This window comes from Netta rufina, assembly GCF_964035555.1.
Source record: "Netta rufina genome assembly, chromosome: 4".
NCBI lineage: Eukaryota > Metazoa > Chordata > Aves > Anseriformes > Anatidae > Netta > Netta rufina.
Window position 1 is genome coordinate 30187604 of NC_140127.1, and position 72089 is coordinate 30259692.

The 72089-nt window shown below is 37.7% G+C and overlaps 2 protein-coding genes across 2 annotated transcripts; one reads left to right on the forward strand and one right to left on the reverse strand.

Annotated features, from left to right (window-relative positions):
• Positions 1 to 7975: 7975 nt before the first annotated feature.
• On the reverse strand, positions 7976 to 21877 carry TMEM144 (transmembrane protein 144). The gene is made up of 12 exons (XM_084285930.1): positions 21837 to 21877; positions 19484 to 19660; positions 18150 to 18272; positions 17643 to 17742; positions 17023 to 17103; positions 15467 to 15548; positions 14219 to 14292; positions 13228 to 13346; positions 11784 to 11903; positions 11216 to 11313; positions 9166 to 9219; positions 7976 to 8076 (listed from the first exon to the last, which is right to left on the reverse strand). Exons 2-12 carry the CDS (start codon positions 19620 to 19622, stop codon positions 7993 to 7995), a joined length of 1074 nt encoding a protein of 357 aa, XP_084142056.1. The 5' UTR covers positions 19623 to 19660; positions 21837 to 21877; the 3' UTR covers positions 7976 to 7992.
• A 5473-nt stretch (positions 21878 to 27350) lies between these two features.
• On the forward strand, positions 27351 to 41121 carry GASK1B (golgi associated kinase 1B; the record flags this gene model as incomplete). The annotated part of the gene is made up of 4 exons (XM_084286188.1): positions 27351 to 28347; positions 35242 to 35456; positions 39969 to 40195; positions 40914 to 41121. 4 exons carry the CDS (start codon positions 27351 to 27353, stop codon positions 41119 to 41121), a joined length of 1647 nt encoding a protein of 548 aa, XP_084142314.1.
• Between the last annotated feature and the right edge of the window lie 30968 nt (positions 41122 to 72089).

Below are 72089 nucleotides of genomic sequence, written 5' to 3' on the forward strand. Positions count from 1 at the left end.
TATAACACAACAATTAGTCATTCCTTATTCATGTGCTTCATATCAATAATTAATTTATTGGCATATTATTTTTCCATTTTGGTTTTCTAATTCAGAATGAAGACTCCTACTTAAATAACGAATTATACAGTACAAGGGAAAATTATAGTGTTTCTTTATGACTTTTGAAAATGTTATTGTACGTTTATTTTTGAGATCAGTGAGCTGAAATTGTACACTGGCATAGCGGTGTTGCTCCACTTCCTGTTTAATAATTTCTAACATGCTCGTATTTTTTCAATTGCTGCTAATCACAGAGTTGTCATTTTCAGACAGCTACTTGCAATGACTCCCAGACCTTTCTTAACTGTAAGTATCTAATTTAAAGTGTATCCCTATGTGTCTATACACATACATATCAATATTTAGAAAGCTAGGGTCACTACATGTCACAAACACACACTATTGAGTCACTTGGATTGCTGATATTTGTTGCAGTGCTTTGACAGCAGGCCTAAGATTTGATATTCTGAATAATCTTCCATGAGCAAGTTGTCAGTAAACTATAAACTAATACTTCTGGCAACAGATACAAAGACACAAGATATGAATATATGACAGAGGGGAATAGTTTTGCTGAAATGCTTTCTTCCTTTAAAGTTTTCAGAAGTGATTTCATGGTGCAGCAGCTCTTCATGCATTCTAACTACAGAGAAGCTCACCTGCTTGTGTCCAACCATGCTGTTTCTGTTCTTCCTCATGAAAAAGATGTAAGAGGTCTCCAAATCCTCATCTGGGCATATCTCACGGAAGCTCAGGAAACAGATATTTTCTTGTGTTTTCAGCTCCAATTATCACACAGACATTTTATGAAGACTCGGAACTGAAAGAGACCATTAAACTTTACACATCCCTTACTTAAACAGTCCTAACCATGAAGGAACACAAAGTCTGTGCAGCAGACGATGTCTAACATGCAGTATTTAAGGCATAGCTTATAAAGAGAAAATAATATGCAAAACTGTGCTTAAAGCTGCCAAGAGTTTGAATTTCTAGTAAACTCTAATTTTTACCTATAAAGACAAGGAAATTAGACTAAATATGAAAAACAGCAAATAAATTTGCAAGCTTAGTAGGGCACTATATATTTATAGATGTTTACAAAGTGTTTATCTTCAGGTAAAAATTAAAGCTAAATCTTCCCACCAAAGGAAAGCAAAAAGAAAAACAAACAATTTTTAGGAAACAGCAGTTCTGTCACAACAATCAGATGCAAAGTAGCAAGGACACAGTCTTCTTGATTTGCTACACTGAGGCACCGTAAACTGTTTTCAGCATTTCCTCACATGACTTTTTCACAGAGAATTAAGTTAACATAGCTGATTTTTTGCCCATAAGAACACAAAAACCTCACAATGTTATCCACTGGTGTTGGTATGAGGTGTCTGTTAGTAGCAAACAGCTGAGTTGTGGCAGCATCTTAAATTGACATGACCCACATTATGAGAAACATGAGTGAAATCTCAGTTAAATGGCGAAATTTATTAATGAAATGGATCAGGTCTGTCTAGATGCCAAAACTTACTTTCTTCAAGTAGATGCAGTGGATGTGGAAAAACCGGCAGTTGCTCAATGAAAGTAATTTAAAACAAAAGGCAAGACATGCTAAAGAATAGCATGGATTGATACCACAAAAACCACAAGATTGTACATGCATAAATAGATACATGTACATATCCTCCTCTTTGTGAAATTCACTACTACTTCATCAAATGGACTGTTGCTTACTAGGTTAAAATGAATGCATCAGGCACTAAACTACAATAAATGTAACCTGTGGAGAAGAAAAAACAGAAGGTAAGCACATCACTTCTGTGTCTACAAAGTCAGAAAAGTGCAGTAAATGTTTGCAGTGACTAGCCTCTCAAAAGGCAAGAAAATGCAGTGTATGTTGCTAGAACCACAAGTTTCAAGTGCTTAATTTAGTATTTTAAAATACGTTATTGTTCATGTTATAAACACCAAATAATATGAAATACTGCTAACTTCTAAAAATACTCAAACAGACATATCTTTTTTTACATACAGCTTTACTTATCTAAAAATAGTAGCCTTTGTATGGGTTTATGAACTAAATTTCAACTACTTCACTTAAAAATGCTAGACACAAACATCTGAAACAGAAGTTGAAGACAGGGTTATGCATGCTCTCTGCAAGTATATCCCTGGGGAATTCACAGCAAGCTAACAGCCTAAACTGTTTCCTTTGAGCTTGATGGGCACAGCATGCTTCAAGGAATACATGCCATGACATGGTTCTATACAACAAATTCTAACCTTTCAACTGAGCACAAAGTCGATAGGAAACCACAGAGCCAAGGCACCACTTGATGTGAAACATTACTATCCAGTGATGTATCAGACAGGTCTTCCTCCCAGGTGTCGTCCTGGAGCTTGTGGCGTTCGCATTCCTGAGGCTCCCCCTTGGCTCAGATCAAAGCTCAGGTGTGTAAGTACAGCTGGGCACCAGCTATCGCTTTGCAAACAGTTCTCCTGTTTTGTTAACTAGTGAACACCCTCTTGCTCCCCTTTTCTGCTTTGGCCCTGGGAACAGCACAGTTTGTCTCCCAGTTCTACCCAAAATGTTTTTAGAAGACCCACAGCATGAAAAATACCAGGACGAGGCAAATAACTTGCACTAATGCATCTCTATGTATAATTTATTTCATTATAAGTGCATTGGCTGCTACACAAATAACAAAAACAAAGATCACGAGGAGTTGCTTAACAATCTGAAAATGCTGCAGGGTGGCGTCAGATTGCCTGAATCACTGATACTGGCAGGGCTGCCGTGGGTCCCATCTCCTTTTCTCCTATTTTGCCTGTCAGGTTACACTCTGAGACAGGCCCTTTGGTGCAGTAAGAAGCACCGGTCTTCAGTGCTGAAAGAGAAATTATCTTCTAGGTTTCTAAACAAATATTCTGTGGTAAACTTCAAACGTTTAAGAGCCATCTTTTCAGCTGAAATACAACACTTCACAGTCACTTGCTCCCAGCATTACATATTTAGCTAGAGGAAAGTGGAATCCATCTGTCAAACTGTATTTACAGAATACTGCATTCAACTTCAGCCTTCTATTTGAAAGCAGGGGGTCAAAATAAAAAAAAGAAAAATAAATAAAAAAATAATTATTAGCATGCATCATCTGGCTGTCATTTTACTTTCATGGCAGATACAAAACCACTCAGGGATCAGGTCAGAACGTTGAACTGGTATTAAATCAACTTTGAATTCTGGTTGAAAAATAAAATTTTGATGTAGATAAAAAATATAAATGTCTATAGAGGTAACAAAATGCTGGTTTTCACTGGCTGCATTTAAAGACATAGGAGTCCACGTATTTAAATTATAGTTTTTCCAGATAATAATAATTTTTACTAAGAATGTGAAGGGATTAAAAAAAAAAAAAAGTGGAAGAAGGGCATTGAGCTCAGGAAAATGAATTGATGATGAATATAGAGAAGGTAATAAACAGATGTGGGCAATCTAAAAAGTTAATGCTGGATTTTCTGGTTCCCAACACCATGCACAAAATAAACAAGTAAATCTTACTCGGAAGCTCCCAGTCTACCTGTATTTTAAAGATTAGCTCACTTTTAAGGATGATCAGAGAAAAATTTTTAGAGCAAGTTGAAGTATATGATTAGAAATTATTAAACAGACCCAAACAAGTATGTGAAACTGTAATTTTCTTAAAGATAAAATATGATTCTTCCATCTTGGTCCTACTTTTTTTTTTTTTTTTTTCCTTCAGCTACAAATACAAAAAATTAAACAACAACAACAAGGGAACATTCTGGGCCAGTTGTTTTATCGATATGAAAACACACAGCTTTGCTGTTATAAACAGAGCCATGATCATTTGTATCAACTGTAGAATTTTCTCTCATTAAACACTTGCTGTCAGACTGCCGTGTATAAACAGCTCTATAAACAGATCTCTGTTAATCCAGCATTTTAACATGAAAACACTACCAATGTGACTTCAAACTCAAAACTTCAATAACAAGAAAATCTCAGAAATGAGTGGAATATTTATCCAATATATTCCAAGTGAACATCAGGAGAAAATATTTTGGAATAAATACATATTCAAACCATAAATCCTGATGCATTACCATAAGGGATTTTTCACAGAAAAGAGCTGCAAAGAGGTGTTTTTCTTTTTTTTTTCCTCTTTTTTTATTTTTTTTTTTCTATTGGCAAGACAAATCCAATAGAATATCTGTTAAGAAAGCGTTTAATAAAGCTAGTACTTGAGCCTTCACAAACAAGAATTGTAATTAATGTGTTAGCAATAAGCAATTAAGTTTTCACATCTGATAGCTTTACAATACAGACTATGGACTGCATCAAATTGCATACATGGTGATTTCTGTGGAAAGGAGTGAACTTTTTGGGGAGTTGTTTCAGAAAGCCACCTGGCCCTCTGTAGAAAAGGGAAAATTTAAAGGTGTTCCTGCCCTGGTAGATTTAACTGTTCCCTATTGTTTCCCATAATCAAATCATATTCAGTAATCAAATCCTGGGCCCATACCAGACCTGAACATTGAGCATCCATCAAGAAAGTCAGTAAAAATCTGAAGAACCCAAGACACATACGTTCAGGATATTCACAGCACCAAAGAAAACAGGATAGTGCAGAGGTAGCCAAAGCCTAATGCGTTTGGTTATGGTTAAGGGTAAACTAGGTCCCACAGTGATTCAGCTTAAGCACCACTGCTTGCTTATTCCTTGCACAGCTGAGGACAGATTGCAGAGCACAGCTGGTGCAGCAGAGCAGAGCTAGTGCAGGCTGACCAGCAGTTGAATGATGGTCCCTCTGCGCTGGCCCTCCAGCAGGTACTGTGACTTGCCCAGCTGCAGAAGGTGACTGGGAGGCACCATACTGCTTCTGCAATGTGATGCACCTGAACTCGATGCAACTTCACACAGCTTCATATGCCCCTGTTCTTTTCCCTTACCACCAGAGCTTTGCTCTGTTACAAAAATCTATCTTTGTTTTTCTGATGCTTAGTTTTTATTCACACAATGTATATCTTGCATGTTGCTTTTTAACCTTAGTCCTTACCCTGCTTGCTCCTGTTTCTTCCTTGAAGTTGCTGGAGGGATCTCTGGGGTCTGAAAGACGCATTGTACAATATGGGTCTTACACTTAGAAGCTAGTTCTACCCAGAAAGTAGTAGTGTGAGCATGCTAGTTCACTCTCCAAGCCCAGACACAGTTCCCCTTCCTGAGAGGTTTGGTTGAACATTGTTCCACCATATTTTCATACAACAGCCTTACTAATTCATTTAACACAAACTAGTGAAAAACATCCTTCATTGAATAGTGTAGACTGTACCTGCAGACTTCAATTGAATGTGGAAGGTGGCCTAGAGGCAGTAAAATAAACAGATGAGCCTTTCTGAGCAATTCCATTGGCATGTCAAGGTGGACTGGTGCTAAAATCACACTCTTTTTATAAACATTGCAATGCATTGTAATTGTTCTAGCAAAATAGTGAGCTTCGTGCATTCTAAGTGTTCATAAGTATGTTGGGAAATAAATGAGAATTTGTCTCTATACAAAAATGACATTATAAACTGAAGTGCCCAGCACCCTTGTTGTTCCTTCAGTCCTGCTTGAACAGATCACAGTCAGTGCTGACACAATTCCAAATGTTGACATAAGAACTCAATACTGACTGGCAAAGAACTGACATATTAAAGTATGCCTGTAAAGCAGAGGAGCCTGAAAACAGTCTTTTGTTTCAGCCAATCCTTTGTTTATTAGCAATTTTCTGGCATAGGGGGTCATTCCAGGAATACAGGAGTTGAAGGGAAGCACATCCAGGGAAATCATAAATGTCCAATTTAATTCAAGTTCTTTCAAAAACATTTGAACAAAGTACTCTTCCTTGTCAGAGTCAATACAGTAACGGTTAGGTAAGTAACAGCCAAGAAGGACTTGTCAAGAAGAAATTGAGTCAAACTGACCTGCTTTCTCTGCAATAGCAGGGCTTGTGGGTGGTACACATCATACATCTTGACTGCAGCAGCTATATCAGATGTTACATATAAGCTGGGAGAACGCAATCTAAATAAAATCACCGTAAGAGAAATTGTACTCATGAGAGCAATCAGTTCCTGTCAGAGTCAAAATACGTATTGCTTTAGATTCCAAAAAAAACAGAGAGTACAGGCTAATACCATAAAACATTTTCATAAATGATTTAGAATAATTAAGAGATCATGTTTATTAAATTTGTAAATAACAACAGGCTGGAAAATGCTGCAAATTTGTTGAAGGCCAGACTTAACATATGGAGCAAAAGTGGAGAAATGCCTGATGGAGAAAAAAGCCTGTCAGACACCACATTCTGACACTCAGATAGGAATGGTTTGGAGAAAAGGGGGTGAAGCAACACTTCTAAGATAAAATCTGCCAAGTAGTAGACAAGGAAGTGTGGAAAAGAAGGAAGGTGAAATCATGAATGTTATCTAGACATGCTTACAATACCAAGCTGTGTTGGCAAAAAGCATCATACTATCATGTATGGCCATGGGCAGCTTGTAAATTAGATGAAAAAAATAATCCTATTGCTGCTGTTCTGGTTTTCTGTAAGACTATAGTCTGAGTGTTGTGTCTGTTTTTTTCTAGGCAGACTGAGTCTACTTAGTGAGTTCAGGAAGAAGTAAAAAGAATGAGGCACCTATTCCAAACAAGTGAGAAGTGCAGAAACTGGACTTTTCTAATACATGGAAGAGAAGACTAAGGGTGGGTTCAGACAACATGCTTTGCATGTGTGAAAGCTGTGATGAGTAAGAAAACAAACGGTTCTCCATGTCAGCAGTGGTCATTGAATAACAGATATAACATTGCTCACATTGAATTTCCTTTGGACATTAGAGCTTTTCTAGCTGGAAGGATACTTAGAACTGGGTAGTTTGCCTAAAAACATGGTAAAACCACTTTACTATTTTTAAATAAACAAGTTTGATAACAACTGTCAGAAGTGATTTAGATATAGATGGCATTGCTTAGGGTAGAAAAAAGTCTTAGTAATTTTAGCATGATACTTCAACATATGTAATTTTTAAGCTTTGATTGTAATACATGGAAAAGAAAAGTAAGTAATAAGTATTCAGAAAATGCCCCAAATAATCTGGAAACAAACTGTGAACTACATGCTTAGCTCACATTGCAATATCACTGGTTTCAGAAAATGTGTTTATTTGCAAAATTCCATACAACTCAATTAAAAAACAAACAAAAACAACAACAACAACAAAATCCCCAACTATTTGTATTATGGTCACGATTTCAACATAATGTTCTTGCACCTGCAGCAAACACTAGTAATTTATGTTACTTTTTTTTTTTTATATAATTTTTCCCCTGTATTTCCTTTAAAATTTTGATGTGATTGGAAGATAAAGCTTTTATGTAAACTGGTGGCTTTAAAGATCAATGCCTCTAAATTAAAAACAACACAAAACAAAACAAACAAATAAAAAACAAACAAACAACAACAACAAAACCTGTTTCACATCAAAGAATATTTCAAGACATGTTATAATCAAGTCAGCAAGACAGAATTTTGGAATAAAATGAGTTAGCTATACAGAGTACTAACAGACTAAAAATCAATATCACTTTAACCCATCATCATAGAAAGGAACTGGAACTTACAGTGATGCGAGCTTCATACCTAAACCAGAAAAATCAGTAAATATAAAATCATTGAGCTTTATTTAAAAGAACACCTTTGATATCATCGCTCTTCCAAAAGATGCAGAAACAAACATTTCCAGATTTTCTTTCATACTATGTGGGAATGATTTTTACCTGCCCAAAGAAAGTTAGGGTAAATGTTGGACATACATTTTGGAAATAACCTATTGTATATTTGGAAATAACTACCATCAATGTCCTAGACAGTAGCACCATCTGCTGGTAAGAAGATCCTTTCAAACTTTAGAAAAAGCTGTGGAGAGTGATCCGGCCAAAATGATGCAAAATGCTACTGAGAGTAACATGTAGTTTTTCAGTCCCTGGACAGCCAAGTGGAGAGAAAAAGAAAAATATTATGTCATAATAGGTACCACTTCACAAAAAAAAAGTAAAATAAAGTTTCATTTAATTTATGACAAAAATGAATGCACCTGTTATATGAAATGTTAGCATTTTACTTCATAGAATGTATTTTATAGCGTTTTATTTCATACAACATTTGAAAGATTTGTTGTTCAAAGCGATTCAATACAAGCAATCTATGATGCCACGCACTTAGTGAAACATTCATAAAATTAATTCATCAATTCTTTTTAAGTCTTTTTAAGGGACTTCCGTCTGTTTTCAGATGATATTTAAATAGTAAGCATCTATGCTGAGACTATTCTAAAATGTATGAAAAAGTTGAAAGACTTAGTGAGTCATAAAGATTTGGATAATAAACATGACAGTCTTCTAGTGTGGTGCAACATTTGTCTGCAGTGAGGGAGAGGGGACTTCTAGTTCCTGCTCCAAGGATGCCTAACGCATTTTACAGTCACCAGAAATATCAGATATAATCTGTAATGGCAAATTAGATATGAATGGATCTTGGCCAGACTAGTTACAGGAACCTGAGACCTATGCTCCTATGCTTCAAATTCCGCTTGAAAAATAATTTCAGCCATGTTAAGATCTAGTAAATTACCCCGTTCTGTGTTATCGCTGCTATATCAATTTAACAATCTCTACATTGTACTGTAATCAGTACTGTCCTCAGCCTAATTTTTTGGTCCTCTGGAGAATCTGACCCTAAATTCCTTAACTACTGGTCTACGTGATTACTGCGACAACTGCTCATTCCCCTGCCCTCATTGAAAGCTAGCTCAGGCTATGCTTGGCATCCTGACCCTGCTGCAGTCTTCATTTACTCCCACTGCTGCTAATAGTCATGGAATTCAAATCGGCATTCCTGTAAAAATTGTTCAAAGTTTACCTTGGAAAACGTGGCATTGCATGACATGATTTTCAGCTTCATAATGTAGTATTTGTAAGGAAATCTAACGGATACAGCTATATACCAAATCATGCTGTTCTAAGAACTAGAGACAAGGAGAAGAGAGACAAGGTAAGAGACCTAGTAAGATTACCTTGATTTCTTTAAATACGAGGACTCCCCATGCTGCAGCAACAAGGCCAGGACCCTAAAGAATAAGATTCACTTGTAGATTACAAATGTGAAGTGTGCCACCTTCCTATTATTGTTTTTAGGGCGGTTGTATTTCATCTGGATCACAAATTCAGGCCTCTCCATTCTGTACAGTACTCATGGCAAAAGCATAAACATACTGAAGTCTCTACAAAGACACAACAAATTCTTCAAGAAGGGCTAACGAGATTTTTTTAATTTATTTTTTTATGAGAGGGCATAATTTCTTCCTAAATTGAGCTGTGGAGTCTGCACTGGCTGTTATATGTTCTTTTAGTAGGCTCTAAATAATATGCCTCACCTTAGTTCAAACTCTACAGACTTTCATTTGTTACCCTGTTTCAGAGGTCTATTCAGGTTTCTTGGCAGCCACCAAGGATATTGCTAATGTTTCCTCTATTACCACGACTAACCACTTTTGAAAAGTTTGATTTTATTGCTCAGTATGGTATCAAGAAACTGGAACATGAATGTATTTCCTGTATTTTAGCCATCTGGACAAAACACAAAGCCAGACAGATAAGACAGGCCAGGAAAACTGCTGTTTCTCTGTGATGGTGTCTTACAGATTTCCTAGCTAATAGAAAACAAGAGGTTCACAGTGATAATTTCCAGGCACTCCCAGTAATACAGTTTTTCTCCTGTGGGAGCAATAATCTGAATTCTCATGACCGATGAGAAAATATTATCTGAATATGAAGTGAAAACTCTGTGAATGCTTCCCATTACAGCTGCTCTCAGAAACACTTGACAGATGTCTGGACAGTGATCTTACTCCCACCATCTTCAGTACACCCGATGGGACATAAATTTAGGCCAGCAGGAAACAGAGTATTACGTTGAATGTGTTTGTGCATGCCATTGCCTAAATTGCTAAATATTATTTAAATAAAAACTAAGGTGTTACTTCGCTTTCTAGATAACCTACATTGCTAGAGGAATGCATTTATTAAATGAAGCAAATTGTTAAAGGGATGTTGTTTGAAGTTCTCTCTAGGGTGAAGTAAAGCAACAGTTCTAAAACTGCAGCACAGATAAGCAGTTTCTCATCAGTGCTGTCCTTACAATTTTTCTTTTAGTTATTTTACACCCCTCCCCTTTAGGTATACTGATAAACAAAGTTACTAAAGCTTCTTTCTATTAATCCTTCAGTTCCTAATTAGAATGATCCCAAGTATTTTTTTTTTCATTGCATACTGCAGAGTTTATTCTGATTCACTGCATCTTGAGGCAAAGCTTAATCCCTATTAATGTTGTTTCATTAGTTTGCTTCCAAAATACAGCTGTTCAGCAGAACTTTGTTTTTGATACTCATGAACTCTAATTTGCCAGAAGTTACCTAGCTTTGCAGCACCATCTAGCAGACTGGCAAGAGAATAAAGGCAAAATTTATTTTTACATAGTGATGGAATTCATGCAGCTTCTGAACATTAACAGTGTTTTAAAGGTACAGTACTATAAGCAGGAATAACACAGGCAAAATTGGCCAACCTATTTTCCTTGTGTTTTTGTAAGAAAATTATTTTCCGCCATACAGAATGTTTGGTGTATTTGAAAAGTGTGACAATAAAAAATATCTAACTTAATTAAGAAAAATGACTGATAAAATATAAAAATCACAAATGAAAAAGTCCAGAACTACAGATACTTGCTGGGATGAAAGCAAGTAACTTTTCTTCTTTTTATCACCTCAGTTCAGTATTTAATATTGACAATAGTTCTGGCTAAAGAGTACTGGTTTTTATATAACCTGAAGATCGACACCTTCATTTTTTATGCTCGGCATTGGCCAAGATGGTGCTTGTCACATTATCTTAAATTCTGCCCAAAAAACAAATGCTAGTGCAGACAAGTAAAAGAACACACAATGTATACATTTGGAAAAAAATTTATCTGGACACGTCAAAATTTCAACTTAATTTTCACTACTAGGGAGGGGGGGAGGGAAATCTGCATTTCTAGTCACAGATTTTATTTTTTTATATACTTACTGCGGTAATTATTGGAAAGCTGACCACAGCACTGAGATAGTTATTGGCAATGAACCAGCAGCAATTGGCTATTGCCCAAAGCACACCAGAAACAAACCCTAGAAAAATAAATCCAAATCAAAAGCACGTACAACAAAGTATAGACAGCAATCTGTGAAATATTTTTATTAATAGCATAATACAGAAATTTAATAGTTTATTATTTAATAACTTTAACAAGCTGGCTCTGAGAATCTAAACCAAGTCTCAAGGGATAAAATCAGCTACTCCAACTGAAGTAGGAAATTATAATTAAAGATTGCAATTTCCTGGGCAACATACTCTACTTTCTGACAGAGTGAGTTTTTGAAAATGCATTGTTTGCAATGTCACATTTCAGATTAGAACAAAAATATATCATTGCTTCCTGATCTTACTTAACCTAGTAGGACTGATCTTTCTGAACAGACAAAAATCGAAATGACGAGACTTCAGAGGCTAACTACAGTTCCATTATATAGCTTGAACTAATCACTGTAAAAGAATCAGAAGAAGTAACCAAAATGAATTCCTAATTTAACAAACATACCTGGCAGTATGGCTTGGGGATAAACTATAGGCTTATTTTTCCTGACAGCACAGTAGATCAAAAAGTAGATGGTACTTGTAAGAAATATTCCACTGAAGTGTGCAAAAACATAATCTAAATCTGAAGGAGAAATTGCAAAACTGTATTAGTCTAAAACACCAGTTCATAATTTTAGTTAAATTTATTTCAGTGACAGCATTCACAAAAACAAAAACAGGTAAGATGCCACAATTTAAATTCAATTGTGGCTATAAGCCTAGCTAACAGTCTGGCTCTGGATGGATTTTGTCAATCATACATATCATATTAAATATGAATTAAATGCTACATTGACCCTAGCATTTATCAGAAGCTTTTACGCATTTCTATGAGTTGTTATTTTTGTAATTCTATTAGTCAGGCTACTGAATTCATTTATTAAAAGCATAAGAAAATACTTGTGTGAGGCTACAAAACTGCGGGGAGGGGTATTACATAATTACATCCTCTCGTAACTATCTACGTTTACATTCACTGTAAAGCCTTGCTTCTTTTCGTTATGCTGTACTTTTAAAGGCAAGACAACTGCACATACAAAGCAAGATAAACATAGCAGTTTTGTCCTTTCCTTATCTTGAAGAATGCATCACAATTTTGACCAATATACTTATTAACAATTACAAATCCCTTACGGATTTGATAAGCACTAAATAGAGCATCTTCAACATGATAGAGAAGAACCATGTAGCAAGGTGATCTCTGTCTCCTTGGACCTGTAATTCCTCATCAGGAAAGACAGATACAGTAATGATAACAGCTGTTTTGTCTTGCTTGGAAGTGTGTAAATTGCTATATCCAAGAGAAAATGTATCCATTACAATAAGCATTGGTTAATGGCAACACTGTGCTGTCTCAGTGGAATGTGGGCCTTAAGCTGCCACTGGTATTACTTGATAGATTATGTCCTAAATCTTAAGGAAAATGTTTCTTGAGAAATGTTTTGAAAATAGCTATTACAACTACATTAAAAGGCTTCAAATACAAAACTGACATGATTACTTGAAATTTTGTATATCTCTTCTGCTCATCAATTATATTCAACCTTCTACTTTTCCTTTACTAATTTAGCAATCAATAAGCTTTTGCCCTTCATATTCCTGACATATGAACTTGGTATTTTGAGAGTTAGCTACATTTCAGAAGGTGTTAAGTAAGATAAATATGGCATCTTCTTGGCTGTTTACTGCTATTGTTTTAATGGTTTAATTCACCTTTTGGAAAAAGGGAGAGCTAGTATTATAATAACAACTCAGTAACATGTAACATAGTACTGAACTAGTACAGAACTAGTAAGTTGCCACTGTGTATTTCCAGCAGTATGAAGAATTTCACTCCGTGCCTTTATGAAAGCAGAAAACCACAACATATTAATGAAATAAAGTAAAAGTGACCTATTAGCCTTTACCAAATTGACTTGCTCCTGCGTATATAGTTTCATTTCTTCTTCCATGGTCCTTGATGTAAAGTACTGGTACAAAACTGGAACCATACAGTATTCCAGCCACTACAGCTAGGCTACATCCTCTTTGAAAAGAACAAAAAAAGAGAAAAAATCCTACTGTAAATTAGGGAAGTAGACACTACACAAGACATACAGTATTGCAGTTAAAACCTGAAAATTTACAAAAATTGGTAGCAATGCTATAAAAATAACGTATTTTAGCACTTTTTTTTTAGTGTAAAAATTTTTCATAACAGTAATTCAGTTTTCCTGCACTTTGTGTCCAAGTACTACAGACAACTCCTGTCCCAATAATCTGCAATCTACATTCATGACAAGAGACATCAAGTAACCAATACTGCCTAAAAGAGAAGCTGGGGGAAAACTAACAAAAATAAAGTTAAAACACTCCCACTCTCAGCTCCACTGTTTCAGTCTGTACTTTCTTTATAATGATTTCCAGGATCATTATTTTCCTCCTTGCTCCCATTCTCCACCTCCATGATTGTGTCCTTGCTGTCTCCAGTCCCCAAACTGCCTCCTTGCTAGCTGCTGCTTCCACCCTGGACCACTTCTCCTGTCTCCTAACCATGCTGCAATGCCTTTTCCATGTGTACTCATGTGGAAGCCACACCTGGAAGCATGGCCTCTTTCTATGGTGGGGTGCTACAAAACAGCTCCGTACTTAATTCCTATTGCTCTTTACTTTGCAAATGTTGTTTACTTTGCAAATATGTTGGTATAGCAGAGTGAACAGTGAGAAGAAAATTATCCAAGTAGTTGAGCAGCTAATCAGATATGCAAAGATATGCACAGTACGCTAATATTTTAAAAACGTATTTATTAGCACATGTCTATGCTAGAAAAACTAGAAGACAAATTCTGTTCTTGCTCTGTTATATTACTTTCTCTGGCTACTTGACCTGCATCAGTAGAAGAACTGCTAATGACTTACATGAGTCGTTTTTTTGCTGGAGAAAGTCTGCTCACCCATGACTCATCAGAGATCTCTTCAGAAGCATTAACAGACTGCAGAAAAATAAGAGTTTTCACTCAATCTTTTTTTTTTTTTTTTTTAATAAAAAACAACATCTCAAATGTATTAATACAGCGGTTTTGCTCTAAGCAAACGATAATGGAAGGAGAAACGAGATTTGACAGGGATGCTCTGAATAAAAAGGAAAAATAAGTTTGGAAATAAAACAAGCAGTAATAATTGGATCTATCTACCTCAAAGTTTCTAAGTGTTTGGCTGTGTATTTGGGGTTTAGTACATAATACAGCACTCATTAGCTTTTTTTTTTTTTAATCTACATGCAGGTCTGCCTTTCAAAACTTGCCCTTCCTTAAATATGATGAATGATTTAATGTATTGGTTTTATTTATGATACAGTTTTGCCTTTTGTTGATAGCTCTGGTGTTACTGTCAGAATACTAGGACTATTTGCCAACTGAGAAAATAATATCCTTGTCTGCAGTGTAAAGAGACTACAACATTCCTTTCTTCTAGTCCTGCAGATTATCTTCTGATATGTGCTCTGGTAGATCGGGACCTCTAGAGATCACGATCACCAAGCACAGCTAGAAAACTCTCAGGAGCTCTGTTTAGGTAGCAATTGAGTTTTGATGCATCACTGACCTACCAGAGTAAGGGTAGGAAAAGGAAATTGTATTGGGAGCCTGCTCTTCTCCAGTTATTGTTGCAAATTTTGGCTGTCACTTCTTTGGGAGCCCAGTCTGGCACCTGTCTTTGGCCTCCCACCAGTGCCACTGCCAATGCTGAGAACCAGGGACTCCTGACAGTCTTTTGGCTCTGTAACAAGGCAAAAATCTGGTGGATAAGACTTGTACACTCTGTTGCATTTCCTCTAAGCATTCTCCTACTAATAGCTAAAACCTATTCTAATAAATTCTTCTAAAACTACTACTTCTTTTCAGAAAGGAAAATACACATTGTCTTTAATACAGCCTCTGCCATAAGGGCTTACGAGCCATATACAAGGCTGACAATAAACGAAGAAAGCCTTTTCTGTTGTTCACATTTAATTAAATATACAAGATCCACCAATTAAATACAATCAATGCATATTTATGTAGTTTACCATATATCCTATGAAAACCAGTTAACATTAAGCAATTTTTGTTTGTTTTAACATGTATATGTATTCTCACAGCTGCAGAACAGCAACTGCAGAGTACTCACCGTTTCTCTCAGTAATGGCGTTCTTTCTAATGAAGCTGAAGAACTCTGGACTTCAGTTTTTATAAAAAGAAATATGACAGCACTCAGAAGAAAAGAATACATCAATGAATACCATAAGTCAGCTCACGAGGACATAACATTTAGTGTCCAGAGATTTACTTGAATATATTTTTACAATGCAGTTGTTCTGAACAGTCTTAACAAATGACTTCAGCAAAAGTAAACAAACAGATTAGTCCTGTTATCACTTTATAATTCTCTCTTCTATATAATAGGATTGAAATGCTTCTTTTTTTATAGTGTGTTGTTCCAGCCACGTGCTAACAACAGCTGTGTTAGTTAACTGTGTCCTTTGTACTGAACCACATTAGCTGAACATCTGCATGAAAATTCTATATGGAACAACTTAAAGCTGCACAGAATTGGGTTTGTGCTCAAGGAAAACTGATAGTATTGAGTTTTCTGTTGTATCCAAGTGGGATAACGCTGCTCCCACAGGGCCTCATGCATTTGTAGGAGAAGGGGTATTGATTGCTCCAGTGCACTGAGTTAATAAAATGAAGAAAGCTTTTCCACCCTGCTCCTGGAAATCAGGTAAGTATGTGTAATCAGAACTGACAGATTCAGTTTTTTATTTTTAAGCAAGGTATTTTAATGATTTATTAATTCTTTCTATAGCCATAAGCAAAATGCCTCCATCTGAAGAGTGATTCAACTCCTGCTAAAGGAATAAGGGTAGATACAAAAAGGTGCCAGCTTCCTCCGGAGGGACTAGGCAAATATGTACAGGTGCCGCATAGGAGGCTAAAATAAAAAAAACATGCTTCTGATCTCTACCGAGCAACCCGTGCAGCTTGCCAGGAAAACATGTTTGGTCAGGATCGTTTTCCTTGTTGATCGCTTTTTGTGGTATCTCAGAAATAGGAGGAAGCAGCTGGTGAGCTACATAAATTCATCAGGCAGGAATAACAGCACTCCCACTGTTTTGTGAGTACCTCTCACAAAAGTAGAAGTCCTTCTGAAGATCATGAGGTTACTACTTGTGAATTGGTGATGGTGGTCATGTAGACAGGGAGACAAGAAATAAGGCATAGTTTCTGGCTTTTTATGAACCCTAAAGGATCTGGGGAATATTCTGTTAAGAGGAAGGGTTTGTAGTGACAACCGAGTTAAGTCAGAATGGAAATTTCACAGATGTTTTCTCACCAAGGTTTTTCTAGTTAGTTTCAGCACCCTCTCAAACTTTGGTTGAAGTGAACCAGTTGAACGATCTGGCTAGGGAGAGGATTAGTGCATCACAGCTTTGCCTTGAACGTGCCTACCAGCATAAAACCAGACTTCTGCGTTTATGAATAATCATTTATCTACTGTACTGGAAAATGTGCATGCTTCCATTCTGAAATGTAGCACTGACAAGCTAGGTATAGACAACTCATGAATTTTGGGGTAAATCAATTTGCAAAAAAAAATACTACAATACTTTTACACTTTGGTTAAATTGTTCCTCTGATTATTACATATAAATTATGTTAGATAAATTAATTATAAGTTTTTACCTTAATAATGAAAGCCCGGCTCCAATATAATTTAAGACTGGTCTTGATACCTCTTCTGGGTCAATTCCAAACCAACCAAATCTGGAATATTTAACTAGTTACACTTAGCTGCACTGACTGCATACAAAATACTTAAATCAAAACACAGTCTTTAAAATCTTTACTCACAGAAATATTTCTGCTTAAGTTTATATTAGCAACATATTAGTTTATATCATGGATTGGTGCATCAGTTGTCTTACAAAAACCTACATTTATTATAAAAACAAAAAAGTCTTTAATTTAATTGAGATTGATTTTTTTTTGAATCTGGGTGTTTAAAAATCAAGGTTAATTTAAATTATTTTATCAGCCCATGCTGTAGAAGAAAAAATACTAGTACTAGTTTGACATAAATAAATACATTATTTATTTACTCAAATATGTTAATGAACATGACCGGGCATTTTTGTTCCTATTGAGGCAGAGGAAACATGAAAAGATAAAATAATTAACCTGAGTATTTTCCAATGAGAAGGAAAAAAATACCTTTTATGTATGATTAATCCTTTTTATTGGTTAATATTTGTTATTAGCAAAGAAATGGAAAGATTACTAATGTATGCCTTAAGCATACTCACCTTGAACTTGCCCAGCCTGTCAGCAAATTAAAAGAAGCCCATATCAAAAGACCAAGAGCTAAGCCAATGGTTTTAACAATAGGGACAACTGTGACATTGCCTGAAATAAAAAAAAAAATAAAATAAAAAAATCAGTCAAAAGCCACACTGTGGTCCTGCCTTTTTGGCTTTAGATTCTGAGACTGTTCAGAATGGAAAAAAATTTAGGCAACTACAAGTTGGTAAGCAATAGAGTTTTTTAAAGATAAATTAAATATGGACTTTTCCTCAACACCATTTTAAAAGTTATTTTGGTGTGAATTTGCTGCTTATAAATAAAAATATGTTAAGTAGGGCCATCCAGCATAGAGAACATTATTATTCACAATAATATTTGCTGTATGGGTAAAGCTTTTTTAATACCAAGACTGGAAAAGCCAAATAACTACCTTATATATGGAAAAGCTTTTATGACTGTTTTTGCAATGAGTTAGGATTACTTTGTGTTTCAAGAATTAGAATCCTTACCTGTAGCCCACACAAAACCCCCAACCATAGCCAGAGGCCAAAAACGAGGGCAATTCTGGATTAAATTGACCACCAAAGAAACTATCCATATGGAAGCACAGAGAATCCATTGGAAGAACATGCCTTTGAAAAAATCAAATGCACACAAGAGAGAATTAGTAGAACGTTGCAAGTGTGAGTCTCTTATCTCTTTAATATAGTATCTTTAAGCTTAAATGGTACCAAAACAGTGAAACTTGGCCACCTGTGAACTTCAGGGAATCATGTTACAATATATTCAAAGGATGCATTTTAGGGTTGGCTGTTAAAATTTGGTCAACCTATTTCCTGCTATGCACTTTTTGTACAAAAGACACTTTGCTGGGCAAAGTTTACACAGGCCCTGATTCTCAAATGCCTGAAAATTCTGGCAAATAGGATATTAAGTTACTGCAAGTTTTTTGCACTACCCCAGTAGCAGCTGGCATAGATGACTGAACAAGACAAAACTCCTTCAAAGCTCCGAGCTCAGGCTCTTCCACCAACCCATTTGAGAACGACAAAGTTTGGACAGATCTCTCCTATCTTCATAGATTCTCTAAGGGTCAACCAAGCAGATCATTGAACTTTATGCCAGCTGACCTCACACTTTCTCTTTAAAGCAGACGTGTCTTGTTAGGACTGTATTTGGCACAAAGAAGAGAGAGAGGCTCTGCAGTCTGTAATGCAGCTACTATTATGATAACATAATGGCAGATTTATTCCTCTAGGGATCTGGTAATTGACTATGCTTCAAATAGACATGCAAATACAACATGAATCTAGAATGACGAAGTGATAAAATTCCAAGTAGGAAACAGACGTGATGTTTCCTCTTACTGGGTTAACTAGATAAAAATATCAACATTTCCATTTTTGATTGTTTTCATATTATCCTAGGTCCATGTTTGAAGAGCAGTAATCTACAAAGTCCAAGAACTTTTACTTTTTTTATATGTATAAATAACAGTGGATGTGTTAGAGAATCCCTATGACAGTAAAAGAAAGGACATTTTGCTTTCTATTGTGAAATGCTCATGAAATCATCATTATTGTTGAAGTATACAGTAAAAGTAGATTTGTCATATTGAGAACCAATACATTATTTCTTTATACCCTAACAGGGACAGAGGAAATTGAAACATGCTCCATGGATGAAATCTGTGATGATATTATAAACCTATTTATAGAAACAATTACATGTGCTAGTAAAATATGATTCCAACTAGCAAAACAAAACAAAACAAAAACCCCAAGCACCACCAAAATAGAAACACCAACAAAAAACAAGTAAGTAAAAATATAAACAAGTTTACCATCACCAGTGTCATATTTTTTAACAGGCACAAAGTTTGTCCCAAAGAGAAGGACAGCTACTGCAGAAGAAGTAAATCCAATAGCAAGATCTGTTCCATTGCTGATGTTGAAGTTATTGTATACTTTTCCGATGATCATTTTTTGCAGGGTTGTTTTGCTGCAAGTCTTGACAGATTCTGAAATCAGAGAGCAGAATTAATCATGTAGAGTATTAAGTAATACCAATCTAATTCAGAAACCTGCAAATTAAAAGACCCTACTTTTCAGCCTCAGAAGCTGGAAAGCCCTGTTTTGCTTGAGACCCACAAACACAGTACAGTGCAAATAATAATGCTGGGATTTCTTCAAAGATGAACTTTACAGGCTGAGAAATACTGTGATACCACAACAGTGACGAAGATAGATAAAGGCTTACATTAGCTATCTGCATTCCATCAAACTTGATTCACTGAGTGAATAAATCAAATTCTTTTTGTGGACAAGTAAGGTACTTGTCCAAGTAAGCCACAAGGTGGCTTTTGCACAAGAAAAACCCTCACACACTGTCAAAGACAGTAATAAAACAGATTACACTACAGCTCTTTGAATACCTGTCTTGGTTCTTAAGCTCTTAAGTGAGTTTTTATGCAGATCAAATATTAATATCCTTTCAAATTTAAAGTAGTTTATCAGCCTGTTTTTATTAATGCACAGATAAACTTTACTTTAAAAATATTTCAGTTTTCTATCTACTAAGAAAATCTGAATGCTGGAGGGCAAAAGAACTTTCTGTGTGCTTTTTATCTCTAAAATCTCCATATTGTGCACATTTAAGATTAGCACAGTTGGAAAACTAGAATTATGACACCAAAAATGGAAAAGAAACTCAATTTTCAGTTAACTGAGGGACTGTATGCTTTTTCAGGCTGATGAAAACTCTGCAACTCTCCAAGGTTTTGGGCACTTGGTCTCCAAATTTGGCTAAATACCAGGGCCAACTTTCAACTCAATTTGAATGACTTCAAGAGAAAGCTCAGCTGGACGAGGCCTGGAACAACCTGATGCACTTCACTGATAGCACTGCTTTAAGCGGGGAGTTGAACTAGATGACTTCCAGAGGTCCCTTCCAAACTGAAATTATTCTATGGTTATATGATCCAATGCAAATAATGAACTGGTTCACAGCATTAAATCAACTACACTTTTTTCACATACTTGGACACTAACTCTGTCTTGTTCTGGGATTTTCAGAGGGTTCACTAAAAGCCGCCTTTTGTTTTCACTGTAGAGTTGCCAGATGAACTAACAGCATACGTGCCACCAATGGCTTACAGCTAACAAATGCCAAACCAGTGGCACTTATTGAAGTCGCCAGGATGTCAGAAGTATCTGAAACTTCAAGCAGAGACAAGTGGAATTGTTGTTACTGATGGGGGTTCTTCAGTAAGTAGCCCTTCCTGGCATTTCAGGGTTTCTGAGCTGCACAGTTAATAAAACATTGCTGGTATGCATTGGCCTTATCCCACTAACTTCAAAGGTTTATCTCACTAGATGTTTGTTCTGCATTTTCACTGTTTCCTCAAAAAAGCTCCACCATGCTCTGTTTCAAAGAGAGACGACAAATTATGGTGTAATTGTGTTCACTTAACACAACAGCAACATGCTGCTGCAGTCTTTACGGACAGCTATGAAACCAAGAAACCTGCCCTTCAGAGCTTTCATCTCAAGGCAGATCCACACTGCTGTCAAGATCTGAAATTGCTCATTCAGCTAGTATTTTTAGAGGCTGCATGTCACACTGCCTATTTGCATGCTTCTCCTATACTCTATCTGCTGCTAAGGGTGGGTATTTTCATCCTCATTTTAGGTGACTCCAGTCAGTTCCGTGGTGGTGCAGTGATGTCCTCTGGTGCCACTGAGCCCACCGAGTAGCCGCTAGAGAAATATTTCTCCTTTTCCTGGAGGTAAATGCTTTAGAAAAACGTTCCTCTGGCAGTATTTTCACTAAGCATGGAAATAGCATGGAAAGAAGGGCAGCTCAGCTCCTACCCACCCAGATTTGGATTCCCTTGTTTACACCAGCATGCCCCAAGAGGAGTGCACCCTGCGGGCAGGCCCCCGGCCCTCCCTCAGGCCAGGCGCTGGACAGCTCAGCAGAACAACCTCCAAAACCCCTGCCAGCGAGGCGCCTTCCCCCGCCGCCATTTCCCCGCCTCACTTCCGCGGCCATGCCCGGCCATGCCCGCCCTCCCCTCCCGCTGGGAGCCGGAGCCGGAGCCGGGGCGGCCCGCTGCCCGCAGCCGGGGACTCGAGGCTACCCCCCGAGGTCCCGATGCCGGCTGTGCCCCCTTGGCCCCCAGCCCTCCATGATACCTCACGGGCCGCTGCCGCCCAGCCCTCCACGGCCACCGCCCCTCGCCTCGGCCCGCCCCGGCCCGCCCCATGGGGCGCTCCCCCGGCCGGCCGCCAGCAGCCGCCATGGCGCCGGCGGTCCCAGAGCGGCGAGGGGAGCTCCCCCGGCCGGCCAGGGGAAAGGAGAGGCGCTGCCCTCGGGCTGGCCTGAAATCCCTAAAAGCCGGGCTTTGGCTTGGAAAGGATGGGCGGCTAATTGTGGGCAGCCAGGTTGGGCAGGCAGCACGCGGAGTGCGTTTGTTCCTAAGTACAGAAATCACCTCCCATGTCCTCCTGGAAGCCCCCAGGTTGTTCAAAAATCAAACCCATGCGATAAATCTTCTGCACCAAGGTCAACAAGAGGCTTTTGCCCATTTCCCTGTAAGGATTTGACCCAGACCAATTAAAGCGCAGACTATTAGTCAGCATGTTTAGTCATGAAGCAAACATTTCTCTCCGTCCTGCTGGACTGCAGTTTGCAGATGCCAGCTCAGATCGACCTCCTTAAAAACACAGCACGAGTCTTCTAAAGCAGTGCCCTCTATTTTGAAAATCAAATCTGCATTATCCATAATAATGATGTACAATTATTTTATTTTTTTTTCCTCAGCAGCATAAATTCTCACTCCTATAGGCTCTGCAAAGCCAGGCCTGCACAATGTATCAGCCACTTTAGCATAAAACGCCTGTCCGCGTGACACTGAGAGATGAACAGCAGCAGGTCTCTAATGCAGTTTAGCTGTGGTGCATCCAAGAGGAACGCCATCACATACTAAGTCGCAAACATAGCCCAGAAAATAAGAAATGCTTTTTATTCTAAAGACAACATATTACATCATTTTATTAGGAACAAAGAAAATGTTAAGAAAAAATGTTAATCTTTATAACCGATAATTGCCTGCACATAAAAAGCAAGTGCACGTCCAGTAGCCTGGAACTGCATACACCCTTTCAAGTGCTCAAGGAGAAAGAGTGTTGAGTTTTGACCTCAAAATATTTTGGTGTTGAACAAAATATATTTACCAGAAATCCTGCCTCTGGTTTCATTTGGAAGAACAGATCTCAAAAGAATAATCACTAATCAGTTCTAATTACTGTCTGTGACCGGTTTGAACTGATGTCACCTGTTCCTCGCTGTTTCTATTCCGTGCTATTTCTTCAAAGCATTCTGGTTTTGGAATATTTTCTCATCAACATAATAGTTGAAAGAGCACTGATGGTACAAATTAAACTAATACTAACTATGCAGAGACTCCAGTTCATTGATTTGTACTGGTTGGCTTCATTGAAGTCAGAGATTATTGGAGATGAACACTGTTTGGGGAAGGAAGTCCATGAATGCGAAGTATTTACTGAAGTCGAAAATGGCAACTTTCAGAGCCTTCTCTGAATATAGAAAGTGTCCGCTTATAGATTGTCTTTCATTGCAAAATGCTCTACAAAGCAGCATAGGGAATATTTTATTCTTTGCCAACTCTTTTGTTATTTCTCTATTCACAGCAACTTTTGCAGTCATAACTACAGTGGAAGGAACCAAACTGAGATATCTTAGAAAGCTAAAAAATTAATCATATTTAAAATCCATATCACTTAAAACTGAAATGACCAAATGGTGCAAGAAGGAAGGATAAATTGAAAAAAATAAAGATGTAATCTGGCCTTTCGGAGGGAAACACACTAGCTACTTAGAAGCTTTTTGTGTTAATATTAATATTGCATTGCTTTGTTGTTACAAATGTTTTCCTCAGTAGTTTGTGCTTATTTTTATTTATTTTATTTATTTATTTTTTCAGATATGATATTCACTGCTGTGAAAGGCTTTATTTAGTGTAGATTAAAGAAGTAAGACAGAAAACCTAGGAAAGATGTCATATAAAAAGAGATGAATAATACATCTGATAAGAAGGAAGAGATTTTACTGCTAGAGTTAGGAAGGATGAGAAAGGTGAAAGGCTATAGGATATTGCGTATGGGATACACATTACTTATGTGTAAAACCATGTGAACAGGAGGTTTAGAGAACTTCAAGGTGAATTAGTAAATTTTTGTTATCTCCGTAAAAAATGGGTTACCCTTGTCTTCTCATTTTGAAAATGGAGCTGAGCATTAAAAAAAGTGGATGGTGCTGTTTGTGGTTTACCAACACCAGAGTCAGGATGTGGGAGCTTGTGACTTGTGGCCATTGGCTAGGTCCACCCATCCACCCTTTTAGTGCCCTGCTGCAGCTTTGGGTTAGTAACAAATCAAGAAAAAAGAATACTACCAACCTGAACAGCAAACACTTCCTTGTTGATCCTGAAACACAACAAAAAATTTGTTTTCCAAACAAGTCCATAACAATTCCAGTCTTGATTATTTTGTGAAATCTAGTAGGGCACTGGAACTGTACACGAGAGCTGAAAAAAATAATGTCTTAATATGTTATCTTTTAAAGATCCAGAACTTTAGAGGCAAATATCTATTAAATTAACAGGATATTAAATCCTATTTAGTTGAATTCCTGCAACAAGGCATTCCAAAGAATTTAACAGGAAGACATTAGAAAAAGAGTTCTCTTTCCTGAACATGAAAAAATAAAGGAAATAATATTGCTGTAATCACTCGAAGCCTAAAAAAAACTTTAGCAGTCAAGACTGTACATTGGTGGGTACACTGCATTTCAATTTCTAGGCTACAAAGGGAATCAGGAATGAAAACAAACAAACAAACAAAAAACACTCCAAATCCTTTTATACTTTCCTCTAGATAACCTTTATAGAATTGCTGTAGGAAGACTGTATAGGTTTCAAAAGTTAAAGGAAATGCCATACCTAAGGAAAGCTGTTAGTAACTGGAATTGACTGTATTTCTAAACAGCTTGATTGCCACGGACAGGTCATGGTACAGTCTACATGCAAGAACTAGACATTCAAAATTAGCTGTTGCAGTGTGTTACATTACCAACTCAAGCAACTCTGTGGCATTAGCAATGCAAGTTAAAAAAAATATATAACATTTTGCGTTAATTGAAAGATGTGCAGTGGTTATAAGCATCATGCTGAATTGCCTGCTTTCAAAATCACCAGTAAATGGAAATAAAATCCAAAAGGTGTAATTAAGTGATCTGTTTATTTTACATTGTTTATGTTTAAAGGGGAGAGCCTGTCTTAAGCATTTCAAAAGATTGTGTGTGTATGTGTAAATATGCTCCATGCTCTGATTTTATCTGCCAAATTTGCTGATATTTGCACTGATATTAAATGGAATATAGGAGGCTATTCTCACTGGAAGTGATTTATGGTCATGGTTGGTCAAAGGGGCTGCAAAGCTAGCTAACCTCTAGCTAGTGACCATCCATCTTTCAGCAGGACCCTCAAGCATCTAAGGCTGATCTAACAATGTCCGCATTGGGGAACTTCTTTAAAGTGTGAAAGATATTAAGCAACAGTAGCCATTTCTATATTGAGATTATTGATACACTTGTCTAGAGCTTTTAAAATTAACCTCTTTTTTTGTGTGTGTGTGGGGGGAGGGGGATGAGGGGTGTGGGGGACACATCCCTCCAGTTGAATTTGAACTAAAAATTGAGAGAAGAGCTTAAGTGTCAGAGAGATTTCTTATGATCTCCATTCCTCTAAGAACTCAGACTTGGAAAAAGCAGAATATGAAGACTTTTTTTTTCTAGTAATGGCTAGATAGCTTGGTCTTAACTTGGTAGTACATATTTAGCCAAAAAGTAAAAAAAGTGAGGTCAGTGAAAAAAATCCACTCACAAACTTATAAATCCAAATTAGACCCATCTGAAACAGAAACCATTTTCTTAAACAATCTGTTCCCATTAGAGTATTAATAATGGAGCAGGGAATGTCTCTTTTAGTTTAAATTACAGTAAACAGAGATTTTATTATTTTGTACTTGGACTAGGCAAGGAGTCAGAAGTCATAGCTGCGCCATTGTCTCACTGCTTAACTTTTCACAAGCTGTTAACATCTTACTGCCTTGACTTTTCCATCTGCATGGTGACTGCTGTGCCTCATTTTGGAAAACACAAATAGAAAACATGCTCCTGTTTAATAGCATGTTAACAATATTTAACAATAAAGCCACTGTCTGTTTTTCATTTCTCCTCACAAGAACATGCAATTCTCAAATGATGTAAAATTCAGAAGGCCCTCTTTTTAAAAAGGGAAAACTGTGGAAAGCAGGAATTTCTTCAGTACCTCTGCCTGCTGTGCACTAGAGGGCCCTCAGGAGTTAGAAATGGATGGAATGCACTTTTGGAAGGCATACTTCACAGGACTTTTCATTACAGAATTTAAAATAGAAGTTCTTTTTTTTTTTTTTTTTTTTTTTTTTTTTTTATAACGTGAGGTTCATGTAAGTTTATAGCAGTTCACATGCAAACAACCTCTCAGTACAGTTAGGCTCCAAAGAGTATTTAGCTTGTAATGAAATACCTACATGTGGACCATATTTACAAATGAAATATGTGCTAGCATACTTGGAGAACGTCAGTTTTACTAAGTTATTTTTATTAACCTAAGGAGTTTACCAGAACAAAGGATGAGTCAAGCTGAATAGGTAAGAGATTTTAAGTTTTACATTTTTATAACAGTAAGTATACAGTGTGCACTTAATCTATCTTTGTTTCTGTGAAAGGATATATAAGCCACTGTCATTTTATTTGAAAAGCTATATCTGGATCCTATTTTATGGCTTCATGAGAGTGTAAAGAATTAACCATCTTTCTTCTTTAATGTGGGCTTATGAATTATGTGAACTATATTCCCATTAAACTCTGGACATGTGGCACTGCTACTTTATTTTTGTATTAGAGAATATGTGCATATCTAACTGCTATAGTTATTGGTGGTTAATATTGTATAATTTACAGCGTGTCCATAACATGAGTTTTAGTAAAGACTCTTATCTCGTAAGAAAAAGATGATAATGATCTGTGTTTGAAAGCTTTTCTTTTAATGCTGGAATACATCTAGCTGAGACTGCAAAATGAGCCTGTACTTCATGATTTTGGTGTTGTATTTGTATTTTAATTAGAATTTGTAATTTGTATTGTAATTAGAAAATGAAAGATGTATTCTGGCATGTTTCTGGATTTATGTATACTGTCTCACCTATAACTTGACTCTTAAAATAGAGAACCACACATACTATTTCATGAGTAATAAAATTAAATGCTACTGTCAGCTCAACTCTTTTCTTTTTGCAGTTTTCAAAGGAGAACTTCAGATATTTTAGGCTACAAGTCAGTAAACTTTGCTTACGTAGCTGGCTCCATTCATTCTCTGAAGCCAATCACTTGCCCCGTGGTGGCTGATAAGAATTTAACAGCTTGTAGAGGTGGAGTGTCTGGATCCTTAGCACTGAACACATTCCCAGGCATATCAGTAGCCTCTGTCCATCATCCATGCTGGAAGCTATTTGGAAAAGGAGAAATAGAAATCGGGGAAGGGAAATCATGCATCATCATCCTGGCTGGAATGTGCGGAAGACTTTATGCTGTTTTCATCATGTGGATTCGCTAGAGAAATGACCTTCTTTGATCAGCCAGGTAAAATCAAAAACTTGTTTATTTGCTGCCTCTGCTCCCCACGGGTGCTGAGGCTGTGGACCTGCAGGCGACCAAGGACAAGGAGGAATCTGCTGGTGGGCACTGCTTGTGTGATCTACCTGGGGTTCCTTGTCAGTCAAGTGGGTCACGTTTTACCCCAGCACAAAGGAGGACACCAAAAACTCAGTTCCAGAAGTCTCCAAGATGCAGCTCAAACTCCTTTTCTGGGCATCCCACTGGATGGCACCCTGTCACCACCCAGCTTCCAGGAACCCCAGCTTGGTGGCAATGGGACCTCGGTGCCACCCAACGTAGTTTATATCACCCTGCGGTCCAAGCGCAGCAAGCCTGCCAACATCAGAGGCACGGTGAAGCCAAAGCGCAGGAAGAAACATGCAATCCCTTTGTCCTATGGGCAGCACTTTCCAAAAGCTGCTTTCACTGGCCAGGAAGAGACCTTTGTCCAGCAGCCGGGGAGGGCCACACATGCTGCAGGTGCAAAGGGAGCAGCAATAGCTCCGGAGGCAGGAAAGCACCACCTGGATGAACACAGGCAGAAAGAAATGGCAATCGGGAAGCGAGGTCACCAGAGACCTGGGGGGATTTCTGGAGGTCTAAAGGCACAACACCAGGCTGAGGAGAGCAATATCAGGATTTACAGCGAGAGCTCTCCCTCTTGGCTGAGCAAAGAAGATATCCTAAGCATGCGTATGCTGGCAGATTCTCCAATAGAGAGCATCCAAGAAGTGCCTTCTCAGAAAGCAGTCCTGGTAGTATTTGAGAGGGGTCCCAGCACCACAGAAGCTGCTTGTAATCGAGGGCACTGTGGCATCATCAAAAGACCTCTTGACATGAGTGAAGTGTTTGCCTTTCATTTGGATAGGATCTTGGGGCTAAACAGGAGCTTACCTTCTGTAAGCAGGAAGTCGGAGTTCTTCCAAGGTAACATATTCCTATGATTTTCAGCTTCCACATGGGGTGCTGAGGTTTTCTTCCCCTTCCCACATTAACCACAGGACAGCAGCAGGCTTTAACTCCTGCTAGTCTGAGAACTAATCCAATCATTACAGGGGAGTAAAGCTGATATCTGTCTGCAATTTCTTCCATGTAATTGTCTGGTCTAAAGGATGCTGTACCCTGAAATTTAGACTAAATGCAATAATTGAGTTGCTCTAACAATTCTCTGTCCATGAGACTATGGAATGCAAAAAAAGACAGGGAGTCATCTGTAGATCGCATGGCATTGTACAGACTGACTAAAGAGGTGAAAGAAATTCCAGAAGATTACCTGGTGATTCGATGAATATTTCAGGTTTTTTGCTTGTCTTGTTTTGTTTTCTCATCTCTTAGATTTGGCTTCAATAAGGTATTATTGAAAGTGAGCACAAGAATTAATCTCTCGAAGAGATGGTACAGGAAAGGTGTTTTATATTTTGTCAGATAACCTACTTGGAGAGGTAGGGGACTTCCTGAAGAAGCTTAATGCTACTACTAACTCTGGAAACTGTCAATTTAAAAAAAAAAAAAAAATCTTCCCTCTCCCCTGATAATTCAAAAAATATTGCTACATCTCAGTGAATCCAGCTTGACATTTTGAGGCTCATTACACATACCTACATTATATATTATGCAGACAAAAATATATACAGGAAATAATGCAATATGCCTCTTACATGATTGGTTTAAACAGTTTTCAGTGCAAATTTTGGCTTTCTATTCTATGGTGAAATTAAAGATAGATTTCAGACGTAATGTATTTTAGAAGTTTACTTCTAACATAGCCATCTTGTTAAATGTCTTCAGCCTAACTGCTATTTTTGTACAGTTGCAAATCACAACCCTAAAGGACTACGTTGCATTTTAATGAATCATTGCTGAAGTGGCCAGCTATTTGTTTTTGCTGTTCATTTCTTGCTGCTGAAATTAGCTTATAGGAAATATTTTTATATCAATCCATCTGTCAAAAAAAAAAAAAAAAAAGGACAACAATGAACAAGTAATTCAGGAATGACTTTCTAAAATCTGACAGCAGGAAAAGGACCTAGAGATCTCTGATTTGTTCCTACTGTGTAAGTCTTCCCTTTGGCAGCCTGTGCAACTGTGTGAATGAATCTCTAGGAATAACAGTTTGGTGGCTTCTGAATATTATTCATACTTGCAGAGCATGGAAGATACATTATGCCTAGGTTATTTTTAGGCAGGAGATTTATTGCTCTAGAGCTGTCACAAGGAGTTAAGGTAGTTTGGTTGGAGGAATTGTGCCCAGCATGGCTGCAGAGCTGACAGACCGCAAGCCCCTGTGAGCACCCATTAGGCTAATTGTGCTTAGTGTTGCCCGGTGTCTGTCACCTTGCAGCATGTTTTGGATTGTCTGGGACAGAGAGAGTCATTCTGCTCATTTTAATTTTCTTTTCCACATAACTGGCTATGTTCCTATAGCAAGAAGAGTGTTGCTAGGTGATGAGAAGAGAAATAACATTATTTTGGTCCCACTTCATTTTTTCCAGCTAAAGGGTGATCAGAGGATTTGGAACAGTTACTGTACCTTGTCTCTCTCCATTTCTTTAGCCTCAAAATATGCTGGAGCTCAGATGCCTCGTAGCTACTTGCACCCATTACTATCTGCATGCTTGTATTTAGCATAATCTTGAAAACACCTCTGTGTTGAGGAAATGAACAAAAGAATATTCTTAAGAGCAATATGAACAATTGGTGAGCTTATTTCTGTAACTTACTTGCATGTGCTTAGGATAAGATTAGGTGGGCCCACCAAAGGTTTTTGCAGGGCAGCTTCTGATAATCATGGTTATTCGTATGGGAAAGAGAGCAGTGCAGGAGGAGAGATTGTGTGTGTCTACAAATATACACAGCTTCTGGGCTGACATCTCTCTCCCCACGACACCTCCCGTTAGCTTGCCTCAGTTGTGATGTGATGTAACAGGACATGTTTGATGTAGCATTAAAATCTTAAAAAATGAGCTTCTCAAAACTGTCATTCATTTGTCAGAGCAGTTTCAAAGAACCACTTAGTAAATCCCTGTAGAGAGTTTGTTTCCTTTATTCTCACAATTCCTTAAAAGCCTAGCAAAATACTGTATGCAATTTCTCTGGCTACTGCCCTTATTTTTCCTAGTTAACTGTAAACCTTCTTTGGTATTAACTGAATGTTTTAATGGTCTATATTATTTTTCCATCATGGATGGAAAAATCAGGCATGATAACTCTTTCCCTCATATTTTTGCAGTTAATTGATCTAACGTACATGTAAATAGCCTGGGGAGTACAGGTGAGCAAAGCCCTTGCAAGTTCAGTCTTACAGGCAGAGAGAATGACTCCGGGTGCACACAAGCAGATATTCATTATTGCTATTGCTAACTACAAGGCATGAACATGCTGTGAGCTCCAAAACACCTATAAACCAAGAAGGATTAGCCTGTAAAGCAACAAAAAAAAATATCATAAAGCTCCATCTGTTGTGGAGAAAGCAGAGGATGGCTCTTGCATTTATGAGTTTTGGTATGGTTACATTAATAACACAGGATGGAGAATCTTTTATTATTTGACGGTCCTAACCTAAGGAATAGAGGAGACATCAGTGACCTTGCTTGGCACAGCTTGGTGGCACAGACCAACCTCAGTCAACTTGCACAGAAGTAAAGTAAAATGACTGCACAGCTTGCCTCTGGCTCAGCAGCAGGGTAGGACAATGCTAGGGTTCACTAGGGCTGGAGTCACTGATGAAGTAACACAAGCTGGAGGGGTTTGCTCCTCTTCTGCCACTCAACACCAAAGGGAGAGGACTTGGGTTTCTTGGACCTTAGTGATGAGGCTGAGGTCTTTGCTCAGCTTTTGGTACACAACACAGCAACTGCTGCACAGTTTTGTTGCATCTCTTGCTTAAGGCCTGAGCTACCACATGCCAACTACCACCCCTTTTCCCCCCAGTTTTCTGATACGGTAAATGTGGCTAAGTATGTTTGATCCTGTGTGGAGAGGAGCAAGCTCAGGTGTACTCAGTCCAGTGGGGCTTCTTAGCTGAGGATTGAGCTGACTATTTGCCCAGGACTTTTTGTTCCTGAAAAGTGCAAGAAGCTCTTCCCTTCATGGTTAGTTTAGTGCAGACAGACACATGACACGTGATAGACAGCTCCACTGGGTGCACTTGTCGTTTTGCATTATTGGCTTCCATGTGATAAATGGAGCCATAGATTTTCCTGTTATACCCTGCACTATCAGCCTGCCTTGGCCATTCCACCATGAGTTGTGCAAAAGCAGGGAAGGGTAATATGATTCATTAATGTTAGGGCAAAATAGGGAGTAATAAAAATCTGCTTTCTGCACTAAATTATCCCTTCCTGATACTATATGGGCAACTAAACTGTTCCTTTCAAGTGTGGCAGTGGTAAACTGTACTGCATCACTGCAAACAGTGATGAGCTTGAGAAAGGGCTTTAACCACCTCATGAAAGACCTGCTTTCTTTATTGAAGCTCTCTTGGGAATGTTTGAAAGTATTTATTTCAAAGTTTGAAAAAATGCTGTGGGTATAAGTTAGTACACAATATGGTATGATAACATTTGCAAGAGTATCTATGCAAATATGCTTAAAAGCATGTAGACCGTTTTTAAAGTGATATGGTGTCTGGATATTTAAGATGATGCTGATACAGAAGCCAAGCTGGGGTACATTACCTTGCTGTGAATGAAGCAGTTTGAGCACCCTGGGGCAGTCTAGCCTCAGCAACCTGAAGTTTCCCTTGTGTTAGCTTACTCAGCTCAGGATTCCCTGATACAGTGGATGCTAAGGGCCAAAGAAATTTTTAGAACTATTTTGGTGCTGAAAAATCCATTTGAATTACTAGGAAGCTGGTTCCAATACAAGTTTCAAAAGACTTTTCGTGCAATTTTGCAGATGTTTTCATCTTTAGGTAGCTGAGTAGTTAAATGGGTCTAAAACAGCAGATGAAAAGAAAATAAAGTCAATCTGCTTTGGCCAAGCTTCAGTGGCTTCCTCACAGTATTTCCTTCTCTCGTGGGTTTATCAGAAGTTATTTAAGACCCCAGGTCTTTCAGTAACAGGCAGCAGTGGCATCTGTGGGTGTCGGAGCTGCAGCAGCAGAACAGCAATGACCTTCTATGTTACCATATAAAACTGCTGAGGAAAGAGGCCCTCCTAGAACAATTGGATGTATTCTGATGTGTGCTGGACCCCTTCAGTCCTGGCTATGTCTGATTGGGAGCTCCTGGTCAGGCCTTGCTTTCCATTGCTCAGTTAACTTCAGCCCCATGCCTGGGAGGTCTGAAGCAAAACAACTCTCCCTACCTTGCTGGGGTCACACCAATTCATGCAGCTATTAATCAACCCCCTTATCTGCTTTAATTCAGCCTCTTCATGTTTTTCCTGCCAATGTCAAAAAATTGAGTCACTGCTCTTTACTGAAGCTGCTGTTTCATATTCCTGTAATTCAATTTATATTACAGAGTTGAAAGATTTTATTTTGGCTCATCTTTTCTGCTCCCATTTCCTCTGAAATGCAAACATTTCCTGCATTTAGCCTTGGTCTTTTAAATTTGTTTTTGTGTCTTAATGGAAACTGGCAAGATATTATTCATATTTTTCAAGTATTTATATTACTATTGTTTATCATGTCCCTTTTAGATAGACAGGGGATGTTTGTTTTGTTAGAAGACAGTTCACGTGTTTGGCTTCTGGAAAAATTTTTTGAGTAGTTACATAAGCTGCTGTCAGAGATACAAAAATAAAAGATCAGATTCGGTCCCGAAGGACGCTGTCCTTTGCTTTTTGGTGGCAGTTCCTACTGCTTGTGTATGCTTTCTCCAACTGGTTTGGAAGAGTAGCTTAGCTAATAGTTGACCTGACTTGGCTAGTCATCTACAATGTCAGTGATGGAGCTAAAGCGAGAGAGATTGGGAAATGGCCAGGGTTTCTGACTTTAAATTCCTCAATGCTTATTCAGGCATCTCAGTAGAGAAGCCTGATTTTTCAGCAGTGCTCAACACTCATATTACCCCCTCCCCCATCAGAGAAAAGATGCTGGTGCACAATGATAATAAAGGAAGTACTAATAGTAAGAGACTGATCTTCCTAAGAAAAGGACACCTTCTGGGTTCCTAAGGAAACATCAGGCAACAAGGAGGGGAGTTAAAGAGCTGGAGAGCTGCGTCTTGGTTTAGTTTGAGGACTACCTTGCATGCACATGTTGAGTCAGGGAGAAGATCATCAAGTACATTCTGGTGTTTGAGAAGATTTTGCTTTTCTCTACTTTTCCTAATGAAACTGAACACATTTGAGCTTGACTGCATGTGGAGTCTTATCATGCTTTATGGCAACAGGTAGATCTTCACATGATTCACTGCTAATTATGGGCAAAGAATTTCCTACCTGTTTCAGATCAGTCAGCATCCTTTGAAGAAAGTGCTTTTTGATTCAGCTCAGTGGAGCTCCATCAGCAATTCATGCTGCTTACAGATGAAACATTTGCATTGGCTTTTTTTTTTTTTTTTTACCTTCCTGTTTGTCACAGATGCCAATTTTCTCTGTACGGACATCTGTCCAGGTTGTCTCTGGAGAAGAAGTTGCCATGACGTTCATTGCTTTCATGTGAGACTGAGAGCTTCTTTTCAGATGCGTCTTTGGGTCCAAGTGCACACAGAAGACAGTTATACACAGCCTGTAGAGAGACAAACTATCCCATGAATTGTAGAAGTGTGGTGTTTAGGTTTATTGACATTCAAGACAAATACAAATAAATTCTGAAATTTTGCACATGTTCCAACACCTGTTATTTATTAGCTAACAGCTTTGCAGTTAAATGGTTCCTCCTTTCCATACCAAGACATTGTATCCTGGCCTTCTGTCTACACCCAAAAATATAAATATTTTCTTTGTTTTAAAGTGTGTACAAACCGCAGTCAGTCCTGGATCCTTGACTACTTAAGGCAGCAACAGAAGCATTGAATCAGCAGTGAAACAGAAAGTTCCACTTTCCTAAAGAGGATACATATGCCTGTTATTTGATATTTAGTGAAATGTATTTTAGCTTATTTTAAATTCTTTGCAGAGGCTACTTCCCACTAAATACTGCAAACACTTGAATTCACCAAAGCTAAGACACTTACTTGCCTTACCAGTTTCAGGGAAAAGTGGAATATTCTTTACACAGAAAAAGAATTAAAGAAAGTGGCCATAATCATTGTTGTACTATCTCATGTTATAGTTGTATAATAAAAAATACTTGTCAAGGTGTTTATTCATGCTAAGTTGATATTCTACAGTATTCTCATACATTATTTCAGGGCTGTGAAATCATATATTATAGGCATACAATACCAAAAGAAAACAGTATAAATCCACATTGAGTATAGGATTTGTAATCTTTTTATGCCCATTACACAGGAAAACACCCTTTGAGAGAAGTTTTCAGTTCTTGTGAATCATCATCAATTCTCTGCAGTGAGGGAAACCTGCAGCATTGGTTCACAACAGCATTGTAGGCTCTAAATCTACCTATGAACTTTGTAATAGTTTGGTTTAATATATGACTTTTTATGTTAATCTCCTGCTTCAAAGAGAAAAAGTCTCCTGTACACTGAAGGCACTTACAATGTCTGTTCTTTGTCAATTCCTGCGGTGGCTGGTTTTAGATGTGGAGTAAGACCACATTAACCAAAGGATGTCAAATTATTTGTCTGTGGCAATTTTTTCTGCCACATCTGTAAAATGCTATAATTATTGATGCTTAGACAATGTCTAAAGAAAGATCAAGCAAGTCTGTCAGTACTCCAGTCTGGCAATTTTTTGTTTTTCCTTTTTCAGCCGGTCAAGCCTGTCCTGTTATTCTCTGGGATTCCTCACTGAGTCCAACAGATAACAATACCCATTCTTCAGTGAGATTAACCTGGGGGAGATATCAGCAACTATTGAAGCAGAAATGCTGGCAGAATGGTAAAGTTCCCAAAGCTGAGTGGGGATGTACTGAAATCCACCATCATGAATGGTCCAAGATGGCACTCTTTGATTTTCTTCTGCAGGTAAAACATTCATAGAACACAAATATCTGCCTCAAAAGTCACACGAGCACATAGACTCTCAGAAAAATAATTTTAGTTGGTTCGCTTGTTTTAAGACTGGGGAAGAGATGAATTTGCACAATTTGAAGTTGTTTCTGTTTATGATTAAAACATTCAAAGTTCAACTTGTAATCATGGAAAGATCAGGAACTTGACTGAATCATTTTTCACATGAGAAAGCAAAGGCTTTTGTCTTGAAACATCTTATTTTTATTTCAACTTTGAGGCAGGCATACTGTTTCTCCTTGACTCCTTTCTCTGAACATGGTCCTTGACTGCTCACAACTGCAAAGCACTGCTCTCATGATGAGAAGGGGTTCTGCTGCTTGGTTTTAGTCAACTGAAATATGGATCAAGATAATAGTTGTAGAGGTAAATTTTCTGCCTTTTAAAAAATTTACCAGTGCCTTAGCATTTAGACTTAATGAGGAAGGAGTAGAGTAGTATCTGATGAACAACAAAGCTGCTGTTCTTCAATTAGATTTTGCACATAAGTATTAGCTCTCTAAATAATACCATGCTAGGGCTTTGCCTTGTGGTATTATGACACCACATGACCACAGTTACAATAATTATACAATAGAATATTAACGCTGGACTACATGTACCTGCATATGGATGGCAGCTGATTTTATACCTTCCTGAGATACAGCACTGTTTCCAATCACCCCTGCCTGCCAGACAGGTCAGAGTGGCTAAGCCTCCTGCACCACTTACAGGTTTATATAATGCTATCTGTATTTAAAACTACAGTAAGCACTAGTTTTGTGCACTGCATTTCAGTTGCATATAGTTCAGCTTTTTAGAGTTGCATTTCTTGAAATACAGAAATCATGCCTTGCTTTATGCATAGTCTATTCCTGCCTTTCTCAGCTCTGTTATAGGATGAATGATGCTTCAAATGTTTTTCTGAAAATTGCATTTCTGCAGACTTGTTAAACATAGAGCATGAAATTCTTCTCTAAAAATATACTGTCAACTTGTCTAATGACTCCATCTTTAGTTCCACTATGAGTAAATAACCCTCTGAAACTGGTATAAGGTCATACATGGAGTTTTTGGTACTAAACATAGTAATACCTATATATAAATAGTACATAATGCATCAGTTTTATTAGTTTCATGCCATTGTTTTGTTTCTGAACAGGTTGAGAATTCAAAAGTTCTGTTTTATTTATTTATTTATTTTAATGTCCTCTAAGACACATTTTTAAACTTCATAATAGAATTCTTATTATCCAGAAGGAGAGGTCAGCAGAAATAAGGTACAACAGGATAGAATTGTACACAAAATAAATTGCCCTCATTTGTATCTGGTATCAGTTTATACTTCCATTTGCCTACCAAAGAAGATGGTACATACCAGAGAGTGAAAGAAGGTCTTACAGTTTTAAGGTTAAGATTTTACCTGTGCTGTCAGACTTTAGTCTATCAGCACATTAGAGGATTCTAACATGGAAAATGCTAAGAAGGGTTTCCAAGTTTAAAATGCCAAGCTATGGCATGTAGCCCTAATAGGGGCCAGGATTCTAGTTGTTTTGTTTAATAGACTAAATAAGCAGCTTTGTTTAATAGACTAATTATCTTGCAAATGCTGCTTGTGGGTACAAATGTTTATACTGTTATCATACATACTAATGTTGGACCTGATGATCTCTTGAGGCCCCTTCTAACCTGGGCTGCTTTATACCACCAGGTAGATGGTTTGTAGTGGAAAACTTCAAGCTTTTCAATGATTGCACTCTTCAGTTGTGGTAAAGGATATGTGGCTTTATGCACCAAGAGGTTTTCCTGTCTCTAGTTATTTCCATACTGATCTGCATACCTCTAGACTGGAAAAAGCCAAAACCTCCTAACACCTTTCTTACGTATGGTTTTGTGCAGACATACATACAAAAAAAAAAAATCAAGTTTGCTTAGTTAGATGTTTGCTCCAGGAGGTCTCAATCGCAATATCTTGTTAAAAAGCTGCCTGCATCAGCAAGGTAACAAGAGCCTCCAAGAAACCTACCTGGATTTGCAGTTCCCCCAGAAAAATCACATGAATACACTACTGCAGGTAAATTTTCTGTGAATTTAAGATTGAATCAGAATCAATGATGCAGAAAAAGCTAAAGAGAGTTTAAAGAACCATTAAAATACACGTGTTACAATGTGCTTACCGTGACTGTGGTGCAAAGATAACCTAACAGCTTAGACTTTGAGGAGCATAAACATCAAGATAACAAGAAAGCATTCAAGATATTCAGAGGACGTTGATTATAATAGTCTGAAATTAATCATAGCAGAAACTGGGCTTAATATCAATAAAAATACTTTAACAGTGCAAAGTCTAGTCTGGTAAACTACAGAACATTTAAAAAGAAATGCTTCATGATTTTTTCAGAAAGAGTGCTGGTGAGAAGCATTCCTTGTTAAAAATGTTTCCATCAGAATGGCTTTGGTGCCCTTAAAGAGATTCCTATCTTCTGAATTCAAATAACAAATAATATAAAACATAGAAGCAAGCTGAAAAATGCTTGTATTTGACCTTTAAGTGTCTTCTTCAAGAACTCAGGCAAAATAAGGACATTAAAATTAAAAATTATTATTTTTTAATTATGGAGTTTTGAAGCACTCATGTACATACATAAATATATGACAGAAATCAGTGTTAAACTGTTAAAGTTGCAACATCAGCTCCAAAGTATCCCAGTGTTCTGCCTTAACAGAACGCATTATGAAGAGGCTGTCTGCAAGAACATGATCTCCTCATCTATTTAATGCATGTAATGAGGTGTGGTAAAGACGAATTATGGCTATGCATCAAAGGAGTCTGTAAATCTCTACTTCATTTTTTGGCAAAACTTCGAATAAATTGAATGAGAAATGAGCTACAACACTGCAAACAACAGGGGCTCTTGTGCTTGAAGATGCTGAATGCTGCTCAGCAAGGATGAGAGAGAAATCCATTCCTTTCCTCAGGATTTTCTCAGCTGAAAATAAACACTGCCAGCAAGACCTGTGGCAATAGTGCTACATAAGAGAACACAAACAACTCTCAGACTTTCATCTGATGAAAAAGAAATTAGGAGGCCTTTCTAACTTTAAACACAGCTCTAAATCATGAGAAGTCACTACACTTCATTTCAGTGGGGCGTCAAAAAATAAGACTAACTTTAGAAGGTTTCATGTTTACATGAGTGTTATTATTTTTATGCTTAGAGCAGTTTTAAGAGTTAGTAGCACACAGGAAACAAGGAGAGGAAAAAAAAAAAAAAAGACGTTAATTAGCTACACATTAAACCTTATCTGCCTTCTGCTATGTAAATAGCTGTGAGCAAGAGCAGGGCTGCTCCCCAGGGGAAGCCAGGACAGGTCATCCACACAGCATGGCTGGTCCCATGGCACAAGGGGCAGCCCAGAAGGAATGACAGTGGGTCCCTCTGGTAGCTCAGTGAGCATCAGGCAGAGACAAGGTGGCAATCCAGCTCCAAGGCCACCAAGCAGCAATCCAGGAGCACCAGGTAACAGGATGCGGAGCAGGTACTCCCACAGCGAGGTCCAGAGGAGAACTGAGGGCCTGAGCCTGAACTTGTAAAGGGCTCCTGGGCTAATGGGCAGAGAGAGGGTGGATGTGGGTATGGAGGTCCCATTTGAGGCTGATTAGGCTAATTAAGGCCTATCTGTGCACTCAGGGCCCTGGCAATGCTGGGCATTTATTCTCATCTACACACCAGAGGGTAGAAGTACCTGTAAAGAGTGATTTATCCTTCTTGTGCAAGACAGTTATCCTAAAATGGCATCCTTTGCACTGGGGGTGCCTAGTACTTGTCATTGTTTACGTAAGAAACAGAAATGACTAGGTCAGGAGAGATGCTTAGCATTTACACCGCTAAAGTTAGACCAGATGTATTCCTCCCAGCTAAGTGCTGCATGATGAATAAGTGAGCATTCGCGTGTGAAACAATAGTCTGGGCCATGACGTCATTGAAATATGCACTACAGGGCAGCTCACAGAGGCTTCTCTGTGCTTAGAAATGCACTCCTCCTTCCTGCATTTGGTAGCTTCTGGTGACTAACAATGTGCCCCTTGCTCATCTTTTCAATTTTTTTTTTTTTTTTTTTGCATGTATAAGTCTGATAGAGTCTACAAAATAGAGGCCCTTCGTGTATGTCAGGCTGTGCTATTTCTATTGAATTGTATTCCCCATCTTATTACAAAGTTCCATTGTTCCATTGTTTTCAAGGAATGTCTACTGACATAACAAATCATGGCCATCAAATGGATACAATATGTAGCCTGGCAAATTGCTTCAAACAGTATATGAAATTTGGAGACAAGGTCTTTAATGCCATTTCACTGCTCTCTTTATGCTTGTTCTGAGCTTGCTTTCCTGCCAGCTGGGTTAGTGAGCAAAGTCTGACAGTGGCACTGTGCCACAAATCCTTTGAAGTTGTTTTCAGTCGGCACTCTGCTGTGTTTGGTTTTAGATCTATAACCGGCTAGACAGAAACTGCTGCGGATTCAAACCTCTGAAGGAAGATTCCTGCGTGCAGCAAGGTCTGACACTGAAATGCAGCAATCAGGATGCTGTCGACCTGACACACATAGTGCAGAGAAGGCATGACCGAAGGCACTTGGCCTTTATAGACAATAATGGTTTCTTTGACAGAAGTGAGGACAATCTTGACTTCAAAATACTGCAAGGAATCAATGAGTAAGTTTTAAGTTATTAATTTTGTAAAAAGATGGATAATTTCTTCCTGGGTTTGCAGCTGGAAGGAAAATCTCTCCTCAGCATTTAGTAGGAATAAAGCACTGCTCACAGAGGGTGCCTGGGTACTCCTGGGAGTAGGAGAGATTTGTCCCGCTCCCTAAGCTGCGTGAGAGACACTATTACGGTGTCAGTGTTACATTAACTCCAGGTTTCTTCTGCCAGGTCCATGGGGAGATCTAATTTGTCAGTGAAGCTTAGTTATGTTTACCCTAAACACACTTTCAGTTTATTACCTGTAGCATCTGCAAGTTGCCAGGGCCTTACAGAACAGATTCATGCCTTACCTATAAAGGCATGACTGATGTAACACAGGAAAGTCTCAACTCCACTAATGTAAACTTGTTTCTGTGGAAACCTCTTCTGTAAGCAATTTGCACTGCTCTGAGTTACCATACTATAATCAAAAAGCAAGGGACACTAAGTTACTGTAATAAATATCATCAGCCCATGAAGCATTTTGTGAATTACAGGATGTCTAAAAGTGTATGAGTAACTCTACTTGTGTAAGAGATACAATTAACATGCATATGATTAGTCATGCATGGACTTCCTCTCCTGAGTTGCTGGCTATATTCATAAATTCAATTGCTAAACCACAACATGATTATTGCAATTCAGAGTGATGGCAAAACTGATGATTTTCTTTGTGCTTTTCCAGATTCCCTGAATCTGCAGTTTCAGTGCTGAGGAGCCAGCGTTTACGGGAGAAGTTGCTTCAGTCTTTGTTCCTTGACAAAGTATACTGGGAGAGCCAAGGAGGCAGGAAAGGAATTGAAAAGCTTATTGATGTAATAGAAAGGAGGTCCAAAATTCTTCTTACTTATATAAATGCACATGGAGCCAAAGTATTGCCCATGAATGAATGAGCTTCTGAGGGACAGTCTTTAAAAAATTTTGTGTGAGGCAAAAACTGACAGTAAAATTGATTTACTTCATAGGCTTATTTAATTTTTATTTTTCCAAACTTTCAAGTTTATTTTTAAATAAGAAGTCTTGCATGGTTTAAAAGCATCATTTAAATGTCAGCTGCAGCTCAACACAGTGCGGTTCTATGTCACCAGTGAAATGAAATGAAAAAAAGTCAAATAGTACAATAAATGATATAGTAATGTGCATGCACCATGAACACTCCTTCTCCTTCTGTTAATATGCTTCAGAATTAGCAACAGTATTTTCAGTACATTAGTCTGGATTACTCTTACTCTCATCATTCAAGTCAGTAAAAGTTTTATTGCAAATTTAAATGGGAACAGAGATTTTAGGCACTTAACACATCACTGAAAACTGCCATCATATCTACATAGTGAAACATACTTAGTACAGGAATTTATCTTTTTGATTAAGAACACTAAAATTCCAACATTTCCAAATGTATTTTATTTTGATCTTTTGAAATCTAAGGCCTAGATTCAACTCTTTTAAATGCAGGTATATTTCTATTGGATGTGAATAAAATTTAGACTCACAACGAGGAAAGCATGGCTTTAACAATAATTAATTTGACAAATGCAGTTTTTCCCTGTACAGTATGGAGTACACTTCGTCATGAGTCATTTGTCACAACGTACTATTTTCAGTATGAATTGGTTTGAAGTGTGGATGGATTGTCTGAAATTTCTATTGATTAACTGGGCGTTACTCACAGAATCATCCTTTAGTATTACCATTTCTTTTTTAGCTATTTATCTTTAGCTTTTTGAAAATATTTTGCTAAAGTAAGTATACACATTTTGTTTTTGCAATGTTATTTACATGATTTTTTAGAATACTAATGAAAGGCGGATGCAATAATGATGTGAGCATTGTTAAAATCAGAACAGAAAATGTTGTTTGTGCTGCTTGCTCAGCTCTTGCCAGCAATTCAGGCTCAGGTTTTCTGTTAAGATTGACCAGTGTGGGGTGATGATTCCAGCTGATGACTTGCCCCAAGTTTTCATACAGGTAAGGTTGTTAGAGAGGCTTGGACAAGCACTTTAGATTCTTAGCCTCAATCTGTTCCAGCAAATACTCTGTTCCAAAAGTAAAATATCAACTGATATAGTCTGTCCTCACATATACTTTCTACCTGTCTGTTTAAAAAGGTTCTTACTGTCTTTCTAAAGGAATATCTATTATCTTTTTGCCATGAGATGGTGGCAGAAGTTGAATGGTTTCATAGCTGCTCTTGTCTTCATGTATAGTAAAAAAAACATAGTGTATAACATTTAAAAAAATGAAAGTGCTTGTGTAATATTATTGTTTGTCATTATGAGAAACTAAAATGTTTAATATTCATGTTAATGTGGGTGAATTTAATGTCTTAAATAACTACAATTCCACTGCAGCTAAAACAGATTTTCATTCTTAGTATCAAAAGAGCTACTAACAAGAATTGCATTACTAGAAGAAATAGATCTCATTAAGAGCTTGGTCATCTAAATAATCTTTTATTTTCTGTCAGTAAAGGGCAGATACATTTGTAAAAACTTCCTAGAACTTACCAATTACCTTGAGAGGCCATGTTTTAGAGTGCCTTGGACTTTTTGATTGCACCAAAGTAGAATTGTACAGGGCTTTCATATTATCCCTTTCTTAAAATGTTGTAACAAATTAGCCAGGTAATTTCTATCACAGAAATAAAGATGTTACTGTAGCTTGCATTTTGACCTGAGCCTAGACAAAAAAATAATCTCTCAATCCATTTCACATGGAATTCCTGTTGCATTTATCATGAATTTCAGTCTTTGGTGACCGTTACAATCAATTTGTCCTATTTTCTAGCCTATCTCACAGTTTTCTTCCTGCTATATACATGTTCAATTGGATTATCACACTCTGCTGGGAGTGAAAATCATGACTTTCACCTGCACTGAACTTAGAAGAGGAACAAGGGAAGATATAGCAGTGTACCTGATCATGAAAAATGTCCCATGAGTACTTTGTCTTCTAGCTTCTCTTCTTCTGCCTCTAAGACTACACATTCAGAGCACTTCTTCCATGAAGACAGGTGGAGAGAACTGGTGTTGTTCAACCTCGAGAAGAGAAGGCTTCAGGGAAAGCTTATAGTGGCCTTCCAGTAGATAACAGGGGCCTACAGGAAAGCTGGGGAGAGACTTTTGGTCAGGGAGTGTAGTGATAGGGCAAGGGGTTTTAACAAGTAGTTTTGACAGGTAGTGATAGGACATGGGCTTTAAACTAGATGGACTAAACTGAATAGACCTAGATTAAATATTAAGAAGAAATTATTTACTGTGAGGGTGGTCAAGCACAGGAACAGGCTGCCCAGAGAAGCTGTGGATGCTCCATTCCTGGAGATGTTCAAGGCCAGGCTAGATGGGGCTTTGAGCAACCTGGTCTGGTGGGAGGTGTCTCTGCCCATGTCAGGGGGGTTGGAATTATATGATCCTCAAGGTCCCTTCCAACCCAGACCATTCTATGATTCTGTGATCCTGATGCAAAGTCATTGACTCATAATAACCTTTTTTCTTTTTTTCTTTTTCCAGAGTTGAACATTACCCAAGAATAGAAAGATGTCAAATGTTTTTTATCTTTTCAGGTTATATATTCTTCTCTGTTTCTTCTAGACATGGACTAGTGTTCCTTGAGTATGATATGGAGTTTTTTTATTTGACTGGCAATAAATGCCAGTTCTTAAAACAATAGTGTAATTGCCATGGAGTGAGTAATTGCCTTGAACCTACGCTTAGAGCAAAGTTCTTTGGTAGTCTTGAGCTTAAGAGGCCCAAGTAACAATGGTGCTGTCCTTAACAGTATGACCAAGTTATGAAAAAACATAGTTGTAAAGATAGTTGTAAAGACGAGATCTTGTGGAGATGAATGCTGCAGATGAATTGCCTTTGGAAAGGAATGGTGTTTTTTACTAGTTTTTTTTTTTTTTTTTTTTTTTTTTTTTTTTGTGGCAGAGGCATAGAGACCAACTTGTAATTAGAGCTAATCTGCAGGGCAGAATGATGTCTAGATTTTGTGGAAAGTACAAGGGGATGGACAGTTGTCTCATCCTCTATCCTATATGGACCAGAGAGGCATATAATGTCTTTTCAGAACTTCTGCAGGCACCCATGAGCCCAGGATGAATGGCCAGGGCAAGCTGAACTGTGTCAGTGCTGCACACATTGCCCTTTCCAAGGGCCAGGGAGTACTTCTTTCCCTGAAACTCTGACTTTGGGTCTAGGACAAGGCATTCTGTGCATGCTGCATCCTGCTCTTACCTTATGATCATGCCTTAGCATTACAGTATGCATAGCTGGAAGCCTTGCTGTGTCTGCTGTATAAAAAAGTTGTATTTCCTACTCCTACAAACACTCTTGTTGTCTTCAGGAAGTCAGGAGAGGCTTGCTGAGACTGGCATTGGGACTGGACTATAAAATGTTTTGAATTCAATAATGTTGATAACAGACTTCAGAAAGTGCCTTTTATTTATGACGTTTATCCTGTTGCGACATAGCTTGGTACTTGAATCCAGTACTGCTAATAATAAAAGTATGATTGCTATAGTGCTTATAAGTACATTGTAGCCAAGTTCTTATTTTATTTTATTTTATTTTATTTTATTTTATTTTATTTTATTTTATTTTATTTTATTTTATTTTATTTATTTTTTACTCAAGTGGAGAATTCTCTGCTTTTTGAGTGCATTTACATAAATGCTCCAGTAAAAAGTACAGTAGAAGAACTTTATTCACTACTTTATTCACTGCTACTGTATTCAAGATACCTGTTCACCCCTCGGTAACGGGAGTAAAGTGTATTGAAAAATTAGTCCATTTCCTTCTAAAACAGCATGACGTTGGACTGACATTCCAGCACAGAAACCTAAATAATCATAGAATCATAGAATATCCCAAGTTGAAAGGGACCCATAAGGATAAGCCCAACTCATGGCACCACACAGGTCTACCCAAAAACTCAGACCATGTGACTAAGTACACAGTCCAAATGCTTCTTAAACTCCAACAGGCTTGGTGAAGTGACTCTGTTACCTGTCCTTCATCTACATTTTTCAGAGGTGTGTTAACAGACAGGAAAAAAAATGAAGAGGCCTTGCTCTATCTATGGTGGTGATCAACAGAAAGCCAAGAAACTGGGCTTTAGTCATCTTTGCTGGGCTGCCTTCCATTTATGGGCATATGGGATCAGACAGATTCATGTTGCACATTACTCGGAAGGGTGTAACCAACAGCAACAGTCCAAAATCTGTGGGTGGGAAAAGAAGATTATGTCATTCTTGAATCTGCCTGAAAGCCAGAACCACATAAAATGTAATTACTAAGAAAGTCAAGAGGGTTTGCTGATTTCATAACATTGGAAGACAGAGCTTAAAATAAGTAGCACAGGCACAGATGCCTTGAAATTCCTCAGGAGCTTGCCAGCAAGTTAATAATCCTAAACGTTTCAGAAGCTGAGGACATGAAAACTTTTGTGGAGCACTGTGAGAGCAACTTCCCTCTTTTCTCTCTCTCTATATTTATATATTCTATATATATATATATATTCTATATTCTATAATGCACTGTATTAAAGAAAAGTAAATTCCATGGTTTTAAAAATGGAAATACATATTTAGGGTACATTAAAGGACAAGCTTCCAGTAGCAATTCTGGGAACGCTTTCCTGCATGTGTGTGTATGCAAATATGAGCATACATATATGTGTATATAATATACTTTAGCTTTTTTTTTTTTTTCCCTACAAAGTGCACTCAGTTTGGGTCATACAGAGTGAATTGTTTATGTAATTTGCTGTTTACATGTAGAATTTTATTGTTTGTGAACATAAATTCAATTTTGGGTATACGCAAGTTGAAGTTTAAACAAAACTTTGTTATGGATGCAACGTTTGTTCTCAAAGCATTAACTCTTCCCTTGCTAATGCATCTATATAATATAAAAAGTTTTCTACTTACAATTGTACCAAAAAAGAGCAATGTTTGTATCTGCATTAAACTGCCAGACAACAGAGTGATAGCAAATCTGAGGGGTTTTAATGGCTTTTACATTACATACTGAATTTCCATTTGAAACTCGTGCATTTTAAAAATCAACTTGTTTGTCCTTTTATAGTAACAGTAAAGGCATTATCACAAGCAATGGATTGTTTGACTCTGCTGCTTTTGTCATATGATGGTCAGGAATATACAAAATAAAATAGTGTCTTCATCAAGTTTCAGATCAGTTCTCTAAGCTGAAATAACAAAATTGCAATACATATTAAAGTCCTATGTGGATTATTAGATACTTTTAAAAAAGAACTATGGCCTTGAAACTGCGTCTTCAGAGAAACAATCCAAATTATATTATGAAGCTCTTCCCGTGGAAATATTTTGTGTTTACTCTTGAGACTTGTAACTCTAAGCTGTTTCTCTTTGGCTGTGGAGCTTCTGATCTCTGCATCAGCAGTATTACTGTATTCTTTAGCCATGGTGGCAATGTCAACTTACACAGATGTTGAGCAGAAAAGGCCATGACCATTTATGATGCCAGAAGAGAAGTATACATCAATGACTAGTAAACTTTATAACAGACATCGAGCAAGTACAGAAGCAGCAGAAGGGCACTGAAATCTATGTGGCATGGAGACTCACACAGAGTTAAAGTAGCCTCAGAACTTCTAGTCTCTGAAGTTTACATTTTTTTCATGATCCAAGAGAGACTAATGAGAAACACAAAGATGTTGAAATATTTTTAAACATTCTTTCCTGTACAAAGTAATTTGATTTGTTTTATGAAAATGTTATTTATTTGTGCACATTACTGCATACTTCAAGCTAAATAATCTCAGATACATTTGTGTAAATTCATTACAATTTTGCTGAGTTGTCCCATTTCCAGATAAAACAGTTTAGGTCAGTTAGGTCAATCCATATTCTCAGAGGCAGGAACACTGAAACCTAAGGTCAAAAGGAGACCTAAGGAGAGTGACAAACAAATAAGATGAAGAGTTGCCTGAGATATAGTAAAGGTATAGAACTTGGCATGGAAATTGTCTAAACAAACATCTGTGAGCTCCAAGCAGGATCAACAAGATTTTCCTCAAGACTATCAGCCTGTTCCACCTGTAACTCTGTGGGAAGCCCTACCCTAGCCAAATACAAACATTTGAGGTCAATAATTAAAATAAAATAAGCAGTGCAGCAGTATCTTCTATTGTTCTGAAATACATGAACAATATTTATAAATGACACTATTAAAGATATTAATTTTCCATGGTATATGAAGAATGAGAAATTGTGAAGAACTCTGCAACAACCTCATGAAATTGAGTGGGTCAAACTTGGGAGATGAGCTTCAGTATAGATTAATGTAAAGACTTCACTTAGCTGCTATTTAAAATCTTGGAGAGACCACCTCTTGGGTTGTTTGTGCAGTCTGGTCTTGACAACTCCAGGAGCTAAAGTCATTTGAGGGAAGAGCAAGTGAAATGATCAGAGGGCTGAGATGGCTGTCTTGTAAGGAGAGGGTTGAATTTCTTCAGTTTGGGAAAGAGAAGGCTGGAGAAGCTGGTAATTCAGGTTTACAAAATCATGAAAATGATCAATGGGGTGAGTGCAGAAAGAGTCGTTCACCAAATCCTGCAATACCAAAGGTGTGGAGCACCCAGTGAAACCAGTATCCCTTTTAAATAGACAAAAGAAAGTTCTTTACACAGCAGGTACTCAGATTCTGGAGCTTGCTGCCACAAGAGACTGTGGAAACAGTATCAGGGAAGTCAAAGGGGATTGGACAAATTCAAGGACAGCAAGTCTATACACGGACTTTATAGGGAGTAGGCAAGCCTGCATCCTCTAACATTCCTAATACAACAATTCCGGACACTGGCAAAGGGACCACAGGTATTGCCCCAGGCTCGTGTGCTCATCTCACTTTGCCCCAGTCTAAGTTGTACTACTGGGCTAAGTGGCCCACGGGTGTGACCCAAAAGGAAATCCCATGTATTCTTATATTTGAAGGTGATTCAAACAGAGAGGAACCTGCAATCTTGTAGGTTACTCAGGCCTTTTCCTTATGTATAACAATATACAAAATTATCTTTATTTGCAAGAATTGAAATGCTTGGGTGTGGTGAGTCTGTTTCGTCTTCATTGGAAGAAAAGAAAGAAAACAGATGGCAATCTTCTAGTGCCTAATGATGGTTTTCCAAAAGCAGTTCCATGAATTTTGTTCTCTTGAAAGTGATGAAATGCACGCAAAATGCATCAACTTTTTTTTTTTTCCACTGTGATGTATCATCTGTATTTAACACTATGTATACGAATCCAATTATTTAACTGAAATACAACTTGAAATAGGTGGCTGACATTCTCTAAAAATTAGTTCAGTTCCAGTACTTATTTCCTTTTAAGCCTTCTGCAGTACATTCTCTTATTTAATCACATGGTTTCAGCATTCACCGTTCAGGATCATTATCTGTATTTCCTTCAATGGAAAAGCCAGCATGACATTCATTCCTCAGAGGTCCGTTAAGCTACACAAGCATGCCTTATCAGAGGTATTCTTCAGCTAACTATGTGAAACACTTTGAGATTTGGACGGAATTTATTAACTGTTAAGGAAAATAGCACCAGTGTGAAAGTCAGCCTTATGAAGTGTGAGAACTATGCCTGACAGATGGCAAAAGCTGGCAGCCCAGTGAGCTGCTCTGCCCTGGGAATTCTGAAACAACAGCAGGTCATATGTCTTAATTTTCAGATAGATGTGTGTATATCACATACCTAAGATAGGCTCTTTTCTGGTCACCTAATTTTTTCCTGCCTCAGTACTTCTGAAAATATAAAACAGAAAGAAACAGGCAGTCAAAAAGTTAAAATGAGAACTGACCAAAGCAGTTCTGAAGGCAGCTGTGGCATAGTTGCAGTAAACATGGGGAGGTGGCGATACCCAAACAGAAGCTGGAGCTGCCTTAGAGAAGCATCGTGCTGAAGGAGAATAAAAGGATTTGTCCTACTAAATATAAGATCCAGCCTTAAGAATTTCACCATGTGAGGAAAGCATCTAAGGCATTTTATCATACGTAGGATACTCTGGCCCACATGGGTAACAGCTCCCCCCCAAACCCCCGCAGTACCATGCACGCATTCTGTTACCTCTTTTCATCATCAGATGGACAATTCTACCCCCACAGCTCTCACTGGCCTGTGACATGAATGCTACTGAACTCAGACAGCTCTCTAAATTTCTGTACCCAGGATATTCCTAAATCATGCTGATTCTTTCCATGTAATACATTTAACCTTTCCTCCCTCTGGAGCTGAGCCACTTAAATGATAAACTCTCAAGACTACACCTATGGTTTCTGTTTTGCACCTGAACCTTACAAGCTGTCTTTTTTAAAGCTGGTAAACACTCATCTTTTTTTGTTTTGTTTTGTTTTGTTTTGTTTTGTTTGGGGGGGGGGGATCTCCAGTGTTGTGAAACATTTGTACCAATCATCTTTCAGCTTTTTTTTTTTAAATAAAATTTATAAATATATTTTATTTTATATTTTTTATTTTTATTTTTATTTTACCAGACCTTTTTCTTCCATATAATATTCTTGTTATACCACATATCCCTGCTAATATCCAGACCTGCAATTGCAGCTTGGATACACAAATGTCTGGAGAGAATTTCCTAATTTATTTTAGTGTATCATTAAGGCATAGCTGAATTTTTGAGAGGAGGTCACAGAAGGGAGATAGACTGTGATGAGAAATCCCAGAAACCTGGTTGTTTTGAAGAGTCTGGGGTGAGAGAATGTGAGACCTGTCATCGCGCAGATAATCCACAAGTTGCTGCTGGCTCCACCTTGCCTGATCACCATCGCAGAGGGCCTCAGCCAGCTCATGCTTTCTGTGGAGGGGTCCTTTTGTAGTGACTCAGTTTCTGTTGCACTTTTAGCTAGCAGACAGCCACTGTAGGGCTGTTGGTTGAGCAGACTTTGTAGCATAAAAGGGAAGAAGAAGTAAAGCATGTCTGTTAAGGACTGAAAAAAGTTTATGAAAGAGCAACTGCAGTATATTATTTTCTTATCAATCAGATTTGGGAAGGCTTTATTATGGGATGTTATAGCTCTACTCAAGTGCCTTTTTTTGGCCTTCTGAAGAGAAGATGCTCCTCAGGCTTGGTGGCTCCCCCAGACTCAGTGCACTGCCAGCAATTTGAGTGGCTGCTTTCTCAAGCTGGTTTCTAACTGGGGTATGAGGCTCTTTCCATCCAGCTGCTGGTATCACTGTGCTCGGGATCTCAGCTGGGGCCTGTGCTGATTCACAGGATTTATGCCCCGTCAGGCAGTGCTTATAGTACTTGCTGCTAGGAAGAGTGCAAAATGCCATCAAAATGTACACTTCTAGATGCACTTGAATGCCTGCTTGGCTGAATCAGCACGAACTAAGCCAACAAGGCAATTCATGCGACAGAAGTGTTGATGTGTTCTGAGAGCCACAAAAGGTCAAAGAACAAAAGAGATTAAATCTCCATTAAAATCATAGCTTTCCACTTCATTTTGCTTTGCGTGCTCATATGTGTAAACTTGAACTTAAAATGCTAGTTTGCAAGTGGCCATCATGTGCAAACACAGCTTTTGTCGACTTGTTAGTGTTTGTATTCTGCAGCAAGAGATCCAAAAGGCAAAGAACAACAGATTAAAGCTTTTGCAATATCAACACCATACTGGGAAAGAATTCTTAACCTCTATCACAGTCTTATCTCAGCAATAATCTGCATGGCCATGGAGAGCTGACGCATATTTTTTTGTTATACTGTTGCCTTAGTGCTAAGATTTCTTTGATTTTCTGCTGTCAGCTTTACCACCCAGTGGAGATATCCTCGAGTGTTCACAATTGCTGCCTTTCCTGCTAAGAAAACACAACTCACATGTGTTTCAATACTTCTTGGCACCCTGCCTCCCACATATAGTTTAGGGTCAACTTTTCAGCCCGTGCACTTTCCCTGATTTTAAGTATAGTTACAAGTGTAATTAGCAAGGAAAAATAAATCACTTTTCCCCTTCGGCGGGGAAAGTCCTGCCAAAAGCTATGTAAATGTGCCTTGTTAGAAGGCACTGCAAATCATCAGAGAAAAGTGTGCTCCATAAAGTGTAAATCTGAAAATGTGATCTGACATTCATTCAGATTTGCAAAAACAACTTGTAGAGCTCGCTATCAATGCTATTGTCCTGTTAAAGGACTGGATGAGTGTTTAAGAAAATCGAGAGAATTTCCTCAAACAAAAGTTTTTATGAGCTGTCATCCTTTCTGTCACTACATGATGACAAAAGTCTGGAAAAGTCTTGCACTTTGGATGACTTTCACTGCTGGATCCAGTGAGGCCACCATTTCTCACATGGCCCACTCCTCTCCCCGGCCCTCCATCTCTTGGGACCACTCTAACAGCCTCAAGTCTTGGAGCCACAGCATGTTGATGTTGCAGAACACTTTATGGTTAATTTTTCTAGGTTTTGCCCTGTTCTTGAGTATATTTCAGTCCATAACAAAGTCCTCGTTGGCATTAATGGGAACAAAGGTTGAGTCCTGTAAAGCTCAGACCTGACCTCCAGTTCCAGGGAAACTTCTATAGTTATTCATTGTATTCCCAAGCTTTGCTTCTGATTTCTTGCTTGGTGCAGAGCTACCACCGAGATCTGTTCAAGCCTTCTGGACTGAAATGAAGCATGTATTATGAAACTTTGATAGTTTTCAGTGGAGAAAAAACTTCTGTTTACAGAAATTTCCATAAACCTAAGCCTTTAGTCTGCTATTGAGTTGTGTTTAAAGCCCAGTGGAACCAAGTATTTATACGGATGACGAATATAATAGAGACCAGAACTTGATTTCTCTGCATTTCAAAGACGTGATCTGACCTACAAAGTTTTCTAGTGAATGGTAGTTTTCTGAGTGCCAGTTGGAACAGGTTCAGAAAAAGAAATTCAGCAATATTTATTTCAGAAAACCAGGAACCCACAGTTGTAGTGGTTCCTATTTGAGTCACGGACAGCTATATATAGGATACCTAGTGCTAAATACTACTTACCAGAGGAGGACTTCAGTCCAGGTGCTAGGTGCTTTTTCAGCCCACAGTTGTGTTGTAATTAGGATTCTCTGGAAATGGACCACTTTGGTGAAGCTTGCAGCTGTTAAATCCCAAAGGAAATAGGTGATTTCCTCCAGTCCACATGAAGATGTCCAGCTTTCAACATTTCTTTCTGGCTAAATTAGGAGATTGCCCAGTCAGCATGCTGTGTTTTGTGGAACATCTCTCACACCATGAATCATGGGGAAAGAAGGGGCTAACTTGGAAAGAAGATAGCTAATGGAAGATTAGGTAATGTGAGGTTGTATCTAGGTTCTCTCAGTTTACCCAGCTCCTCCCTAAATACTAACAATGCTTAAATACACCCCTGGGGATGACTTCACAAAAGATGGAAACTCTGAATTATCTACATTAGCTTTTTATGTATTCCTAATGGGTTTTTGATTTTTATTTATACTGGTGTTTTTTTAAAAGCAAATTATTCACAGTTACTTTAGCTCCTCAGCATGTTTAATGATCCCTAAATATATTCTATATTTGCTAAAATAAGTAATAACTTTCCAGAAGCACAGTAGATAGTGATGAACTTCTAGACTGGACATGGTGTGACACATCTTTCCTTTAATGCCAGATAGAAAACCTACCCATCAAAGACATTTTGTGAATGCTCTCTAAGGGTCTTGTAAAAGCACAAATGACCAAATCATACCTTTATCCACACATGAAGTTTCAACTCATGGTTCATGTTCTATCAACAATACTTCTCATTTAAAAAGAAATCTAAGTATTATTCCACAAAATTTTCAAATACAATTTAATAGTTGTTTTTACATTAAAAACAATTTAACAGCCTCCTGTGTGGAAGGATATAATAGATTTGAAATTGCTAATATAGTTTGTGAGGAAGGACGTTAGTGATTTCTGACAAATCATTCACCTCTGATTTCACACAAATATGTACTATCATGAATTTTTGTCGGAGGAAAGTTCTCTAGAGATTCAGGTTTCATAATCAGTTCCAAATCTACTAAACTGGACATGCTAGCTGTTACATAAAGCTGCAGTTTTGAGATGCCAAGTAATAAGGAACAAGTATAGCAGAATATTTGTCAGAAAACAAAACAAAACAAAAACACAAAGATCCCCAAATCATTTTGGCCTAGAATACATTTTCAGCTAAAACGGGATATCTAATCTGTTTGGACGCTTCTGTTTTAACTAAAGGTTATTCCTCATTTAAAATCTGGAAGAATACTCCCTGAAGACCTCATGGCAGCAATCCTAGGGAATATGGTAACTGTTGGCTCAGGCATAATCAGGATAATCAGGCTCAGGCATAGTCAGGATAATCTGTGCTTCCCAGCATGGTGTGTTAGACCTCTGATTTCCAATGTAGAATAATATCATTAAGAAATTCAGAGGGTAGACAATCAAAGCAAAACATAAAATGAAACAAACAAAAAAAGATGTTTAAAATAATGCAGGAAACTGAATTTAAATGTAATTATGACGAAGATGAATGAATGAAACAGATTTGGAAATTAGTCATTTTTCTTGGAGAAAGCTCAGTTTTCTGTGGGTCAGTTTTCTTACAACACACAGATGTTGGGAAACTGAACAATTAAAATATTTCAGAGTGATCAAACTGGATCTGGAAAGTGAAAGCTTTCTTCCTGCTTATTATGAAATCAACACAGACAACATGTATGTGACCATCGTGATGAGTCCTGAGAGCAAAACTTCTTTCAATTCTAAAATGCATATTATTTCTGCCTGGTGCAACAGAGCAAAAAAGAAACAAAGAGCAGAATTGAGCATCAAATCTGATGCTGCCTCCTCATGAAACTTCTTTCTGGGTTCTTTTCCTATAGTTCGTTTGATTTCTGTTTTAATGAAGAGATAGTCTTAGCTATCTCATCAAATAAAGTAAGTTAGAAAATGATGCAAAAAACAAGTTCTTATAATGTGCATTACTTACCTTGTCATTTTAGATTCACTTCAGTAAAAGTTTGACATACTGAAACTGTTGGATTCCCTTTAACTTACTTTGGGAGGTTGATAGGTTTTTTGTTTTGTTTTGTTTTGTTTTTTAAACACTAATCAGAAGATATTTCATAAATCTAATATTACTACTGCAAAATATTTCCTAGATTTCTGTGATTTACACCTGAATGACAGGATCTGATAACAACTTTGAAAGAGAATCAATGGGATGATGACAATGTGGCCTCAAATCAGCTTTAAAATCATCATTACAGGGTGTGCAGGTGGATACCTGCAATTCCTGAAATTGAAATCCAATTAGGCAGCTTTAATTTACCTGTAAAATATGAAAGGATTTCAATCAATTCTCTGAGAGACGCAAAGTAGTTATTAATTTCCAGCAAAGAGCATTAATCAGTAATTACGCCACTCTAATTTGGAGCCAGATTCTGGAACTGGTGATGCTTGCCAGCTCATTGTCTTGGGAGGGTGTCAGATTGTGAAACAAGGCCCCTAGAAGACCAGAAGACTGTTAACGAAGCCCTGTGTGCTTCCACTGGCTCCTGTCAACATCAATTTCCCTTTCATCTACTTTTTTGTGGGTTTCTTCTCCTATATATATCTAGGGACAGAAACTTTCTTGTAGCAAATATATTTTATTGTAGCTCTGAAAGCAGACAAAAGTGTATTTGAAAAATCAGGAACATCAATGCTTAGGCCCAACACCAGATTTGCCAATATTTTGTCTGTCAGATGGTTTATCTACACCTACACAGCAGTATCTCCTCTTAAATGGGCCCGTTTCCTGAGGTTTTGATACAGCTTCAAACTTCAAATATACAGAATTTCTCACACACCCAAAACATTTCACATACATGAAAGAACATTTACGAAATGTGACGGACCGAAAAAACAGAGCACTCTAAAAATTACATTTAATTAGATGTTTTTTTATGAGAGCTTTGGAAACAGTCCTTTGCTCAGATTAGGATTCAGTTTGCACGTAGATTTTGTCTGAGGTCTGGCTTTGTTTTTTAGAGAATTGTTCCACAGCATTTTCCTACTGCCCAAAAGCGGGGTGCAAGATAATTGCATGGTTATACAAAATCTTGGCAGAAAGACCTGACTATGTTATGGGTTTGTGGCAATTGGTGTCTATCTCAAGTACAAGTATTTGGTCTCTCTTCCACTTCAGGTGCCCTGAATGCCCTATGCAATAGATCTCTAAAGCACAGATATGTATCAGTTAAGTGTCTAATTCTTATGAATATCATTTGGATAACCATGCCTTTACTTATTTCCTTATGTACTTTGATTCACAGCTGGTAAAATGGTGACTTTTGCCTGCTTACTCATTGCCTTGCTATGATAAGAATAATAACACTAGAAATTGCAGTGGAGGCACAACTGCAGTTATGATTAGAGTTCTTGCCCATTTTTACAATTTGTCTAAATGTTATCAAACATTTTCTTAAAAGCTATTGCCTATTTCTGTAAACTGCTTTGCTCAAAAATCAAGATGCTTACTATGATAATGGGAACCATATGTCTGATATTTATACTTCTTTCTACATTGTGATTGAATGTTTCCTTAACCTCTTCTTCTACAGTTCTTAAACTCAATTGTTCATATTTTTATCAAATAAAGATAGAGCTGGTGAGGGATTGAAATATATACAATTTTGAGATTAAAATTTGTGATCTTATATAACAAATGTTTGATAGATATCATTAAAAATCCATTGCTCAAAAGAGAGCTGCACTTCAAAATAGAGCAATAATTTCAAGATAGGCCATTAAAAACAAACAACAAACAAGAGGACAGATAGATAACTATGGTAGATTCTGTTAGTTTCATTTGTTTTTCTGTAATTCAGCCATGCAGAAATCCCTGTTTGAGCTTTCCAGGCTAACTTTATAAACATTTTCAAGTTGACCTCAGTGAAAACATAACAAAAAAGAGGACGAAAGTTTTAACTGAACAGTAAATAAACTCTTAACCCTTAGTCTTTTCATTACTCAACAAAGGGAGATTGTTTTTAAAAATAAGCCATGGTGCAGAATAAATTTCTAATGCCGGATGAGCATCTCTGTTTAGGACACAGGGCAGCCTGGCTTCTGTTCCAGCATTTCCAAAGGCAATGTGATGATGCTACAAACCTAGCTTTGTATCCTGGAAAACCACAGGAACAGTTTTTTTAGTAGTTCTCCAGAATGAAGCTGGAGAATATTAGGAAATCCTGTATCTGAGTACTCTTGTGCAACTGTTGCACATAGCAGATTTGCACAGTACTTCTAAAGAATCATAATAGGCAATAGCCATGCAGTGGACAGTGAGTAACAGCACTTTTGAGGCCTCCTTTCCTTTTTCAAATGCTTTTCAACAAAGTTTTTGTGATGACCTTTGAGAGCATAAATTAATTAGGTTTCTTAACAAAATGAACTTTTTAATGTTTCCTCCAGATCAGGTCAGGGAAGGCTCAATTCCCGAGCTTTTATTTTCAGGATAATACATGCAATTTTTATGGACAAGGACAAAACTTGGCCAGAATCTATCAAAGAAAAAAAGGCTGCTTTGTGCAAGCCCAGCTGCTTGGAACTGTGCCAGCATATATCCTATAGGAATTAATCTTCTCTTTTGGGGGGAGTCTAAATTACTGTAAGACACAATTTTCCATTTCTGAGGCTTGCTTAGGACACAAGACTGTCTTAATGGAGCATGGTGAGTCAAGTCAGCAACTGGAAAATGAACACCATAAAGCAACTCCTTGAAAACACCCTCACTTAAGCAGAAGTGATCAGTAATGCTTCTTGAGTCTCTTGCTCTTCTGGAAAAGGAAGGAGACACTGAATTTGTGACCTTGTAATTCCAGTGAACAATTTCATGTAAATGAAGGAGACATAGTGGGACAGGAGTGTTCAGTTGTGACAAACAGTGCCAGAGCTAAAATCTACATACAGAAGGATATTTACACCGTCTGTGTAACCATACAGCCACACAGGAACTGGAAAACAATTATCTTTTTTTTAGGATAAGGATTATGTATGGGGTTGTTTATTTAGGCTGGGCTGCTTACATAGAGTTAACATAAAAATAGAACCAAGTAGAAAACATAAAGAGCAAGATTAAGGGTATTGACACAACTCAGTTGAATACATTGTGTTGAAGGGCAGGTCCCCAATACCTGCTAGAGAAAAATAATTGATTTGCTAAGAACAAGGAAAGCAATGAGGAGGAACACTGGAAGATTAGACCATCCTAGTTATTTGTAAGGGATCTGTGAAAGTGGCCACCTTAAGCTCAAGCCATGAGCTGAAGGTGGCCACTGAGTAGAGTGCTGTCCCTCATCCATAGCCAGGAGGGATAGCAGGTCCAGTGATAGCAGGTCCAGTGATAGCAGGTTCAGCCAGCAGCACAGTGACCACCAGGCAAGTGCACATAATCACCAGGCCAGAGCAAGGCCAAGCACAGCGTGGACACAATATAGCATATGTACAGTGTAGCTCAGGCAAGTCAATTCTTCTCCAGTGGAAGCGTGTTTAGGTAGGGAGAATATGGAAGTCTGTTTTTGCTGGGAGAAGGCAGTGAAATGGGAGGATACTAGGGTTCATTGTGGTGGAGTGGACAGGAGGCTCAAGGGTGTGAGGCAAGAGGGGATACAGTATCTTGAGTTTGGCAGTCATGCTCGCCAGTGGAATTGGAGATGCAGTTCCTTTAAGGCAAATTCGAGGTGCAATTTTTTAAGGCAAAAGAATTTAGGAGATAAAGCCTTGTTTTCCCTCCCAGCCTTTCAGCTGAGCTTTATTGTCTCTATCTCCTCTTCTGCTCCAGCTGCCCTATATAAAATGTTTTTCCTCACATACCCTGGCACTGCAAAATGAGGATATGGGACTGAAGTCAAACCTAAGATGGGGAAAGGCAGGGAAAACAAGAAAAATATTGGAAACAGCTGTAATCAAAAGGCTTCTAAGGTGAAGTCATGTTCTTGCTATAGAAGGATCTTCAGTTATGATAGTGAGTAAAGGATAAAAAGCATAATGATTTAGATACACTACGTGTCGGAAGGAATCCAACAGAAGGCTAAAGGAAATCATAACGTGTTTAATATAACTCCTTCTAGAGATGGTTCAGAGAGATTGCTTAGAAGTTAGCACCAAATACATATGAATTCATTTCCCTTTTGTGTTCTTTGAACATGCATAAATGTAGGAATTTTTCACTTCTGTGTGCCACTTTTCACACCAAGATCTCATGCTGCTCTTCTGGGAAAAAAAATCTAGACAAACTATAAAAAAGAATCTGAAAGTTCACCATTGTTTCAAACAGTTCTTTATTGTCTGCATTTTCTAAACTGTCCTGAAACACCAAGCCTGTAGTTTGTTTTGACTGGCCTCTCTCTGATACCATCTCATGGATTTCTTGCCAGCAGTTAAAGTTCAATGAAGATCTTTATCTTTTTTTTTTTTTTTTCGAATCCTCAGAGACAACTTGTCTGTCACTGTGGAAAATATCAATAGGCAGCTTGTCACTCAAGATTGCCACTCCACTGTCAAATTTACCTTTGAAATTCTTCCATTCAGCATCTTTAGGATACAGCCTTCTCTTCTCCACCAACAGCTAAGTGTTTTCTACAAGTCTCATATCAGGTCCTAAGTCCTGATACACCCTTTTCTCTGGAGTGTGCCAGCTAATTGTAATGTTGCAAGCACTAATAACACTGCTAGCACAAGTTATGGCCATAGCAGCGCTCTCTGGATCTCACTAGTAATTCCCTAACACACCAAATGCAAACACTGTCTCCCCTATCAGGACCTTTTAAGGAGTATTCCTGTGACAAATTCTATCATGTGTTAGTGCCAAAATCAACAGGCTCTGACTGGAAACACTGCCAGACTAGAATCAGTGACAGCATTTGTGTCACTATTATTTTGATATTGTTTTCACTACGGGTTACCTCTTACACAGGTCAATAGATAGCCCTAATGCTGTACCGTACAAAGAGGCAAGATATATTTGATGCTTGGCCGAAGGTACAGAACAAACAAGGCTCATTATTGTAAAAATAGCTTTGGTCAGTGGATTCAGTATTTACTGGTCTGAAAGGGTTGCACATCCAACGGTAAATCTTCACAGTATAAAACAGAATGACGACTTTTTGCCCCAAGGTTAATTTAGAAATACTTTTCCACAGCCAGTGGAAAGTCAGCCTTTTGGGTAATATGTACTTTCTTTAGTACTTCTACAGAGTTATGAAGGAATGTACAATTGCCTACTTGTGTGTTGTTTTATTTTTTTATTTTTTAACTCCAATTGTACAAATGGAATGAGTTAAAGCAGAAAAGACCCACAAAGTACATGGAATCCAGTCTGTAATATGCATAGATGGATGGAATGTGTAAAGAGAAATTAAGCCATTTCCATGATTAATGAATGCTAATTATAGCTTTCTAGACTATTCCCACAGTTCATGATAAATGTATAGCTAAATCCGTAAGATAAGGTTTTCAGTCTTTTCAGTCTTTTGTTCAACAGTGAGACAACTACTGACAGAACTTGATCCTTGCATTGTGTAAGTTAGTCCCCAGACACCAGATTTCTGAGACAAAAACATTTTGAGAAGTAACTCATAAGCTTAATTGCTATATATATGTTAATTTTGCAAACAAACTGAAAAAGTTAAGATCTCTGTGGTACCACAGTAGTATGCTGGGACTAAATATCACTATATGCCAAGAGGAATTTTGCAAATAAGACAATAGCAGCAGTGTTTCAGGGAAAGGGAAAAGGTGGTGAGATTTATAAAGTTAACTTGTTCTTGTGATGCCTTGGTATTTTGCTGCATGTGTAGGAGGATTTGCAAATTCAGTGAACAACAGCCCATATGGCAGAGCCTTGACCAGAGCTGAATGAACCATTGAGAACATTCCTTTGAATAATGTCTTTCTAATACATCATGAAATTCAGTAAACATATTATTTGCTGAACTCATTTGACAGACTGTCTGGTTCTAAAGGGAGTAAAATCTGAAACAGCTACAATGCAACCAGTAATTTTAAAGAAATGTGCCAGAAAGGTTATTCTACACATATTAATCAATGAGCTCTCAGCCAGATGTCAGATGGTGGCTGAGTGCCTTTGGCAAGCACCAATGAAGCACTATTTTCTGTGTGAAAAACTATAACTGTTGCATACTGCAGGTACTGCTTCATCCCCTACTGCTTGCCAGGTTAAATTCTACCCACCTTCTTTGCGTCCTTGTGCATGCCAATGTTTGAATTCACCCATATGCATCTAATTTTTTTCTTGAGGTGTTATAACCTCTGTAGCAATGCATTTCATGGGTTATCAGTTCATGGCAATTTTTAAGTGTGCAGCCTTTTATAGAACATCATTTCCTCAGCCTTTTGTGAGTTCTGAGCAGGGATTTGTACCTGACAGGCACTACTCATTGCATATGCCTTTGCCATGTACAATTCTCTCCTTAGAATGAACAGTTCTCATCTTTCATAATCCCTGCTGCCCTTTCTTAGTGTCTTGGGTTTGGACATGGCAAGGTCAGAACAGCTATGTTGCTTCTGTCAAGCAAGCCTGGGGTCTGGAACCTCAACATTGGAAATGTGTCAGCTTTAATTGTGCAGATGGACTGCAAGGAGCACTTGCCATTTTCTAAAACTCATGGCTTTGTCCATGGAAATCATGAGTTCAGGTGAAAAACGGTGAATTCAAAAACATGACAGACAAACATAAGCTTCTTTCCCATGGCCCCTTGTTTCTGTGCTCCAACAAATGTGGTTGATTCATTTTTTCAATCTCCTCTTTTCCTAGCCAAAAGACCTAGGAATATGCTTTAAAAACATAAAACAGAAGGGAATGATCCCTTCCTCTGGTTACTATTCTTGCTCAATGAGTTGGGAAATAAACAAAAAATGGCAAAACTGATACTAAAACTATTAGCTCTGCCAAAATCATTGCTGCATATACTGGTAAACTTGCATTTTCTTTTGAAACGTGATGTTATGAGACTATGGTGTCCTCATGGCACTTGTTCTGGGGCCAGGGAGGGCGTGCTGAGCTGACCCAGGGATTTTAATGGCAGTATTGAGCGGGTCAGTGCAGCTGTTGTACAGCACAGAGCAGAGAAAAATTTCCATCAAATTTCTGGTGTGTGGGGTACGAGTGGGAACATTCAAACCTTGTGCTTAGCTCCCAGATGCACAAACCACATGTTTGAGCTGACACAGAGGGAAGTATTGTTCATCAGTTAAAAATTGGCATCTATTACTTCCTCCCTTTGGGCCAAAATGGGAACAATCTTCTGTCTTCCGAGCTGCTGGGACAACAAAATTGCATAGTGCCCCACACTGAAGAATCAGTTATGTGTCTAAATGGAAGAACTATGTGATACAACAAAAATCAGGAGTATGACATGCGACAGGATGAGACATGAGGCATACATACATGTGTGACCACAAACTGTGTCAGATTAAGAAAATCAGTGAATATGCCAGAACATGTGCCAGTGCAATGTGCACATTTCCTCTCTTCCCTGTCTCCTCTCTCCCCTTTTTTTCCTCTGATTTTTAATATTAAAAAAAAAAAAAAAAAAAAAAAAAACAGAAAAAAAAAATAACCAGAGAAGAGAACTGTTGATGTTTACAAGATCACAGCTGGGCTGCGGTCAGAGCAGTCACTTTGCTTTTGCTGATGTTATTTCTCAGGCTAATTCCCCCATGCAAGCTACAGCTGTGAGCAGGTGGCAGTGCATGCTCCTGTGTGCTCTATGAAGGGGAATGGCCTCTCTCAGCATCTTGTACATTTTTTCATGTTCAGCTGAAAACTTAATTTACAATGGCAGACAGATGTAAACAAGGATTTCACAAGATGAAAGCAAGATACTTGGTCTAAAACTCCTAGTGTTTTGGTTTCCTTTCATTGATATACTTGGTATTTAAATATACTTTATAATTAAATACATCTTCAAAAAAGAGGACAGGCTGGGTGAATATATAAGCTGATTTCCTCTTCTTCATATTAAACTTATTTTTTTTTTTAATTGGAAAAAGGTCAAGCCTCTCCCCTGTTGCTACATTTTTTTTTCCATGGAGAACTGACTTGATTGTTCTCCAAACATTGTTTCCTGTTCTTCACAGAGGGGAAATGTTTGTTCCTTGTTCCTAATAATCAGACATACTGTAATGACTTGCTCACAGAGAAGAAAAAAATACAGGAAGGTTAAGGCTGGCAACTGACGTTTTCTTTATGTGAAAAGTTAAAAGCAAGAGATCAGAGGCTGATCTAGTGAAACACGTATAATATATTGGAAAGCCTGGAAAAGTTGAAGGATGGATAACGAATGCATAAGAAAAATATGCAGTGGCATTTAATTGCCAGAGAAATGTTGAGAGTTTTTTTTTTTCCTCTTCGTGAGGAAACTGGGACTTGTTAATACCAAGGTATCACCCCCTCATGTGGAATCTCACTGCTCATCCAAGCAGGCACAAATCTGCTGAGGCTCACAGGAAGAGTAGGACTGCAGTACTGGAAGGGCATCACACCAACACTATTTACCGAATTACTTTATTGTGATTTGGTTGGAATGTTCACAATGGTACATTCAAGTTGTACATTAACGTGTCCCAGCAGATAGTTTAAAATGTTGTTTAGGCAAGATTTATTGGGATGACTGTTTCAGCATGAAATCATAGATATTCCCAGTAAATTAGATCTAGAAAAACCAAGGTTTTGCCCACAAGTAAAAGTTTGTCAGTTACACTAGCATAATTACCACTGGAGCCAAGGTACACAGCTGTGCATACTAAAACTCCTCTTGAAATGACACAGGGTAAGCCAAAACAAAATATGGCAGTTCATGCCACAAGCCACATAGTTTTCCTGCCTTAATTATTGACATAAAGTCATATCATAATATATACTGGGAAAGCTTTCTCACACAGGTAAGGCCATATGCTGGGTTTTAACTTTTTCTTTTCCACCTCTATGCATACAGAAAGGCATGACATATTCTGCTGGGGTAATCAGGTTATGTGTTGTTTTCTAATGAACAGAAGTGTGTCAACACTTATAAGTGCTTTCAGTGACAATTATTCACAACATGCTTATTTCAGCAGAGATTAATTTTCGTATTGCAAATGGTTGGATGCTGAGTTGGTAACAAATTTTAGCTTTGTAGTGTTGCCTCCATCTATTTGCTTCCATCTCAGTGTCAGTTCCCAATCTCTGAGTGTCCTTTTCAGCCATGGGAAACTATAAATAAATACGAATCTATACCATTCTTCTACTCTACTCCATATTTCCTCCCAATACTTAAATGGAGAAATTCTCCCAATGATATTTTTTTAATATTATTTATTTTCTTAATCTAATTCTCCTTTTAACTGCTCACCAGGAACATTCACTCCCACTTTATGCTGTGGGTTTAGAATAAGAGTTGCTATTATCCCAGAAAACTGCTCATTAGTTGCTATTAGGGCAGAGGAAAAGACTGATAATTGTATTGTTTAATCTTTTGGGACTTTTTGCTCCAATACTAATTATCTCAAGAACAAATCCAGAGCTAATACTTTGAAAGCAAAGTGTAATCCTGTTCTTAAAAGTCCGTGTTTTCAGAATCCTTTCTGCAGTTTTACCCTTTGGAAAACAGAAAGACAAATGAGGGGATAATTTATATGTGCTTTATATTCTTCCCAGATGTTCCTATTCAGTAACTTAATGTTAATTCTCAAATGTAATGGATTTTGTAATGGTTGATCTAAATTAAAATATCAAAAAACCTTTAATTAATTAAAATGTAAATGCTGATTGGAAGCAATGAAAACAACCATGAAGCCAAAGGAAAATGCACAAAAATCTAAGACTAACAAGCACCAACAGAAAATAATGTTACCAAGTAGAAAAGAAGTAGGCCAATATATTTATAAAAATTATGAATTTTAAACATCAGTTATTTGCAGAAAAGAGGAGTTTTGTAAGGGTTTTATCTACATAGATAGTAAGAAAAGAATTATGTTAATAAGATGTGAAAAAGAAATCCTAAACCAGAGAGAACAGCAAGGCTGAACTGCATTTGAAGGACAGTGTGGCTGTTACAAAAGGTAGTTGCAAATCTTTTCTGAGGTGCTTATATCTGAATTCCAGCTGACAGACATACTGACCATATAGTTGGGTGTGTTTTGAGTTTTGGGGAAAATAGCAACATGAGTTATAAAAGCACTGATTAGGATGAGGAGGACAGGGACACAGAAGGGTAAGGTGAATTGCAAATATGTGACCAGTCTTAAAACAGCAGCATACCAGCCTGAGCTGAAATAATCACGTGGAATTTTAGCACTATGTTTTTTTTGTGCTAAAACGGTGATGTCTTGTGTAAGCAGTTGTGAATGTCTGAAATCCCTGCTAAGCCATAAGAAATAATTAGACTAGTTGACTCAGATTACAGCACTACCATTGTCTACTGACTGGACTTGCTTGAGACAGCCTAAAGGTCTAAATTTTTATACTTTTAGGGGGATGAAAGTGAGACTGTCTCACAAGATGCTACAGTCCTAAAAGTGGTAAGTAATGGGTCAGAATATGGTAAAATATGGTAATATTAGAATATGGTAAAATACAACGTGAGGAGTTGGTGACTAACTAGCACCAGCATCCTCTTCCTTCAGGATTTTATTTCCTGTGTGTTTCCATCTGTCTCATGTGCACCTCAGCAGAGAGCCCTAAATCCTGCTGGTTTTGTGTTTGTATCAGCACAATCTTTGATTCAGTGGCCTTTGGTACCTCCTCTCTGTCTGCCATCCACCCTGCACGTGCAGGAGATAAAACAGTTTCGAAGTCAAGCTGACAGAGAGCAGAGATTGAAAGCTAAGAAGACCTTTCGTAGCTCCCAATTTTCACATCAGTGTAGTGCTCCCATGTCTCTCCAAAGCTCCTGTCAGCTTTATCTGTCTCTCTGGGAAGCAGTTCTGTACTACATTCATCTTCCCTTTTGCCATCCTCTGTCTTCTCTTCTGTGCCCAGCTTGTAGATCAAGTAGCTGAAGGGTAAGATGAACTCATGTAGGGTGGGCTCACTGGTGCCTGGTTAACACTGTAGTCAGGATGCTGCCTCTTGCTCAAAAAGTCTGTAACTTGTTGGCAGTTGGAAAATGGGAGTCTATACCAAGATTATTTTAGGTATAACTAGTTCCTATACCTTGTCCCCAGGAATCTGGTACAGGCAAGTGAAATTGCGGGATTACGTTAGATGGATATGTTGTTTGCCTGTATGGTCCATGGCTGGTGGATATTTTTTCTCTCTCTCTGTTGTGAAATCCCTAGTTTATATTGAATGAGTAGGCTTGAGAGAAACAGGAAATTTTCACTTTTTTTTTTTTTTTCTTCTAAATGCTCATTTATTTATTTGTTGCACAAAACTTTTGAATTAAAAAAAAAAAAAGACTGTAGAAACTTCAAGTTTATCTAATGGAAGAACTTTTCTGTAATTCACTGAAAAATGCTCTGAGACGTTAGAATACAAACTTTTCCTTGGCAGTAGCAATGACCAAAGGAATACCTTTTTGACTTTAAACCATTGCACAATTCAGACAGAAGTGTAAATTTAAATCTATAGATGCAAGTGGTTGCGGACAATAACTGCCTGTCTGATGGTGGTTTGTTTTATACCCATGCAATGTAAATGAGAGCTTTTCCCAAAGTCTATAGGGGAATGAAGAACGGGAAATAATGAAATATCTATGGAATGTGCCAAAGAAAACCATGGGAACATTAGTGGCTGGGGGAAGAGGTGAAAGGGGCAGAAAGGACACACAAGAGCTAAGTAGTATTGTTGTAATTTGCTTCTGATTAAAGGCCTTCTTGTCATGACTGATCATTTAGTAGAAGTTCAAAATTGTGGCCATCAGAGAATGCTTTACTAGAGCTGCAGTAATGAGATTTTGGAGACAAATGTGCATTTTACCTATCCTACCACTGCTGCTGGAAAAGTAATATCAGTGCTAATGATGAAAATCTCTCTTGGGAAGCTGCAGGGTTAGAAATGTGTTTTGTGTTTACTCTTTATAGAGGAAAGATATTTCAGTGCTTTTTCTATCATTACCGTGTTAAGATATTTGGATTTATAAGTCCCTAGGTTCAGAATAACACATACCTAAAATAACTCCTACCCATTAAGAGAAAATTTATTATGTATAACAGAGCTGGAATCTATTTGCTTGAGGTTTATTATACTACATGCACAAGTGCCTTGGTCTAGTTCAGTCTTCTAGGTAGGTAAGTCTTCACAATACCCTGTGATGGTTCTTTAAGAAGACTAAAGACCTTCCTAAGGCCTTAGAAATGCAGTGGCTGGTGGAAATGTTTGAAAGAAGTCACTCAATCAACAACAACAAGCTTAAAAAAGTAATAAGTATTACTTGACAACACTGAATGCAGGTTAGGAAGAAAAGACATTTCTAAAATAGAATTTTTTAAAATATATTCTTCGTGTAAGCCTGAATGTTCAGGTAACACATGACTGTATTTTGTTATGGTTGTGGATGCAAACTTTCTTTAAAAAAGAGGGGTCTACAATACAAACCTAGGAGTGCTCTAAATTAGTCTCCTAAATTCTTTTCAGACGTCTAGTTACATGTCTTCTCTCTCCTTTTCTCTAAGCACTCTATAGATCCCACTGGTCTTTCATTCATCACTTTGAATTTAAAAGTTTCTATGTTTTCTGACATTTCAAATATATGTCTTCTTAAATTAGAACACTTAATATAGATTATGATATCAGTCAACTGGCCATTACAAACTAACAAAAGAGAAAAGATGACACAACTTCATACCCACCCAGAAGAAAACATTATGTACTAATTATTAAAAAGAAGCTTTTGAGATTGTCTTAAGAGGTATTTATAATTTTGAGAGCAAATGTTCAAATACTGTTAGCTTTAACAACTATAAAGCCACAGAATATCTAAATAAAATATGTAAATGTACAGAAATCACAGGGAATCTTCATAACTTCAGAACATTTTTGAAAATCCTGACATCAAACTATCTTTTTCCACAACTAAAATGTCTTCTGCTGAAAATATGAACTGGGTGGTTGCACAGAAGACACAAAGCTTTGTTAGTTGCTATAATTAAAATAGCTGTAGTATTACAATAGAAGCATTTGTGTTTAGCAGTGGTTTTACAAAGATCAGCTAAGAGATTCCTGCAGTGTTCTATGATACACAGAAATGAAATCCTGTTAGACCAGTATGCCTGTTTCCCTTCTAATTCAGGATTCTTTCATGGAAAATACTGGTGTTTGCTGAAGTTATCAGCTGACTGCAAACAATAATTCTATTTTCTAACCACTTAAAAAAAAATGTACTTCTATAAAGACTGTGTAAAAGAATCTTTTTAATTGAAACAATTAGTATATATATTATAAAAGGCATTTGGAAATTCAGCTTCATTAAATTATGAAGTCTCAGATTCGACTGAGACTGTTATAAAGCCTTTCCCTTGTGGATTGGTACTCACTCCTTACTGTGCTGTAATGGTTCTTAATAGGTAGAATAGTCTTTAGAGACATATTGCAAACTGTCTTGTTTACAGGCTGCTGGAACAGGCTAACTAGTCTGAATTAATAGGAAAGAGTCAACATTTTGAAATCTTCTTGTTTGCTTGTTTCTGGTGAGTAGGGAATTGGGAATTTTATCCAAATGTAGAAAGGGCAAACTTTAGGATAACAAGCTTTTCTTAAGCAAAATGCTTATTACTGCATGAAAGACTGGAGGGATAGGGGGAAATGGAGCTAACTGGGTTACCCAACATATTAGGGGATTTAATACCCCTTGCCTGTTCTGTAAGAAAGATTTTCTTTCCCATCAAGTAGCTGCTTCCCTGGCTGTGCTCCTATGAATAACAATTTATTTTTGTTATGCTGAGCTTTCCCTTTATAAAAGTGGAAATATCTCTTAATGTTAGTAAATATTTTTGGAACAGGTCAAGTGAGGAGCCAGTGACTTTACAAACACTTACTAGTGGCCTCATATCTACATCCACTCTTGCTGTATGCTTCCTCCTCTTATTTACTTTATAAAAACTGCTTAGCCATTTCTATTACCATTCTGAGGTAACCTTCACTTAATCTGCAGGAAGAAAAGCAAAATGATAGCATTTTTCAGGAATGACTAGGGAGTGCCAATTTCAAGTTTAGAAAAACTTTGTCTTCTAGGTTTTGATCTGAACATACAAAATTGAGTGCATGAGATAAAAAATAATGATGCTTTCAGAGGGAACTTGGATGTCACTCTTTATTGCCCTTTACTGAGCTAAAATCACAATAATATTATTTATATAAACACTGTATTATTTGCTGTATGTGAAAGGAATATTATGTGCATAAAACACACTAAGAGTATCGCTTCTAACTACCAGAAAATGAAGACAAGGGAAAGGTATGGGTTTACCTAATATCTCTTAAATCCATTCTGAATTTATTAAGTCATTTTTAGAGTTCAAGTGAGCTTGGAAGTTAGCTTGAAGTCACACTTTCTATTTTTTCTTTCTCTCCATCTTAAAAAATACAGTACCCAGCTGCAGATAATTCCCTAAACAAATTTTTCCTTTTTTTTTTTTTTTTTCTTTTTTCCTATTTCCTTGCTTTGGCATCTCATTTGCTTCATGTGCTACTTTGATTTTCTTTAGTATACCATAACAGTTTGTAAAAGCACTTCCACCTAGACAAAGAAGATCTAAACTTCTGTGACATCTAGGACACATACCAATTACTTTAATTTTGCTTGGGTCTCTGTAATTAATATAGGTCAATTCAGGAAAGAGACAGTGAAATCAAGATACTGAACTCTTGTCTCTGACATATATAAAACAGAAATTACTTTGTTGAATTAGTTGTACATGTCACTTATCATCACAGGTTCTGTATTTAGGTGATGGAAAAAATGGCACAGGATTTGTCAGCGGATACATGTCCACTTATCAAAGTTAAAAACATCTGTTTTTGAAAAGGTAAAGATAAGGAATGGACCATTCTCCCTGGTATTTGCAAAAGGAAGTGCCACAAAAAAGACTAGAACAGGCAATTCCAACGTAGATAAATAACACCTTAAATATGTTGGGCACTTTAATATTAATACTTTTTTTTCATACTTGTGTTGGGTGAAAATGAAAGTTTTTGAAGTTCTATCAAAGGTTCACCTTCAAAATACAGATCTAAGACAAATATCATTAGTCCACTCTGATCTCATTTCAGTGTTCTTTTTTCCTGTGAATTTGCCCATCAGATTGTCTCATTGTTTTTGATTTTTTTTAAGTCAGGTTTAATGTTTACCTGAATAGGTGCTAAATTCTTTGATCTATTTTTATCAGACTTGCAAGAAACTTCAAACTTGTGTCATGGAGAGACAGAGAGAAGCAACGTGTTTCTTCCTTACTTTTTGTTGCCTCCATATGGTTATCAGGAGCCCTGTTTCTAGAGAATAAATGGTATGAGGTATAGGACAGTACAATGCCATTTAAAATAAATGTGGTAGCCAATATTCAGTTCACTTTCAATGTTAGAATTAGCATGAAATTCTTTAATTACGCATTAGTACCCTGCCCCACTACCTTAGTCAGAGCCCACAATGCATCTTTCTCTTAGAAACTGTTTACTTCAGTCTCTGCCATGAAAGATTTTGAGTAGAATCTTTTTTTTGTACTTTTGCTTTCCTTTATTTGAGCATATCCATTTCTGGAACTGTTCTCTGGACAAAATTCTTAGATACTCAACTACACTAGTGATTTGCTCATGCTCCATGGTGCCACTCCTCCAGAACTAATTTCTTTATGGTAGTTAACTGATGTTTAAATGAATGTCTGATGTAGTCATAGTATGCATTCTATTCCCTTCTTGTGTCATGGGGCAATACATCAAGCTGCAGTAAATGCAGTAAACTAATGTGTGTGAACTTCCGTAAAGTTTATGCTTCACATCAGACACAGCAGTCTATTCATGTTCATGATACACTGGCTCAGTTTCAGTTAATTCCTTATGACTTACATGCACAGTCTAAAATAGCCCCCTAGGCTGTATAGTATTTATATGCACAGTATGCAAGTCTGCTTGTAACGCTTCAGGGTCTTCAGTAAGACCATGCAGTTGGGCCCCTGGGCTTGAGTGAATTGTCCCAAAGCAACAGATATAGCTCTGTGAACGGGACTTGGACTGCAATAAAATGGCACTGCACGTCTGCCGTCTTACCTCATTAACAGACTTTTCAGTTAGTATTTGACTGAAAAAGCCACTGCTGCTCTGTGGCTGGAAAGAGAACTTTTGGCACATTAGGAAATGCAATCCTAGAAGAGATGATTAAAAATACTTTTCTGTGGAGGTTGGAGGCACAAACATCTGATAAAATCCCTTATGGACTTGGAGACATTCTCAGGACAAAAGCAGGAGAGCACAGTGACATTCACCTAAAATTGGGTGAATGTCACTGTGTAGTTATTACAGTTATTGAAGATCTCCTTTTGACTTGGAAATTCATGTGATTACCCTGCACAGAAACAGTGCCTCAGTAGCAAACAGCCAAAGGCTTGGCAAGACAGCTTGTTTAAAATAGAAAACTAGAGCTATTCTTAAATTTGAAAAATGACATGCACAGAGAACATTGCCTTTAACCCTCAGTTGATTCTGCTGGAAAGGCCTGGAGGTCTCATACATATTTTTGCCTTCCCAACTGTTGTCTAAGTAAGTCTTGCTTCAAACTGTGTTTCCTAGAGTACGTTTTGCTCCATTTCAGGGAGCCTATGATAGCTGAAAGGATTTCTGACTGTGTAAAATGCCCTGGGGCTCAGGTCTTATGCAGAGCTGGACTATGGTCTAATCCATACTGTATGTTGCCAATGGTCCTCACCACAAGATAAGGCTTTTGTGAGTTCAAGATTTGCTTCTGCTTCAACATTTATTAGAATACAGCATTTGTTTTTGGCTCTTTGTATGTCTACTTTCAAACAACCGATTCCAAGAAAAACACAGAAATGAAATTTACAGCCTTTAACAATAACTGTTAGCCATATGTAGTGCTAATTATGCTATCTTAAATCAGATATGGGATATACACACATTAGAAAGAAACAAATCAGCTATGCAAGTATATTAAACAATACTGATACGATGGCTTCTTATTAAATATATGCACTTCTGTGATCCTGCAGCCCTAACTGCAAATAAGCTTTTTTTTTTTTTTTTTTAAGAGAGTCATTACAGTCCTGCTGAATAAATATGCTAGAGGGCTGCCTTAGGCCACTTCCATATCACTCCTTTGTGATGTATAAATGCATTGTATTTCTTACATTATCATGAATTATTTATCAGACTTCTGCATGCACAAACCTATAGGTAACATGACACATTTCTTAACTGAAGTATAGGAAATACAAGGCTCTTTGTATGAGCAAACAGAACATAGAATCCTTTTATTAGTTCCCTGCTCTAAGATTTTTAAAGTTCTAATTAGTGAATAAGTTCAACTTTGAATTATGTTCTCCAAATGTATCTCATTTATATCAGCGATGATCTTCTGAAAATATCTTGGAAGTCTTCTAGGTATTTGGCTAGCATAGCAACCATTTGGTAAATGTCAAAGGGTGAACGCTACAACTGGGTCAGCAGGGCAGATAGCTGACATGACAGAGCAGAAAACAATGTAATATTTGTAGCTTCCCTCAAGTCCCCTCTACATATAGAGTTTTTTGTTTTCTTTTTTTTTTTTTTTTTTTCATTAAATCCAGTAATTCCTTTGCTGTTCTTGTATTCTACCAAAGTGCATAACAGTTTGTGGTGAGGACAACTCCAT

Excerpts from the sequence above, each read along its gene's own strand:
- TMEM144 (XM_084285930.1), bottom strand. The coding sequence starts at position 19,622 with ATGATCATCGGAAAAGTATACAATAACTTCAACATCAGCAATGGAACA. Across the intron at positions 17,104-17,642 it reads ACAGGCTGGGCAAGTTCAAG|ATTTGGTTGGTTTGGAATTG; the intron begins GTGAGTATGCTT and ends TAAATATTCCAG. Across the intron at positions 14,293-15,466 it reads CGCCATTACTGAGAGAAACG|TCTGTTAATGCTTCTGAAGA; the intron begins GTGAGTACTCTG and ends ATTTTTCTGCAG.